At 35.5% G+C, this 56,161-nt stretch overlaps 1 protein-coding gene across 1 annotated transcript; it reads right to left on the bottom strand.

Annotated features, from left to right (window-relative positions):
* Nucleotides 1-23,527: 23,527 nt before the first annotated feature.
* On the bottom strand, nt 23,528-51,972 carry LOC104161328 (cadherin-8). Its single transcript, XM_009699713.1, has 4 exons — nt 51,967-51,972; nt 51,087-51,204; nt 26,639-26,890; nt 23,528-25,587 (listed from the first exon to the last, which is right to left on the bottom strand). Exons 1-4 carry the CDS (start codon nt 51,970-51,972, stop codon nt 25,094-25,096), a joined length of 870 nt encoding a protein of 289 aa, XP_009698015.1. The 3' UTR covers nt 23,528-25,093.
* Nucleotides 51,973-56,161: the final 4,189 nt, after the last annotated feature.

Genomic DNA, 56,161 nt, shown 5'->3' with positions numbered 1-56,161 from the left:
GAAGAACTCCTCTAAAGGTTTTGTAAATTGGCTTCAGGGCTGCTCCTCTTTACAGAAAAATAGAAAAATAAAGGGAAAAAAAAGCTTCTAAAAGGATGATCTGGCTCAAGATCTCTATAGTAATAAACTATTGGACAGAATGTCTTACACAATCTTCCAAAAGCAATTCAAAATGACTTGGAAACAAGCCAGCTGGACTGGAAGCTGGCTGAAGAACTGCAAACAAATGGTGATGTTACACAGTAATGTATCAAGTTGTCCGCTCAGACACCAGAAAGAGCAGTGTTCTGTCAGGTCTTATTTAAGGCATTGCTTTGCTTTGGAAAGTGACAAGATCAAATGGCACCTTCTTTCTCAACAAATCTGATCCATATATGTATCCAGTCTTATCTAATTAGCAGCAAAAGTTGATTCCTATTACTTCTACAGAGCCAAAATAGTTTAGAGTTGACTGAAGGGTACTGCTGCCAGTACATCATTGAAATAATTTGGTAGGTTCCAGTCAGTTATAGCTGTACAATAGGGGTTGCAGAGGTGCCACTAGGGGTTTAATTCAGCAAACGGACTCCTTATTACCAATAGTAATGCTCAAAATGGGAAAAAACCCAAACCAACACCTGTCCGACTGTCTGAACATAGGCAGAGTTTTGCAGACTGGCAGCCAGATCCCTCTTCTTGAGGGGTAAGTACATTCAGCAAAGACACATCAAAGTGGAACAGCCATGGATTCTCCATAACACTACTTTTATCAAGAAACTTTTCACAGTGAACTGAAATAGCGAGCTTGTTTGTGATTTAAAAGTGGCAAGCTATAGGAGTTCATCCCTGGGGCTAATGAACAAATGCGAAATGATGACCTAAGAGGAAGGTTAAAAGACCTTGAGAAGTTTAATATATAGTAGATAAAATTGACCTTTAAGCATAATTCCAGAATTTCAGTAATTCTATTCTTGAGTCCTCTTAAAATGGTTTTAACATTCAATTTCTTAAAGTGTACGTAAATTACTTTAGCTGGAATTATCTTAAGTGATAAAAAAGAATACACACAGTGATTGGGTGCTTATTTTCTTAGCCACAATGCTAGTGAATGTCTTGGAAACAGTACCCAATTCAGCAGGTGGTATTGATCTATCTTAAAATAAACTAAGCTAAATAATAAAATAGTCTAAGCTGAACACATACAATATCCTACAACATTAAAAGCTGTAGCATATTGCATATAATGGATTTCTTGTGGTTCATGAGTAAGCGTCAAGTATTGACTGCTGATAATAGAATCTAGCACAAATTAGGGATGGACAGGAGTCTTAGCAGACTCTAAATGCTAAAATACGGTGAATTTTCAAAAAGTAAACAGGAAACTTCCTTACAAAAGAATGAAATAAAAATGAATGAGAAACAAAGAGAAGAAATTAGACAGTACTTTCTGGTAGATTTTGATACAATGACTAATACATCCTCATTAATAAGCAGAAGACTGAACCACCCAATTCTGGAAGGTATCTTCCCACTTTGTATAAGAATACTGTTTCTAGCAAATAACCAGGAAACAAGAATGCATCCTAGATTATTTTTTCTCTTATGGTGCCACACTTATTACTGCAGAAACTCACATGTAATCCTTTGCAAAATGTACCACCTGATATAAGGACTTGCTTAACCTTTGCATTCTGAGATGCACATTTACCAGGAGAAGGCCTTACAGATGGCTTCTGTCCTATAGCCAAAAGTAAGAGCGCTTGCCATCTATCCTTAATTTTCCTTTATGCTCCCCAAATGTGAAACAAACTGTACAGCAACCAAAGACTAGAGCGCAAAACCAAAATAACACTCAAAACCAAAACCAAACATCCTCTACTTACTCATATGAAATCTTAGCAATACAACTGAGATGTTCCCCATGACACAGGATGTTTTCTTTAAAAAAGTACTATCACAGTTCATCACACAAAAGAAACTCTGAATACAAACTTCATTGTTTCTTGCAGAAACGAAGTAGTGTTAACTTTCAGCATTTCTCGTACATTTCAACATGGCCATACTACTCCAAACTTTGGAATTCATTCCGTTTTTGCATTGTGACCTGCAAAATGAGACTGAGACCTAAAGGCTATTACTCTGCTGGATTATAAAAAGAGGCTCAATAGCACTATCAGCAGTTTAATTAAAGATATTATTTCTACCACAGACTTTGATTCTCTCACATTCTTACACCGAGTCTCAGTACGACTACTGCACACTTTAAAAAAGTTATGTTTCCGCTTAGAACAGCCATATGGCTGAATTTTGCACTTTAAGTAAAGTGACATGCTTAGTTCTGTTACTTCAAAATTAATCCTAAAATCAAGATCTTCTTTCAGGAATCCAAAAGACACTATCAACTTACTCTAAAGAACACCAATTTTTTTTATTATAACTGATGCCTGGTAAACTTCAACTTACTCTCTCATTTTGTTGTTTGTCAGTGCCCATGATAAGAACTGCATGGTATAAAACCAAGTTGTTGTCACTAAAAATCAGTATATATGACTAAACAAACAGATTCAACAGGTAAAGAAACCACAATTTTTATAACTACTTGTCGAGTGACATGACACTTGGAACATAATGATGTTTTAAATATCTCTGCAAAAAGGTACTTCTATTGCCTAATTTTTCTCATTGTTAAGGATTTTTTTCCCCTAATGTCTGATTTAAATGTTTTCTTTTATGCAGTAATTTCACGCTATTGCTCCTTATTATGCCATTTTCAGCCACTGTCAATAACACAACAGGGATTCTTGCTGCTCAATTATTTGTAGACATTTATGTCCCTATCATAGTCCCCCTTTGACTCCTTTTCTCCTGGTTGTGCATATCAAAGTGTGGTTCTGTCTGCAAAGTGTAAAGTTTACATAATGGGATATAGTATTTATCATCCATCATTTGCCTTTGTACCAAAATGATACAAAATTTGCATGTCAAAAGCGTTTCTCCCACTTCTCTGACTGCTAGAGCAGCAAACTCAGTCTGGGATCTGAAAGTCAAGCTGTGTTCCTTCTGCTCCATACATCATCTTTCTAATAAAAGTTCTACAGTGAGACCCAGCTGCAATTCTGCTGATGACGCATGCAACAAAATATATACCAGCTCATAGTACCAATGGCTCGACAGTCATAACAAGTAAGAACTAGATGCCACTCAAGTGATTGTGAGTGACTTGAATTAATCATCTGGCACAGAGCGATGTCAGTAGCTTATGCCCAATATCTAGCAGAAGTCTTTTATTTAGATGTAATTTCTGGAGCTTAGCATTGTGTACAAAATATTATCATTCTAGAATGTGGAGTACATAATCTGAAAACATTTTCACAGGTTTAAAGTAGTGATTCATATTTTGCTATTTTCTACTGAGTTGTTTTCAAAAAGTCCTAAACTGTACTTAAATGTGGTTCATTCTTTAATGTGAACTCTCACTGTGGGATTTAGACAATGTTCTCCTGACATGTGAGCGAAAAAAAGAAAATGAAAAGCTAATCGTGAGTTTTAACTGAGTAACAGCTTGTTTAATTTAATCAATTTGAGAGCTAACCAGAATTAAGTCCCACAGTATAGGACATAGGTCCTTGCATATTTTTTCTACCAGAGTGGAAGTTGCCAACAGTCATCCATAGCTAGTGTTCAACCCATGGCAAAATGGTATTCCTCTTCTGTAGGTCTTCAGGGCCCTATGTTATCTCCCAAATTTTCCCTTGCACATGAGTTTATTAAAGAACTAGACCTCCTGTCCATTCCGTGAGAATCTGTCCTAGACACTTTTGGGAACATGGTAATTTGTGTGATTGTCTAGTCCATGCTAAGTGTATAAGCAGGTAGGTACAGACCATACCCTTCGTGTAATGAAAACTGCATGTCCTCCTTGACTTCTTGCCAGTCTAAACTTAGATTCACCTTTTCATGGAAGCCCAGAAAAAGAGTCGTAACTTTTGTAGAGCCACTACCCTGATAAAATCTCTCTCTGCAAATAAGTGGGCTTACATTCATGCTGTGTGATGAATTAGAAAGGGTTTATGTAAAGTTGTATGTCTTGCAGGGCATTTTTTGTATCTTTAACATGAATGTAAGCATAAGGTCAGCGTGTAGGGCTGATGTTGGTAGTGTTATTAGTTACAGAATCATTAGACTTCTCAAAAATCATTGGCTTTGATTAGATTTGTGAAGTGAGTCTAGCATTGATTAAGGTCATAGAGGAAGTAAGTTATCAAATGTTTGCTGACTTGATTGAACTATGGCACTGATAGTTTAATGCAGATTTCACAAATTACATTTAGTTCTTATTAAAAGTGAGCATCATTTCACTTGATCTTACAGTATCAGGATTGGCTCTCCCCTACCCTACCCACCAATGTCTAGCAATATAGACTAAATATTAAAGTGTGGAAAAATTTATGGGGTTTTGTTTTGTTTTTAAGCAAGCACCGGACGCTGGATTCTGTTTCTTTCTGTTTCTTTTCCAGAAACAGTTGACTATAAGGAGTTCAGGAGTCCTGAAAGCAGCTTTCTATTTCTCTGCCCATCCATATGCAGTATAAAGAGAGGCCAGAACAAGCACAAAGCACAGTGAGTAACAGAAGAAGCTTTTGCTTGGAGTTATCTTGATACAATGTTTCTCAGGTAAAAATGAGGTATTGAAACAATGGGAAATGATAAATTAGGACTGGACTATGTTTCTTTTGCAAGGACAGAATTAAAAAAGAATGCGCAAAAGTGACGTAAGCTGAAACATACAATGGAACAATGACTTAGACTTCTGAAAGCAATAAGCAATTTGATTCAAAACAGAGCAATTAATAGACTTTGTATGAGAAGACTAACACTTAAGACTGAAATACCTGAAAAGATTAAGGCAGAAGCAGCAAAACATGTAAAATGAAGAGTCCCTGTGACAGAAACTAAAGTGATTGTACACTTAAGTGTGTCAGTGCAAAACAGCATCATTAGGCATGCTAGAAATCTCGTCTAGGTAGTCTTTAAGAACATTGGACATATGATGTCACAATACAGTTCTTTATTACACCACATCATGCTCAGGCTGACAGGTTATTTGAAACAATACTACTATTTTCAAAATGCGGAGATGGAAACTTTCCCTAAAGCTATCTTCTCAGATTATTGCTTTTTAAATATATTTTATAAAAACCATTAGTTAATGGAGACTGTAAATGCACTACTGAGCGACTCTCTATTTGTGGTATTTTAAATTTGATTGAAAACAATTAGCAGACGAGAGAGATGCCTGTGAGCATTCATTAAAATGAGGCTTGTGGATTGTGACTGCTGAATTTCACTGTGCATCTGGAGCTGTTTACACTGATGGCACAGTTTTCCGTCATAATAAAAAAGGGACTGTTCCCTATAAAGGTTGTGCTGGCAAAAAATAAAGTGTATTAAATTTTTCCAAAACTTCCCATTGAAAAAGCAGCAGCTTGTTACCCACGGGGAATTTCTATATCGGATGACGATGGCTCATGGACAATTTAATTTGTTGTTTAGTTTAACAGCTTGTAAATCCCTCTCCTATAAATAATATGCAGTTGTAAAAGCTGACTGCTAATGAGATGATTGACCCTAAAGGTCATACTGGCAGAATCTCCCATTGTTTGCTTAAGGATATAATTTTCATTTCATCTAACAGAAAAATGACATTCAAGCATAATGCAATGAGAAATTAAACAAAAATATTGCATTACTGGAAGAACTATGCTATTGTTTTATCTTTGAGAAAAAAAAAATGTTAGCTTGGACTAAAATGCTACCAAGGCAGTCAGTTGATGAATATGTGGCTTTCAAATGGACTGTAGGAAGAAATGAATACACTGAAAAATGTCTAGTGAACAAATACAGTATCAAAAGTGAGCATGTTCTGAACTTGAACATTCAATTTTATTTTTCATTAAAACCAAGTTCAAATCCAAAACTCCTCTGCAAGTGAGGTGAGTGGGGTAAGGAGGTTTTATTAAGGTTTTGCTTGTTTTATATTACAAATTTTTGTTGCTGCCTGTATTTTTAATATTGAATGGATAGAAGAATCTTAGGCAAGATTTAAACTTAATGCACTAGAGGATAAATAATATGGACAACAGTCCTAACTTGAAAATAATTAACACAGTAAAAATCTTTAAACTTGCTTAACCGATTCTATGTACCCAGTAGTCTGAAAAAAGTACAGAATTAACTATGAGGCTGCTGTGTTACCTTATACTTTCTCCGTATCTACATAGTTGATGTACTTACATTTCATTGTTACTTCTGCACTCTCAGTGAAACTCATGCAAAACAACTCCAAATTAGTCTAACATTGTTTAGCTTCTACCAGCTGTACATCGTCTCCAGCATCGCCTGTGTGATTTCAACTAAACTCAACAACTGGGGTTTTGAAGAGTCAAATAAGATGGCTAACAAAGTTAGCTCTTGAGGCAAGATCAAGATCCCTTTTCAACTTAAATCAGCAACTGGAGCTGTCAAAAATTCTAGACATACAATAATGTGTCATTACAAAATAACTACTTGGAGAAGTCTGGAATTTAACTTATTTGCTCAGACCCAATATGAGTTCTCATACAATTTAGTTACAATTTATTTATAGGGAATATTTTGGGCTTTTGTGTCAATGTGCATCTTGAATCATGAATTACTTGGTTGATGTCTAACAATACACCCAAAAGTGAAATATTTAACAAATACAGGACAGAATATGCATCACTCATCTGAGTTAATCCAGCAAGACTAAATAACGTAAATGAACTGTGCATTACATTATAATTTTCAAGATGTTAATTTGGGATAATCATGGCGATTACATAACCAGCTATCTGATCAAGACACACATGAACAGTTCTGTAATAATACCTCAGATACATCAAATATATAGACAGACATCTCAGTACCTTTGTAAACCTCTGATATCTACTAAGGAAAGGATCTCCACAAGGAATACTATTAGTATTCATATATTATTTTTATCAAAACATTAGTTATATAAAAAGCTCAAAATAATAGATCAATTGGCAAAAGTATACTGATTTTACACAAGATAACTTTGTGCATTACTCCAGCTTCTGTGTACACATTTGAAAATTCAAGGTACTTTAAAAGGGAAATCTCTGCCATTTAGTTTGTAGCAAATGTAACGTATACTAACAAAAAGACTAAAATTAGCACTAATACTCACAAATCAATCTGAAGAAAATTATAGGCTGTATGTAGGTAGATGATACCTCATTTTTATATTTATGCGTATTCAAAACTTAAGAGCTATGTGCTCTGCATGTCCCATTTACATCTCTAAAGGTTCAACAACAGGGTATTCAGGAATTCCAAGGTCTCCATGGCAATGATGTGGGTTGAGCATCTGTTCCCTCTGAATAAAAAGTGATGACCATATTTTTATTCTACTTGGCACTGGTTATCTATGAGTATAGTCACAGCTCAGCTGTTTATGAGATCTTCACATTCCATCATACTTTCCCCTATTCTTAGAGGAGAAGTTGAGAGGTCATATTAATTGATAGGAAGAAAAAACAAAGGTTGCTTGCTGGACAGAAGAAAGAGTGAGGAGAGGATTACAACAGTTTTCAGAAATGATCTGGTTATACCCTTGAGTTTCTAATTAAAAAAATAATGAAATATTCAAATATCTTAAAGTTCCTTTTTACTTCAGAATCCTACACTGATGGACAAGCAGTATCAGCAAGAATGAGTCATCATCTGCTTTATGTCCGATTCTTAAGCCATTTTATGTCCTTTTTTTTTTTTTTTAAAAAAAAGAGCCAGTTATGCTATTCTGCAGACATCAACCTGATAATAAAGAATTTAATTTTCAGTGTGTATTAGGGCATTCACTATAGTGTCACCTGGTTGTACTCTCCCCTAAGATCCATGTTCTTAGCCTACAGCACAGACTTGTACTGTCTCAATCAACACAGAGTCAAACAACACAATTTTCAAGTGTAAGGAAGCTGTCAAGGAATAATGAGGTAAGCATCATTTATCCAGTATAGACCTGACTATTTGTCAGTTTAATGAAATGGGGACTTTTTCAAAGAAATCAAAGAAAAGGTAAGTTTTATGATTTAAAAAAATCCCCAAATAAGAAGTTAGATGTTAAGCATCAAACACTCAGCACCACAAAAAGTGATAAAGCATTACAATGGTAATTCCAGTTACAGATGCTTCAGGATTTGCCAGATTCTTGTATACAAATTTAGTGTTTAGAGATTACCCAACTAGAATCACGCCATTTTTTTGTCTATTGATCAGCAGCAGGGCTGCTGATTTCCACTAATATGTTCTCCACATTGGCATTTTGTTCAGAAAGTCTGTAGAGATGCCTTGAATAGTCATAAGACTATTATATTAAATGTAATTCCCAGACCCTGTTATCAATTTGCTTCTTAGTTTCCTGGTGTCATGCACAGCCAAGATCACTTGTCCTTCTGTTTAGGGCATTACAGTTCCCTCTCTGAAGACACGCACTTATGATTAGCTAGGTAGCACTGGAGCATCCATTGGTGTTTTCTACTAAAAAGGCTAAATTTCTACTCCCCTTCTCAATCACCAAAAAAAAGCCAGAATCCAAAACATACATCTTGGTCTTTGTGTGAACAAAGGCCTCACTGTGATGTTTTCAACCACCAACATTGGTACAAGAAAGATGTCATGCTGTCCACACAACAAAGCTGAAGCTAAATGACAGGCCCCACCATCCAAGCAATATTTCACATTACCATTTGACACATCCAGCCTTTATATACAATTACTTTACTGATACAAGAAGTAAAATAGTGTTCCTCCATCCTCTTTTTCTTTCTCCTTAATGAAATAAAAACTCTTATTTCATCATTAAAAAAAAAGAGAATATGACAAGAAGTTGAGGAATTAAGTGGCATGAAACTTGTTTTTCACAGTATAAAACTGCTGAAAAAGGAATTAAATATTTTTAATTTGCTTTGAATTTGTCACAGTTGACACTTTCACTGCTGCAGAAACATGGCAAAAAGGTTTTGTGGACTTTTGTTTTGAGGAGAAGTAAAAAGCAGTAGGTGAAAGCATTGCAGGCAAACATACAGGTTTTCACAAAAGGATAAAACCTGTCATTTCTTCCTCACTGCCATTTGACTTCCAAAAAGTTTTGTGTTTTCTATCAAAAGGCTAAAAATCTTCAACTTTGAACAAGTTTCTCACTTGTGAATTTTAACGGAACACTAATAGTAGTTTCCATTCCTCTGCTCTTGTGAATGTACCATGTACATGCCTTTTTTCATTCACTAGCCACTTAAGTATCTGCATATGTGTTTGGAGTGATGAACATGGATGATTGCATTTATGCTAGTATAGGAAACAATATATAGTATGTTTGTTTACACTATCTAGGAAACTACAAACTTCTATGCATTATATTTATGGCAGAGACTTATGATTCCACAAAGTGCCTGCAAACAATACTTAAATATCTTCAATAAAGAGCAATTTAAATCTTTACATGACAAGAAATTATTGTTTAATGTTACTGGAGAGCCCAGAAGATCTAGCATCTTACTGTGTAGAACTAACTGATTAATAGATGTGAGAGATGGCAAGGTGCAATGAGAAAGAATTGAACTCTGGATTAGTATGACGTACCAACTTCATGATTTTTTGCAGTACCAAAACTTTACATGAAATTCGAAGTCACCAGATTTTCCCTTTATCCTCCAAAATCAAAGCTAACCCACCTTTAAGATCTCTGTCCAATGTGTATCTGAAGATGCTCCCATGTCTTAATCATGGCAGCCCCTTCCTAGCAAGCATTGCACCTCATCAGTTTCATATTGCAGTACTTGTAGACAGGAATATAGAAACAGAAGTACAATAGAAATTTCACTTGTATCACAACTGTACGAATATGATTTCCTTGTGTAAGTGCAAGTCAGATCAAGGTGGGGTTCATATACCAGCTTTGTAGGCACATTGACAGTAGGTAGAAGAGCCCGTCTAATAGGTTGAACTTATTTTAGTCACTCCATTCCTACCAGTTGGAAGCACTGCTTTGGCTTATAAGAACTCTATACAAGGGGCAGTTTTAGATGCTGATGTGCAACATAGCTGTGCAATTACTGTGAACTGTTTGAAGAGCTGTTCTTTGCTTTCTTCAGAAGGAAAAGTGTCTACAAGTTAAATCGTACTGGCTGTGGTCATTTGGGAGCAAAATCTGTCCGGCTGTTGGCACTTTTTCGAGTACAACCTGTTAACTGCTTGTTCCCTGCTGGGGAACGCATGATCATTCTCAGGTCAGAGCTTGGATTTCTAGATCTGAATTGAATACTGAGGAACCTAAAAGAACACAATAAAGACATTTAAGGCTCGAGTATTTTGCATTAGTGAGAAAATAGTCATCTGTGGCTAGAATGTTACTTTATTCATAGGCTGGCAACGCAGGGTAATACTCTGTCTGAAAGAACTGTGCAAAGGATTTTATTGGACTAATTGGAGCCTTTGGTGAACAGACCTAATTACTAAACTGCCATGGAAACATCAGTACAGTTCCAGGTGATTGATAAGTTTTGTTATTTCCAAAACACAGAGAAGCAGGAGAAGGAAATATTTAGATAACAAATAATGCATAAATGTGAGGGGAAATGTCATATCTTTAAAGTATGTTGCTCTTTTATGGAACTACTGTTATCTCATCCTTTTATCCATAATCATCATAAAAAGCAAACCAGAAGTCATTCGCAGACATTCTCTTCAGGCCTATGGTTTTTCCTTAAAACACTGAAAGAAAAAATGCCTAGGATCTCTTATCATACAGGATGAATAAAATAGCAACCAAGATGAAAGCAAAATTGCTAACAGGGATTGTTACGCAAATATTACCAGGGATCAATGTCCATATGTGGACATGATTATTCTAGTAGAAATTGAGAAGCAAGATACTAGCAAACAGTGATGTCAGTTCTTTTCACTGGCTTCAGCTGGCTCTGGATTACAACTTCACTTCACTGAAATTACTGCAGATTCACATTAGTGTAAGAAATGGTTAGGAATCTGGATGGATAATTTATGCAATGTCATTACCTAAAGCCTTCTGGATCATAACTGTTACCAAAAAAACTCGTCTGTCTAGAAAGCCACCCTGTTTGTTTAGTTGACAGCCTGACAGATTATCTTGTAATAAAAAGGAAGAGTAACAGGGTTGTCAAGCGTATTGCATTTCAAGGATTTGAATGAGAAATCTGCAAACTTTCTTCCAGTTTTACAGAGAATGTGTTATTTCTTTTGACAAGATGCACCCTTCCATTTTTTCCTAAGATAAGGCCCCCTTTACTTCCTCCTTGCAACCCAGCTGAGAACAGACGATAATGGCCATTTGTCCAAGATCTCCACATGTCAAAGCCACTCATTCAGAAAGGTAGCACCTTGCTGTCTATGCCAACCAACTTCATTCAGAGCATACACTCAGCTGGGCCAAACTACCCAAGCATACACCACACTCACAGTGCACACAGTGCGAGTCTAAGTTAAACATCACTAACATTTAGAATCCTCTCCTCTAGTCCCAACTCCCTCAGAAACATGAACAACTAACCCATAATAAGTACATTTATTCCCTAGCTTGTGGACAGCAAATTCCAGATTCAGGGCATGCTCAAATCACTACTTATCTCTGTCTGCTTAGATCTAGAAATACAAACATATCATTGAAATGTAAAATTTCTGAGCATGGGAACAGCAGCCTGTGCCACATGATCTCCACTGAGATTGCTGTAGAGTGAATAAAAGCCAAATTCAAACTAATGTCAGAAAGAAATAATTTTAAACAGAGCAACCTTCCTCTTCATTTCATCTCACTGATGTGATGCAGAAAAGGTCTTTTATGGGGGAGGGATGATTCTAACATTTTTGAAGGTTCATTTCAAAAGCTTTTTAAATGATTATCCAAAGCATCCCTTTGGTATAAAAAGCAGGCTGGAGTAATTTTTTTCATCTCTCGAGACTACCGTCCCCATTTGGACTACTCAGAAATACCTTTCCCACATAGTACTTCTGTTCCACTCATTGATACCTCACAGGAGTGCAGAGACATGCAAATTATTAATTTACAGACAAAAAAAGATCAGAATTTTGAACCACCTAGGAAATTCTAGATTGGTTAATTTAAAAATATCACTAAGGAATGAGGCAGCTCACTCATCTGAATGTTGAGAAATCATTAATTAATCAACTGGTCACTGACATTAGACTCAATGGAAGTTTCTTGTTCACCTCAGTAGAAGCTGAACAACATCACAACTATGTTAAAAGAAGATACTGCAATCAAACAACAGAAACATGAAATCTGGTATTTTCTACTACACTTTCTTCAGTTGTACTGTATTCTGTTAACTTGGTGCGTCTACTATATAGTCTGTTTTAATACAAATAGGAAAGAAGGCTATCCTGATCTTACAGGACATGCATAGGTTTTAGGTTAAGGTTCCTGTTTTATTATATTTTCTATGTGGCCCTACACAAGTCCTTTAGCATCTCAGTTTCATTTCTTTAATTTGTGCAAGGTGGTTAATAGCATGTTGTTACAACATAAAAGTATTGTACAGGCAACTGTTAAAAAACCTGAAGCATTCAGCTACTACAGTAATGGAAACTAATAATGTATATTAAAGAGAGAGAAGTATATACCTCCCCTTCAATTCTTTTAGACTCTTGATGGAATCAATCTCTCAAGAAAAAATTATTATAGTGTCTTGAAATCCTAGAGTCTCTAAAGTTTGGCTATTAATTAAACTATTAATGTGTTATTTCTCTGCTCCACTATGGAGGCAAATAACCAGGCTAATGCTTTAGGAACCTCCTGTGAATAACAGCAATTTTTTTTTTATCCTCCATTATTATTTTGTCTCTCACCAATCCAGTATCATTAGCTCTTTTTTTTCTTCTTTTCCACCTTTCCACTAACCTCAGGCAATGTAAGGGCAAATTGTTCATATTTTCTTTATTGATGAGATAGACTTCAGAAATTATGTAGCTTGAATGTCACTTTTTTTTTTTTCAGAGACTCTATCATTTAAAACAAGTTCATCTTCCATTTTTTTCACACAGATATCTGTAAACACAGTACCAGTTACTGAAAAGGACACTTTTTGGGCACGTATTGTGCCCATTTAAATGAATGAAGTTATGATTAAAAACCATTTATTACCCAGAACTCAAACATAACTCAAAACATGTGGTGAACATACAATTCATCTACACTATACCAAAGGGGGTTATAATTAAAAAAATAACTGACTAAATAGTATTCACCTTAGTAAAACACATCTGCCTTCTCGACAGAAAACAGAGTAGAGGTGGGAGAGGAGAGGAGAATTGACAGGAGGATTTATTTTTTTGTTTCTAGCCATCCCACAGTAAATAAAATTTTGGCATGCAACACATTCCACAGGATCATCAGCAAAGCACACAGACGTAAGTCAGGAATATTTTTTGAGATGATAGCACATACATAAAATAAGACAGGCACAGAATAAAGGGTAATGAGAAATTGACCATTGTTCTGAAGTATCTGCTTGGGAACTATATAAATCCTCTTTATTGATCCATGTATTACAATGACAATTCCTACTCAAAAATTCAAGTTATTTATAGTATCATGTAACTACTTAAGCTTATTGCGTATTTTTACAAAACAAGATCTGAAAGTCCTTTTTTCTTAACTCTCAAGAGGAATTAATCTTGTAGGGGACTAGATATTTTATTTCTAATCTTTGCCTTTTGTGGCTTTGATTCTAATGCCTTTCTTTACTCGCATTTAGTAATATGTTCAGTATTACAGTAAGAGAGAAGAAAAGTTATACTATGGTCCCCTGATGAGACAGAATAACACTTCCTGATAAACCTGAACTAATTTAGGCTACATCTAAATAGACAGTCCCAGGAATGTATCCAAGACTCAGTATTCTACCTGCATATGTAGTCCTTCCTCATGCATTAGTTTTCATGGAAAGACAATGCAGACTCACAAAGGGAAGGAAGCCGCTACAAATTTTGGACTTATTTAGAATGTGTACCAGCAGGGGAGCAGGTCTCAGGAGGTCTCCTCCAAACTAATTTTTTCTGTGATTCTATGGAAAATATGAGAATGCTCTCTGGCATCAAGTTTCTGAGATATTCACTGCCTGCTAGACAGCTGTGCAGTGTGGATGCTCATTCCCAGCTCAGTCAGTAGTGTCCACAGTGTATGTATGTATCACATTGAGGGATCCATTGGCAATCAAATTCAGGCTTGAACCTGTAGCTTCAAAAAAACCTTTGAGTTATGTAGCTCTTTTTTAGTATCAATACTAACATCATCAGGCTCATTGTAGTTCTCTCCCTAAAACATGTACAAATTAGTGGTGATGGGGAAATCCATCTGTTCCAGAAAATGATCTCTAAAGAAAAAATATATTACTATGTTCCTTTGCTGCTGTGAAATTCTACCAAACTGGAAGAAAATAATTTCTTTACTCAATGCTATTTCTCTGAAATTGACCAGTGAGGATGGTTCCTTTTTTTAAAAAGAAGACGACTCACATATCTTTCCTTCAGTTTGCAATAAGCAAAGGAGCTGTATAAATATCATCAAATCAAAAAGATGAAATGCTGCAACATCAGAAAGAAATACTGTAAGATGTTTGATTGTCTTTCACCTTCGGGTGAAAGGCAATCTGAAATATGAAACTCTATTTAAGGCATAGTGAGATGATCAGACATATATTATTGCTCAGATCATGTGACTCTGATGATGATTCCTTTTATAACGAGAAAAAATAAAGTTGCTTCTGTTGCAGATAAGAACAGTGAAGAAAATAACTGTTCAAAAACTTATACATCTACTCAGGTTATCTCACCAGAATAGAAATACTTGAGAATGTATAAGCTGCACCATTAATCCTGTTTATAAAGACTGAATGTCAGGATGTTAAATGTCCATGTTTGCAGAATCTTTTTCAAAATTTTGATAATTTCTTTGTTGTTCTCTCCCATACTCCACACAAATACTCTGTCTCATATTTATAATGTATTTGGGAGAAAGAATTTCTGAGTTTTTTTATTTTCATTTATACTGTTTTCTGCTCTGCTACTCATCCCAGAAATCACCACATTCCCAATCTGATTTGGGGTTTACTGCATATACACTAAAACCAATTATACTCAGACTCAGATTACAACACAATGATTTGATTGTAAGTGACACCTTATGTTTTAGCTGCTCATTCACTTTCAAGTCTTGTACATTATTTGAATTCTCACCAGCTGACTGGTACAAGTTTGAACATTTTCAGCTTACACTGCACTACAGAATTGTAAAGCCATTGGGTACAGGCATGAAAGTTACAATGATGTATGAGACTGCCAACATAATGGCAATAGCCTGCAAGTTTGAAGCTTATTCTCGATGCTTGTGTCCTCAGAGAAAACCACCGCAGTGCTGAGGGCCATATTTTGTGGGTTTAAGTGTTAATTAAGCGGTGTATAGGTCTCACTCTGGTTCCCTGCACAGAGGAAGCTTTTACCCTATGAGCTAGGTGAACTATTCACAGCAGAAATTTTTTTTCCTTTTTTTCAGCTGTACCCCTTTTTCATCATTAGCCCGTCACAACTTCCAGAAACTTGTTTGAATGTTTTAAGTAAAGCAGCAAGCACTATGAATGCAAACGACATTATATAAGCACTTCCAAGTATTCATAATTTGAATTTCAGCTTTCAAAGAAAAACATATAAGTTCCTAGGACAAATATAAAAATGATTGCTACACACTTACTTGATCAGGTATTAGGTTAGATCAGGATGTGTAGTATTACATCTGACTTAGTGCCTCAGTTTGTTTCTTGTTGATTTCTTTGTGCTTCACCTCCCACCTAAAAGCAATCAGAAACAAATGCCAAAACAGAAATAGGCAAATTAGCCCTTCTCAGTCTACAGCACTCACACCTGGTGCAGCTGGCATTTGCTGGGACTAAGCAGTTCATTACCCCTTTACTCAGTAGTGCATTCCTTACTCACAGAAATCTCTACAGTTACGTATCACACTGTATGGAGTCCTACACACTTCCTTCTCTACCTTCGGCTACTATATAACAAAAGTATATTGCTTACTTCCCACTCAGAGATTGTGTGGCTAGGTCCACTCTCTGAAATGCTTATTCAGCCTACTGTTTTCTAGTTTCATATGAAAACAAAAAGTTAGGATGAGGAAGCATTTAACAACATAACACTAAAACCTAGAGCACGATCTGTGTCTTCCCAACAACTTTTCTTACACCCTGTAAACCTCCTGTTCACTCTGAAGTTCTCACATTTTTTACCTGTCATGACTTCCAACAATAGAATGTATCCAAGCTCTTCATGAGGACTATAGCTCCCATAATTCCGTATTGAAAACTAAATTGATATCAGGCCATCAACTTTCATGATCCACGTGAAAGGACCACTTGCAGCAATAATGTGTGTTCTCTTAATAGAAATAATTTTCCTATGGCTGTCAGCATTTGTATTTGTTTCCACAAAATATTCCACAAAGCACACTGAAAATATTACTGAAATAAAATGCTATAGCCACTGCTTGATTTTTCATAAGGCGAAACAATAGATTTCAGTCTGCAAAACCGTTGTATGTTTATCAGTACCTATAATCAGGTTTGAATGATATAGGAGGAACGCAAGAATGTTCAGCAGTGGAGACACAGTTTTCAATGTAAAATGTAACTTTCTATCAAAAAAATGTACCTGAATTCTCAGTTCATCTCCTGAGTGGAGAATAAGGATTTTATCCATGTATTCTGTTCTACAATGTAAATATTTGGTGTAGCATTTCTAGGGGCTAAATCCAGCCCCCTTTGTCATGCAAAGCTAGCTAGCAGACACTGATTTCAGTGCAAGTACCTTTTGGGATTATTAGAGTCCATATGTGGGAAATGAAAATGAATCATTCTGAAAATTTAGGAAAAGATATCTGAGGGGGTTTTTAATTTAAGTGCCTTTCTTTTTTCTTTCTATTCTCAATTAGAAGTTGGTTCATGATAACAAAACTCTTCATATCATTATGTGCTCATTTGACCATCATGATAACATAAGAGGAAGTAAATTCTCAAAATTAATAGATTCTGTTTGTATCACATTAGGGCTGCAAAAAATCCCACTCACCTAATTCTTTCATGCATCTTTAAGTGATTAAATATATTCAGAAATAGAATCTGTGGAAAAACTTGAAAAGCAGTTATTAAGGCAATCACAGGTTTGTAAGATAATACTTTTCTTCCCTATTTGATATTAGCACACTGCCTGAAAGGAAAGGGTTTTTACTAGAGTCTGAGTTAAAAAGCTCTCAAGCAAACTGCCATGTGGACCAGACCAGACACAATGTTAAATTTAATTAATTAATTCATTAAACAAGCCCAAAGTATTCATGAGGATGGGACAGAAACGAGAGAGTAATGTAGTCATCTGCTCTGGTCAGATATTAGGCTGGGTCTATACAATAATGGGCTGAAAAAATCCTGTTTGTTTTTTAACTTATAAAAAAGAACCAGCAAACATTATGACAGTCTAAATAAAGCCCCTTTATCATCAACTGTTACTTTTATTTAAGGAAGAAATATTATATACAATAAAAAAATGGCTGCGATTTCATGTGAAATAAGAGGGTTGGAAAATATCCATTAAAAATCTACAGCATTTGATGATTCATACTTGACCTTTTTCTGCAGGGATTAATTGTATCTCCTGCTCTGTGTTGCAATGACATTTTACCTAACAATACCTGCCTTTGTTTGGTATAACAGGTTATGCTGCGTTGCTAAATCTTGAAACAGTTAAGACCTGAAACTGCAGAAATTGAAAGAAAGCCAGTGCTGACTGGAAGACTGTAAAAGCTGTCTTACTACAAAGACTATAAAGCTACATCTACCCCTCTGTAGATGACAGGCTCTTGGCCACCTTCACCACTTCACCTTCACCTCACCACCTTCACCTGCCATGGAACTTACCTGGCAGGAGGCTGGGATAACCCCTTGCCTCGAGTAACCTACAAAATAACCATGTGCTTGGTAGTTGCAGCAAGACCTCTTGGTTGTGCGAAGCAAGGAGGTCATAGGTATTGCCGAAATAATCTGTTACTTGCCTCTAATCAGCCGTCCACTTGCCTGTATCTCACAGCTGAGACCTTGGACCAGGACTTTGAATTCAGCTCTGGATTCTACTCGTGCATGTGTTTTTGAGTATAAAAACCTATTCTTTCCTGGTCCATAGATTTAAGTCATTACATACTTTTTTGATAAAATACAGCAAACACTCCTTTAACAATGTCTAAAGAGACTGAGGTATTCCCTTCTATGTAAGACTCATACCAACTACACATGAATACAGGTATAACAGTGTATTTGGAAATGAGTCCAAAAGTGATCACATCTGTGGCTGGAAATGTGGGACTATTGGAGTCTATTTTAAAGGTGATTCAACTAGTTTGGCATTGCTTCCAATTATACAAATCATATTTCAGTTAACAAAAATTGCACATCTTTTATTTTCATATTAATTGTTAAAACTGCCAGCTTGTGAAATTTGGCAGAGTGAACTGTGTCAGTGTTACCATCAATGAAAGTTCCATTAACAAAGAAAGAAATAACAAAAAGACACCCCACTCACTCCTCCAAACATAAGACCTGTTTTATAATTAAAAATCCAAGCTGTTATGAAGAGCAGGGAATTGACTTTTTTGCTATTAAAAAAATATTCTGTAGGTAAAAAATCAAGGCTAGACTTAGACAACACAAAGACCCAATTAAGATGTGAAATAAGGACCCATTCCAGAATCATCCATCCTTTTACCATCAGTTATCAATGCTACCTGCCTTCTGTCTTACTGGCTGTTTATTTCAAACTCCACAGATCAGAACCTTTCCACATCAGTAAAGAAACAAATCTACGTGTTCATAAGCACCATGGAGCAAGTCTATATATAGGTATCTACCACAGAAAACCCAGCCCATGTTCATTTGATGAATATGCATTTGAGATGCTAGTATTGGACTTTAAGTAGTTCGTTGGGAGTACACAGAAAAACAGCAGTTCTATTTTGTATACATCAAGGAGGGTCTTTCCCTGGATATATGTGGTGTGATGAGAATTCCCTAGAGGAACATCTGCAAGATTTTTATTTTGACAAGACTTTGAGGAGAGGGTACGACTGCCCTCAAACCATAAATACTTTCTCCATTCAAGTAACAAAACAGGTACCCTCTACTCATCCCTTCTATCTGCCTGTCATTACCACACAAACGTCATTCGATCAAGCATCTGAAATAGAGGAATGAGAAGAAAAGGAATTTTGTAAATTATTAAATGTCCCCTCTGAAGGGAAGGGGATTTTTTTCATTTTGTACATTTCACTGGTTTGATTTTTGCAATGTGGAGGGGTAGCAGGAGTAAAAAGAAGGAATAGTTGTGTGGCAATACTAATGAGCACATTTACAAGGCTCTGCCAGAAACTCTGTGCTTCAGTTTGCTTTTATTAGCCATTTTGGAAGATGTCTTAGTTGCAGTTGCACAAAAAGCATTGTCAGGGCTTTTATATTTTCTCATTTAGAATACTATGACATTATTTGGAGAGAGACTAGTTCTGCAGCACATAAGCTGGTATCAGTATTGTATAATACAGCAGCTAGACTCATTTTGCAGTGTGATTACAAAACCCATCACAGTGAATTATACAGCAAGTTAAATTGGTTTCCACCTTCAGCAAAGCCCGAATATTATCTTGCACAAATAGTGTACAAATGTAGAAATAATACAAGTCCAACTTATCTGAACGATAGGCTACAGAAAGGTTCCACTGCTCCATCAATACTCTCTGTCTGCTGCTAATGACACCTGCTACATTCTGAAAGCAAACTCTAATAATGGTGAATACTCCCACTTTTTTTTTTTCCTTTTACTAAGCTTTAATTTACTAGGACATCTTGCCACTGCTAAAAACTTTCAAAATCTGAAAAATAATTTTTTGAGTAACCTCTTTTCACTTCTCTTGATCAGAAATACTTGTGAATGTGTGTTGCTACTGAACATTCTATTAACTAAAAAGCACCATTATTAGCTTTAGATTTTTCAGCATAATTTAAAATACAGGTACAGTCCCTTGGTATAAGTAACCCAGACTGCTTCACTGTAAGTCTTCCTATGATAGGTTTTTGTATTGCTTCCAGTTATACTTTTTATTTCTTTTATGCAGCATGTGAACTCGCTCAAGTAACTATACATCTCTGACTCCATCTGAAAAGTAAGCCACTTGCATACAGACTCCCACTGGGGTTTTGGGTTTTGTTTTGTTTTGTTTTAAAAAAAACCACAAATAGGATAATAAGAGAGAAGGGAGATTGGCAAACATAACTATCCTGGCCTGCCTACTTGTTTCCAGATGCTGAACACACCAGTTGAAACCAGCTGAAAAAGAGCTATGTGGTCTTAATGAACTTACTTCCTAACATTATGTTCACAGTGTTATAGCTCAGGATAGGTGAACTGGTGGAGAGCGGATCAGGGAAAAGGAGACAAAACAGCCAAATAGCTCAATTTTGCTGTTTCAATAGCTCTGAAATTATCTCAAGAAAATCAGATACAGAAACAGACCACCTGCCAAGTTTTCCTGAAGCTGGACAGACCTCAGAGAAGATTTCTAAGCCCATTCATCCATTTCTAGAATTCAATTACCATATAGGCTGTTAAAAAAAATTGCCACACACATATGTGGGCCTGGAGAAAAAGCCTTATGAGGAGCGGCTGAGGGAGCTGGGGTTGTTTAGTCTGGAGAAGAGGAGGCTGAGGGGAGACCTGATCGCCCTCTACAACTACCTGAAAGGAGGGTGTAGTGAGGTGGGGATTGGGCTCTTCTCCCCGGTAATTAGCGATAGGACGAGAGGAAATGGTCTCAAGTTGCGCCAGGGGAGGTTCAGGCTGGACATTAGAAAGAACTTCTTCACTGTTAGAGTCGTTAGGCATTGGAACAGGCTCCCTAGGGAGGTGGTGGAGTCATCGTCCCTGGAGATGTTCAAAAAACGTTTAGATGTGGCACTTCAAGACATGGTTTAGTGGACATGGTGGCATCAGGTGTACGGTTGGACTTGATGATCTTTGAGGTCTCTTCCAACCATAATGATTCTATGATTCTATGATTCTATGTAGGTACATGCAACTGTATGGATATAGAATAGTTGATTTATTTTTCTCTGTATATTAAAATGAGCAGAGCCATCTCTAGCAGAGCTGTACAAATAAAGTTATTTTGAACATACTGTTTTGCAGACATTCTGTCTGTTCTCCAGATTGAGAATTGTTACTGCTGCACTGCGATATAGTTGATGGTATTTGGAATTGCCATAGTGTTAAATGTTTCTCCGGTGATCAGCAACTGCTGATTTAAATGAAAATTTTCAGCCATTTTCTTTCCTGTATATTTCACAGTCATTTCAAATTCATCATAGACAAAAAGGTATAAAAGGTACCAGGTAAAAAAAAATGTATTGCATCTAAATAAGCTTTCCATGATTTGATTTCAAGCACACAAATAGCATATGCTTTCAGTTACTGTAAAGGACACAACATATTGACCTTTAGTCTTCTGAGTTATAATCAGTAAACATGTACACCTATTCGCTTCACAGTACTTGCATATTTAAATGTCTGAGCTGAATTTTGTGTCTGGAAAATGTCCAGGCCAAAAACTTAGAATTCCAGCTTTTATGTGTGGGATGATTTACTTTAGCAGTTCTGACAAATGAGTATGAGACACAGCTAGGTGAAGGCAAGCCAGAATCAATGGGACTCTAAGGCGCTTGGCACTTGTAAAAGATTTTAAGAATTTAATTTGTCAGTATTAATAATTCTAATTTAATGCATTTTCCTTGTCACTTACAATGAGTCAATTGCTAATTAAATGTTGTTGAAAAAGATGAATTACCATTTTACATGCTTAAAAAGAATGTCGCTAATATGTCTAAATCTAGATTTGAAATGTAGAATGATATGATTCTAATCCCCCTAAATACCATTGTTATCCACAACAATTCTATACTGGATTAATTTCATTGTAAAAAAAAGGGCAAGTGCTGGAAAACTGAATGATCAACATTTAACCCTCTAACATGTATTGGTATGAATTTTATATTCAAGTTACACGGAATTAGTTTGCAGAATGAATCATTTCCCTTTGGTGGGGTAGCAATGACTTCAAGAAACAGCACGTTGCTATTGACAGTTCACAAATTCATTAATTTTTTTCTCCTCTTTACATCGTAAATATTCATGTTTAAAACCTGTATAAATGCACAATTTACAGCTATGCCCAGCATTAGTAGCTACCATCTCTTTTTGACTGACAATGATGAGATTTCTGTCATGCTTCGACTCTCCTACAGTGCCAGTGATGGGATTTTTTTTCCTGGAAATCTTATTACTGAATGTGCTGTCGTGGTCTCAGATGGAACTTTCAATCAAAAAGGCAATCAGAAGGTTATCCATTTGTGAGTTTTCCTACAAAACAGCTTTGCAAAGCCCTACAGTATATACTATAACTCATAGCCAGAGGTACTTGCCCTAAACGCTTAGGTGACTATAGACAATAATGTGATCCATATCTCACAGCACCTTCCTTTGCTCCTAGGATTGGGATGTAGACTGGAAATCAGCTCAGTCTAAGTTTCGACTCAGACTTTTCCATTTCACTACTATTAGATTTGGCATGGCAATTCAGAACACCCTGGCATTTGTTGCAAGTGATCAGTGAGAATGTGTCTGGCTTTTATTACAGCCTGTTACATAAATATGTTTGATTTCATTGAAATCTTGATGACTGCTTCTTTTCTGTCTTTAGATGACTTCACTGTTTAGTTTATAGTATTGCCAAAATTGCTAGATAAAGTTATTCAGAGGCAATTTTTTTTAATGAAGTGTAACTTAAATGAATTGGATACTTCATTAATTTCAATTTTTTTTAATAATACATATAGAAGTGGTAATAGCTATTAGTTGTCCAAAAACTACAGGCATTAAAACCAGCCATGCCGCAGCTAAAGCAAGGTTAGTATTTCCATTTTGAAATACAAGCAAAATTGAGGGTGATGCATTAAGATATTTTGGTTCGCAGAACAAACGTTACTGAGGAGCTTAAAGAAGGGGGATTGTTTTTACTAGCAATACTTTAGCAAAAAAAGTGTGAGGTTATTTTTCAGCATGGTGCAGTGAATTAGACACACATAACTCCTGTGGTCACAGGCTGCTGCATATCTAATTCTGCAAACACTGTCAAAAATTGCTTCAAATATCCTCTTTTTTTTATTATTATTATTTTGACTCTATTCAACTAATAAATAAATGATTTTGAAAGAACTCCATTCCTTAAAAAAACTATGAAGTTACTCAGGCAGGTTCCTTTCTGCAGTGTACAGGAAAACTGAAAGAAAAGCAATAACCAGAAAAGTATTTATAAAAATATATTTCACAAAGTAGGAAACAATACAGGAGTTTCTCTGAATACAATACATGGAGTAAATAAACAAACAATAATATAGCTTCAAAACAAAGTAGAAAATTAAGATGATTTGCATGTAATACGTAGTTTTATTATACAATTGCTACTTCTAAATGGCAAGTTTGCATTACAAATTGAGTATGCTTGCAGCTTCTAGTGTTCTTTCTCTGTGTGCAAGAGCCCTGGTGCATCACTATGAATATTATAGAAAAGAAATGCTAATAACATAAGCAGTAAAATTATGTACACACTGGTTCCTGCTCTAATACAGTGGAGAACTATAAGCATGTTTTTTACTGTACTGTGTTATGTGTGGATTTCTAAAAGTCTATAGTTTAAATATTCACATGAACCAGTTTACTTCCAGCTGTTTGTGCTTGTATTAAAAACACCAGGTACTAGATTTATGAAGAAGATATAAAACTGTCAAAAGTTTTCTCTGGGAAAGTTTTATTCCTGCCAGCATTCTCTTAAAATTCAGCTACTGCAAATGGATAGGTCACTGCTTTAACCTGCAACAATTTGTCATTTTTCATTTCAAAATGTACATGTATTAAACATTCATTATATATAGAAAAAAATCTAATGGATATAATTTAGTTTTCTTCATAATCTTATTCTATAGATTATCAGTCTTAATAAATAAAAGCAGTAATGGACATCAATAAAATATTTATTTCAAAGATTAAACAAATAAATTCGATCTTTAGCAATAAAATCAGCAATTCTTTCATATATGTAAGTCCATCCCGTTTCACAGTTTTTTCTTTCCTTTCAGAAGACGAAGCACAGGATTGATCCTTCTTCTAGAAAAAGATCCTTTTGTAAAGCAAGGTTTTGTAGCCCTACCTCTGAATCTCTGCACATTAGTAGAATTTATTCCCATCACTGGAATGGATTAAGAACATGTGAATATTTTAAGGCTTGACACAATATTTAAAGATGATATTCAGTCTGTGGTTACGTGGCCAACAATGACTGTATGTACAATGTATGGTCACTGCACAGTAGAAGCCAGTAGGAATTTACAATGCTATTTCTATTCAGCATTGCTAAGAAGACCAAGATATTGCTTTTAACATTTCTGTGGCGGCATCTTTGTTGGCAATGCATAAACAAACCATTAGCTTTACACTTACTGGCAGGAGCTACTGTTCAACAGCAAAATCCCTGCAAGTCCATTTTCTAACAAAGCACCAATTTCTTTTTGTTCTTTTCAATTCACTGAAGATAATCAAAGATCCAAATCTCGATCTTCAGAGTGGTCAAGTGAATATCAAATATCCAAAGACTTCTAGACACTCCACATACTTTACTTCACACTCCACAAGACTTAACCTCCTAACATATACTTTTTTTTTTTTTGGTTCAACATTACAATGTAGTTGATTTTATAGATGACTGGCGCTAAACTTGCCTCTAAAACAAAAAGCCACATTAGTTTTAACTAACAGCAGTGGCCCTAGAATATTACATGATCATTAAGTCAACAGTGAAAAAGTTTGTAATCCACTGTCAAGTTTCTTTGTCACTTTCTCCCACTGAGTAAAGTTCTCCAAGTCTTTTAAAGCGAGGACCCCATTCACTGAGGTAGTCAAAATTCTGATCTGAGTCTGATGTAGAGGACTCCAATGAGCTAAGGGAACCAGCCGCTGACCCTCTTCCTTCATAGCCATAAATCTGGATAGAGTCATATGGTGGAGCTGTGGGATCATTATCAGCTTCATGAAGCCTTACATTAATAAATTCATCAACATCAACACCATTAGGAACAGGTGCAAGACCCTGCCTGGGCATAAATTGAAGATCAGGCTTAATATCCTTACGAGGCAAAAATCCATTAATTCCATCCGGATTTTGCAAAGTTGCAATGTCAAAAGCTTCTGTATCTTCTTCTCCACCTCCTTCATCATCATAGCGAATAATATTTTCCCTCACATCTTCATCATCTTTGATGATTAGGGGTTCGTTCTTATGTCGTCTTAGTGTTACAAACAGCACCACAATGACTGCAAAGAAAGCATCACAGGCTGATTAGGCAAAAAATTTCCAGTCAAAGCACTACATGTTAAGCACAGTTGTGGAAGGTGATAGGTTGCTTTTTGTGAAAATAAGAGTAGTAAAGGCAATGAAAAGCTGAAAGACCTATAACTTCAACCCCATTCAGGTTATGAAGATTTATCAGAAGCTCTGGTTAGTCCTCTAATTTTCTATTATCAGCTCATATTTGCATCAGAAGCTCAGTTTTATATAAAAAATAAGATTTCACATACTTCCATCTTTGACCCTCAAATTTAGACAACAACTTTTCCCTTTGGAAAATTTACAAACTTAGGTGAAGTCAAGCTATCATCATTCACTGAACATTGTCTATAATGGGCTACATTATGGATGGAGTTTTCCAAAATCAGAGGGTGTTTTTCTGAAAGCATAGCCCTAATGACAGAAGGAAATTGGTGTCTTTTTTTTTATGTGTTGCAATAGGCTCACATTATATAAACGAAAGAGAATGAGATAGCAAGAGAGAAAGAAAGAGCTTAGATACATCAGTTTCAGAATCATGATACATTAAAAGCTCTAAATCGGTTACACTGTTGTTTTTGCAGCTTAATGCTGAAATCTGTTACTGATATAAATCTCAGTTAGAAAGTGAAGCTGCAAAGTGCAGAAATAGGCCTCTTCCTTCACTGTTCTCTCCCTGGCTTGATGTCATATACAGCAGCATAGAAGATACAACAAATCCATTTTCCATCATGTGCAGTATATGTTCTGTTCACCTTGCTATTTAACATACCTGATTCAATTTTCAGTTTCATATTCCATACCTGTAATAAACAGGTATATAATTTGTGTGTAAAACTACTTCAGATTGGGACTTTGCTTTACATGCTTTTGTTCAGTTCTTAGTACAGCAGAGATGCAGTCCTGACAAGTCTTTCAGTACTGCTGCACATGAGGTTGTATTAGATTTTATGTCCTTCTATGTGACTGACTTGCTTACTTACAGCCACCCAGGAATCAGAAAAATTTTGAACACTGGGGTGTCAAATGAATACATACCTAGCAGCAAAATGATGCATGCTAATATTGCAATTAGGGCTCCCATACTAAGTCCAATGGGAAGTACGTATGCTTCAACGTTACAGGACTGGACAATACCATCACTGCTGCAACCACAGACTCGAATAGTGAGAGTGCTAGTGCTGCTCATGGGAGGATTGCCACTATCGCTTATTATGATTGGCAGTAGATATACTTCTTGCTTCTGCCGGCTGAATCCACTATGCTTTGCCAATATGCTGAGAGTATTATCTGGAAAAGGGAAAATTTGCATTGCTTCACCACATAGAGTAACTGCTAAAACCACAGCTTTTGCTTAATACATTCAGAAAACCTCTATACAAACACATATGCAATTTATTATACTCATCATACCAGCAGCATGTGACACAGAAATCCTTCCCCTTTCCGTCCGGCTGCCCATGCCCCACGTGAAAGACTGCAACATAAGCATTTTCTTGTGTCATGTGGTATGATCATAATGGCAACCCCTCACTTTCTTCTCTGTATACATCCCTACAGATGTATTCCCATCATGATTCATCACTGTTTTTCAAGTCACACAGTCATAAATATTCCACCAGTACAACAAAGAGAGAAATGACATGTTAAAGTAACCCAAACTTCACAAAGCACATTCATCAATTAAAACAAATGTTCCATGCATTATAAACACAAATTGCACAATATTTTGCCTTGCTATAAAAGATTCTTCTTTTTTATTAATGAGCAATATAAAGACAAATAAAGGAAAAGCTGAATGTATTAAAAGTTGTAGACCTAATTTCCAGCGATCTCAGCATTTATTGGGCCTCAACGATGAAAACAGAACAAACCAAACCAGAATGTGTCTCCTATGAAGGCAGGCAGAGGAAATGAGTCTAGGACTTCCTTACCTCTGCATACACATGCAGATACTTAATTTCAGAAACATACAGAGCCATCTGTCTACATGGCATCCTACACAGACATAAAGTTACACAGTTAAATCTTTCATAGTCACCATCAAAATGATTACAAGTTGATTTTACTTAGGGTAATCATATAGATTCTATTGTGAATAGTTGTAAGAATTACAGATTTGAGCCATTAAACAACATTCTACTATCAAGTATTAATGGTCTTGTATGTGCCAGAATGCTTGGGTATAAACCACGATTAGTGAGTGCATCAAATATGCAAACAACTTTATTTACATACTTGAATATTCACTTTTGCTTTTAACTGCTTTATGCTGTAGAATAAAAAAAAAATTCAGTATTATAAGTTATATACTAACAGAGTGCATGTTGACTCGTACTAGTTTGGGGTTTTGTGCTTTTTCATCAAAAATAACACCACAAATTAATGAAAAGATTCTGACACACACAGAATACGAATCTATGTGTGTGTTACTAAGGAATCCAACAACAATTTAAAAATAAAGCTGCACATCATATTTGGGAGAAGGAGATTGTAGCTCCTTTCATTAACCTCTCTTCCCCTGTGCTACCAAATTTAATTTTCCTAAAGTATCATGAACAAAAGTAAGTCTCCTGATATTTTATGGTATAAAATGGGCATATGCAATCACTAAATGCCATTCCATGGAAGGAAAGAAATTACTGAGAGTTATGGAGCAGTCATAAGGAAGAGAAGACTTGGAAGACAGGCAGCGTTCATATGACAGATACAACAAAGACCCGATTCTTGAGTTTAAACCCAAAAAAAGGTACCTGAAGTGCATGACAACATGTGTATACATATACATATAGTGACTGTAAGAAAGTTTTGGATCTACTTTGATCTTGGTACTGGTCAGGTACTCACCTGAAAACATGAAATAGTTTAGAAATGTTTAATTTGTACTAACTGTGATCACCAGGAACATTTCTGACAGCCCATGGTATTTGTGCAGCATGTATCACTGCCCCAACATAAAAGACATGTATGCTTGAAATAGCTGGCAATACATGAAATACAAAAGCCAGAGAAAGATGTAGAGAAGGAAGAAGGGGAAAACAGTCACGAAGCAAATACTGCAAAGACATTTTTCACATCCAAAAAAAAAATTAAAATACAGTATTTTATTCTTGAAGTCCTTCTTAGTAAGTAGGCATATTAGTAAGGAATAAAGGTAGTTACAGAATATAATGATTACAGAATGAAACATTACTAAACTCTATCATGTCCTGAATCTATATCAAGGTATCAATCAGTAGAGAACTCCTACAGTTAATTCATTACTGCCATAAAACAAAAGATGAAGAAAGATTATTTGATATTTAAGCACATGGGTAATTGTCTCATAAAACAGGGCAAAGGCGGCTTGTTTTCCCATTCAGTGACAAAGAAACTGAACTTCAAGTAGGCTCCTTCTGAAGTTCAGGGTCTTTGATTTTGCAGTCGCACTGTATCCCGTCCATGGTGGAATCACCTACTAATCACACTTATGCAGCCTAGAGAGGTTCTTACTATAATTTATATTGCAGATTATGTAATAATTTCAGCATTTTCATAGCATTTAGAGTATGTAAAACATGAAGATCAACTAAAAAATTAACTACTTTATAAAGCAGTACAAATATGGCTACTTCATAATACCTTTGAAGAACAAAAAGGATTCCTAATGAGTTTTCTTTCCAGGAATCCTGAGTTTTTATCTATTCAAGTTGGAAACAGTCAAATCAAAACTGATGGCACCCTGGAGCTAAATAAATAGTCTAGTCCTTCCTCACGGCCTTTTTTAAAATTAAAGGATGCCTATGTGTTTACTGAAGATAAATTTCAGGTATAAGCTCTTAAGGATTCTGACAACTCAAATAGGACTGAACTCCTTGATGATACCCAGTGTGATATGTGCCACTATGATGCAGTGGAAAAGTCAAGTATGTTTTAAGTCAACAATTAGCACACATTTAGAATTAAGCAAAAACTGCACTCCTCCTCCTTGGTTGAATGTGTCAGAGATTTAAACACAGGTGTGCAAGTTAAACCACTTCCAGTGTCATACTTGCTCTCTAGCTGAACTGTAAGGAACAAAGGGAAATGTTATGTTAATAAAATAATATTGTAACTAAGTTTTCCTGAATATTGGTGTGTATAGCTTTACCAAAGTAACAGTGACTACCACACCTACTGCAATGTGTAAAAAGTACATTTTTTTATCTGATAGTGTTCTTTTCCTCCTCTGCATTCTCCCCATTTTCAAATACTGAAAAATAAATTTATCTGTCCACTTCACTTTCTCCTGCGAAATTAAAAATACCTCAGCATAAGTTGCATCCTTAATCCTTTTGCTTTAACCTTTCAAAGGAAAAAAAACTATGCAGGGCTCAATTTCCAGCTCTTTCTGTCCTTGAGATAAATCCCACTCAAAAGTATCACATCTGCAGTCATTTATTCAGAACTCCAGAGATTTTTACAGTTATATTCCACAGTGACTTCCTGTGCACTAGAAATCTGTACTGATACAGCCTGTTCCTTCCTATAAGCCTGGTACAGTCCTTCTCTGTCCAAGCTGGAGAAAGGGACTGATATGCTGAGCCCTAGCATCCCTGCCCTTTACAGATATGCAAAAGAGCTAAGGCACCTGCTTTAAGAAGAAATGAAAAAAAGAAGCTGCTCCTGTTGGTGACAGCTTCAGATCCCTTCCTTCTTTCTGACACACTCACTGCTACTCTGCCTGGTTCAGAAAATTCTAATAAGCCTGAATCAGAGACTAAAACAAAGTAAAAAAAAGGAAGAGTACTACAAAGAGGCGAATAGAAGAGGGCAGAAAAAACGAGAGGAAGGAGGAGGGATGGAGAAAATACAGTGCCCATTTCAGCCAATCAGTGAAGCTATGCTGAGTAATGGTTATCAATTCAAGTTCAAAAGAAATGAGATAAAGTAAAAGATATGCAAGATATCTGGGACATTTAGCTGAACTATTTAAGTGTAAAAGAAGTTGTAATGGCTGAATAGTTAGTACTATGTAAGAAAAGATGCAAGAAAAGGAGAAAAAAGAATAACCTTTCTTTTTTTACAGAGGGTGTTTTTTTTTAAAAAAAAACAAACCCAAACTGCTGTGTTAGACTAAAGTTGAATTTGTTGTGCCTGGAAAGAAACGGGCAGAAGTAGTCAAGAGGAAAAGCAAAATGAAATGACTAAATTGTTTTGTCACTGGATGGCAAGTACTCAGTTTTACCTTGGGAATTTTGTTAGCAACAAACTCCTTCCCCTTCTTTGCTACGAATAAATATACCTTGGTGTTGCTGGAGATGTGACTCTTGAGTGAAGAACAATGACCCTCTAAGAGACATTTTAGTTGGTTCCTAGAACTTGAAAATAAACCCTAGCAGCTGATTAGCAGTAATCTCATCTGATTTGCTTTCTCCTCTGTGGACATTCCCCTTAGCCATAGCTGACAACACAGCAGGAATCTCCTCCAGAACAACCTCCAGCACTGCTGCATGAATTAACTTGGCAGCAGGTGCTCAGCTGGAGAGGGGATGATCACTTTCCACTCATCTTTCCAATTAACCCACTGATCCTTCATTATAGCGCTGTTCAGGTTATTTATTTATTCATGTTACTTGTAGCAAAACAAGGAAAAATACATGCAGAAAATAGAACCCCTCTCTGTTAATAAAGCTCTGAGGTAATCTGCCACAGGCAAAGAAAGACACTAGGTCTTTACCTCCAGTCAGTGAGGTATATTCAGGAGGTCCTTTGACATTCTCAATCAAAATAAACCTCCCTGAATTCTGTACCCTTCTATGTGGGGAAGGGATTGAAGAAGTCCATTGAAATGACAGAGTTCTATTAAATGCCATTTCACTGATGATGTACCAACTACATGGGACGGACTAGGAGCTATATTCTCTCCTGCAGGCTTAAGGAACACTGCAAGATAAGTGATCTTAATAATTGTCTTAACTCATCACAAATTTTTGCATCAGTGTAAGATCAGAGTAACACAGCTCCAGGAATATATAACTACAATTTAGATCTGAAGCTAATGTTTACCTTTTTTAAACATAAAACCAAACCAATCATTTAGATCACCAGATGAAGTTCCTGAAGTTTACAAGCAGATTTGCAAAACAACCATGAGAGAGGCTGTTATGGGAATATCTCCCTCACAGCTGGAACAAAGAATGGCAATGCAGAAGGTCTTTACAAGATGTCCAGTGTGATTTCTAGACAAAAGTAGTTTGAATAACCACAACCAAGGACATGCTTACCACAGGGCCAAGTGCTTCCTCCAGATTCGCACTTTTTTCAAGACCCCCTGATCTCTTTTGAGGTTCTTGGATGAAAGACTTTGAGAAAAAGTAAATATAATAATTTTAATACAAAGCTACTTTTGGATTTGCTGGACATGAGTGACTTTAATGGCATCGACATCAATCTGGATGTGAAATTAGCAGGCAGGAATTAACTTCATCTTCCACTTTGTACAAGAACGCATGTTGCAATTTTAAGTCAGACAATAAAATGACAGAACAAAAGTAAAAATCAGAAGCAGCCAGTTTACACCCAAGTGTCATTTTCTCTGCACACATTATTGCAATTGTTTAATTCTCTCACGGTCTCTAATATTTTGAGATCAGTGGACTTCCCTGCTGTGTAACCTTACACCTACATAGCTCTTTTCGTGTCTTTCTTTTTCTATCCCTTTCATAATGCTCTCAGAAAGATTAAATCATTAATGGTATTAAGGACTTTGTGGTAGAAATTGTTATCTATGCTGGTTATATTACTTATGTGAAGAAAGAATTTCAATTGGAAACTTTACAGCTGGAAACATTAGAACAGCAGAAATACATGTTTCTTCATGTTTATAGAGCTATCTTTTTGTGTACGTTTTTTAGTCTAAAACAGATTCTCTGTGATACAAAGTCCTTTGGCACAATTAGAACAGCAGCAAGAATATCCTTACTCTGATACTCCCTGCTTTTTTTGATAATGAAAAGACAAGGACAGCTCATCCATTTCCTTTCTCAGTTCATAAATGGCATCTATTCTTACATTAAAAAATTGAAATAACTTATTAATTATCATTGAGGTTTCAATGGAAACTATCAAACTGCAGGCAGAAAAAAACAAAACATATGACATTATAAGAAATGTTAGCTATAAAATATTTAGCAGTCATCTGCAAATGCACTGGAAAAGAACATTGAAGAGAAGGCTAAGATAGCATTTCTGCTCTTTGCATAGCTATTAACTCATGTACGTACCTCCTGTAATACTTACTATTCAGTACCGGAGACCTTACAACATTAAACACAGATTTTCAAAAGATCTGTAGTAATACTGATATTTTTGTTTTTCTTCAAAGTTCAAACCTAACGACAGAGAAATATAGCAGAATATAGGGAAGATTCCAATCCCATTTTAGAGACTGGGAACTAATAAAGTTGTCCAAAGACACAAAGGACTCTCAAAAAGACTCTATATACACTGCATGATCTAGAAGCCATACCTTAATCATTATTCTGTTGCATATTTTCTCAATAATACACACCTTTCTACAAAATGATTTACAAATAACGCATATTTAGATTGGCAGAATCACACTGCAGAAACAATGAATGCAGCCCCAACAATTCACTATTCATACTCCCACATGTGAGATCTCTCTGTCAACTCAACTGATCTGAAATCTTTTTTTATTCTCATAATTGCAAAACCAGTGGGAAAGAATATTTGTGGCCTGCTTTCTGACCTAAAACCTTTCTGACAAAAACCAGAGGCAGCAACTCAAAGCATACCCTCATCACTGTTCACCTTGTAAAAGAACACTATCCATAGATGGGCCCCGAGCTGAAAAACTGATTTGTATCTTTCAGACTACGCTTAAGTACAAGTTAGACGCATCAGTTTCTTACTTCCAAAAGAATGCCATTAAAATGCTTTGAGAGATATACTTGTGCTTATGTAAGACAGTTTTTTGTTTCTGCCTTAGGCTGTAACACTTTTTAAAGCAATACCTGATCAAAAGGGAACAACTTTGATTTGCATGTTATAAATTTACGAGTCATTAGTAGATGAAAAAAACATCTATTTGTTCATTAGTATTAGTATAAAAATTTGGTTTCATGATTAAACTTAGTATTTTCAAGATGGATGTATTTATGCACATTAAATACATTTTTATGAGAACTCATGTACGTATATATGCTAATACATATACATAGCTGTGTCATGTGTAATATTTTATGCATGTACTAGATCTTCCTTGATGACCTAACGTCTCAAACAAAATCCTGTTGAGCAGCAGTTTACAAGAAAGATGACTCTTTGCCTAATCTGTATGGTAAGGGCATAAATGTTCTCTTCAAGTAGAAGGCTTATAAAGTAATCTGAAAATAAAAGGAGGCCATTTTTGTAATATATTTTGTCTGATTTATGATAGCTAAACCATATGGGCACTGAAGCATTCACTGGTATTTCAAACTGACCTGCTTTTCATGAATGTCAAAAATTTGTGATGTCTTCAAAAAGCAGATTGATGACCGCTATCAAATTTGATAGCAGACATCAGGTTCAAAACAAAAAAGTTTTTGCGCTATAAAAATTCAGCTGACTGATCAAACTGTCTCTCCTGCACCACAGTAAGTCACGTGCCATACTGACACACAATGGCAATTCACAGAACATTCCTACGAGACATGAGCAAACACGAATGAATTTTTATTTTCCTAGAGACCTGGACTTTCTGGAATCCCTTAAAACATCAATAAGAAGACAGGTAAAAAAGTATTTCATGGGAGAAAATGTACTGATGAGGAAAAGAATTGGAAAGTGTCACATATTTTGTATCTTTGATTATTTTTTTTCTTTACCAATTGGCCTAAATAATAATAGCTTATGCCAGAATTGAACTGCTGAATCAACTAATGAATAAAAAAACCACATTTCCAGGTCATGTATTCCTCTGCAGAAATAAAAAGTGCTGCTGGGAATTCTGAATCATGAGCAAAGTAATATTTAATCATGTATAAGAATACATCATTCTCATATGTTAAAATTTCTTGGAAAAAGGAATAATCATGTTAATACTACTGTGATGCAGAACTTGTAGTAAATAAATTCTTGACAGAATAAAAAAACCCAGATAAATTAACAGCAAAGTGATGGAATAAGCATTTCCTCCTACCTTTTTTCTTTGAAAAATGTGAACTTTAGATAATAGTCTGTATAATTTCTAGTTCTATTTCTTTGGAAAAGTATGAACTTTAAATAATTGTCTCTTAAGTATTCTAAAACTTTCTTTTGACCTTTAGTCCAGCAGAGCTATAATCTAACATGTCTATATGGTCACTTGCAGTCTAGCAACAACTCTTCCATTTTGTATCTTGTTTTTTTAACCATTGAAGGAAGGACAGAAAATCCCTGCTGAAGAAATAATGATGTAGAAGCACACATTGAGTCTGAAACAATATTAGTTTTATTGTTAACGAGGTAGAGACATACTTAGGACATAGTACCTCTCTCTCTTTTTAATTTACAGATACTTACGACAAGTCAAATCAGGAAATTTTGGGCTCTGGGTCTAAGCTACAGAGTTACCACAGTTGTCTGAACTGTACCCAACACACCTGATTTTAATCTCACCCGCTCTGATGTTATGCCCATTTATCTCTTCTGAGTCCCCTGGCGCCAGTTACAATTGACACTCCCATAATCTGAAGCAAATTCAGGCTAGTGAAGATGTAAGATATGCTAAAACAGAACTGGCTTTTGCCTCTCACTTTCCTCTTCTGTATTCAACAAGCCAGCCACAAACTTGTTTACTAATAATCACATTGCTTTGACATGCTTTACTTTATTCGGATCACATCACTACATGGCATGTGCATTGAATGTTACATCTGTAAAGTGTAAGAATTAATGCAGGTTGCCAAGCTCTGGTTTAGAAAGAGAGATGAAATGGCTGTCAAATGTGCTCAGCATTAAAAATACATTATTAACACAGCAATTTGCATAGACTGATGGATCATTTTTGAAATCTACATATTCTAGTTAATTCTATTATGTTGCTATTTTAACCAAAAAGTTTCATAAAGTAATACTGTGTTTCTTAATGCTTTGATAAAATAATGGCTATATTTTGCATTTGAACCAAGAATTTTCCATTACTGTGTTACCAGATTCCAAAAAGTGCAAGATAAATAAGAAAGCCAAAATATCCCAAGGCTTTGCCATCTGTATTTCTCTTTAGGGATAATGGATTCTTATTCTTTCTATGAATGCGTACTTACAAGCGTAGCCTAGGAGATGAAACTAATTAAAGATAGATATCCAAGTCCCTTAGGTCACTGTGAGATTTACAGTTTTACACATTACATTGGTTTGGAGTTCTCCTATGTGTAAAGCTAAATCTCAAGCAGATTCAATGAAATTTATATTACTTTTGGTAGGTGATGAAAGAGTTCCAAGAATTCCATCCTATGTTCTTCACCTTTCTCACTTCACACGCATCCTTCAATTCTCACTTCAGTGACTTATTTCTAGGGTCTGGAAAAGTTCAGAGTCTTCACGACTATGAAGACAACCACAGATGTTTGAAGTGAATCTTTCTTTGTAGAATGTAAACTATGATTAACATAGTGAGAAAAATAAAGCATAAGCAGGAACATTTTGGTTTTTAAATGTGATGTGTTCTTGGCATTTAAGTGAGTTTCACACTAAGCAACTTAACATCCACTTCTCCATGCCTTGATAATTGTCTTTTCTGTTCCAATACTGTATGGAACATACACATGCACACAGTAAGAATTTTAAACAATTTACCAGTGGATCATGTAACAGTCCTTTAATACTGAATCTGGAATTGGACATATCAACAATATTGAAGTTTTGTTATAACAGTTAGAGCCAAATTCAAGCTATACCAGTGTATTTCTATTATGCTATTACTTTTTTATCATGCTTGCTTTGAAATACAGTGGCAGAAAGCAACCACTAGACTATAAAAACCCAGCATTTATTGGAATGCTGCGTATTTGTACTGGTGTAATAAAGGTCTTGTCAGCACTTCCATTACAAAATGCCAATTTTCAGGGGTTTATAACTCTGACATAACTTACTATGAGAAGAAATTTAGAATGTGTACTCTCTGCCAAAGAGCATTGAAAGTTAAATACGACTTACATTGGCTGAGGCATTTTAAGTTGGAAAATAAATTAAGAAAATTTTGACTTAACATTTTCTTGAGCTGATGCCACTCAAGAAAAAAAATGTGGCTTTCATTTTAAAAAGTGCCAGATCCTGCAGTTCTTATATACACAGAACTCCCTTTAACTTGACTGAGAATAATTTCTGTGAGAGAACTGAAAGGAATGCCATTATACATTTTTGTAAATGTCATCAAGAGTTATATTAGCTTTTTGTAATTTGAAAGACTGAAATGCTACGGTATAAGATTGCCCCTGGGCATACAGGCAGCATGATAATGACTTTTTGAAAACTTTCTCATATGCAGATTACATATAACAGTAACAATTTGTTATCATCAGGCCATTAATGGCAATCATTTATACCTCTGTCTTACACCTGAAGTATACATATAAAGTCTTATTATATGCACACCTCTCAATGAGGACATGTCTCCTACTGTGAACACTGATGGTCACTTGAAATGCAGGGAACAGCAAAATGCCTTCTTAGAAGCAATTTCAGTAAGTGAAAAAAACAATTACCTATCTGTAGAGTGGAGTAGATTGTATAAAGTTTTCAAAGGAAACGTTCCAGATACTCTTGGGAACATTTCTACACACCATGTAAACACTACATAGAGAATCTTGGGAACATTTCTACACACCATGTAAACACTACATAGAGAAAACAGCATAGCCAGAAGTTCCAAACTACCATACACAGTCAGATTACTGAGAACCAAAACAGGTCTACAGGAACACATGTGCATATGCATCTAAATTTTAAGACTGGGATATACTGTTAAGACGCTAACTTTGCTATATACATTGTGCAACACAACACATAACTTGGAAAGAAGGAGGAGACAGGGAAAGTTGTCAACATTTGAATTCTGCCTCACCACTGTAGCGATATTACAAAGTCAATGCTGATGTTGGTAAATATCTGCAAACTATAGCATCAGTTCATAAGATGTTCTAGAGTTTTCATAGAATCACAGAACACTTGAGGTCTGAAGGGACCTCTGGAGGTCACCTGGTCTACACTCCCTCCTCAAGCACAGCTACCTAGAGCCCAGGACCATGTCCAGGCAGCTTTTTAATATCTCCAAGGATGGAGATTCTGCAAATAGTAAAACATTTGTTAGTCATAGCTGAATTATATGTGCAACAAAACAGAAGACACCTTATTCATTCATTCTCTTCGTATCAGAGAAGGTGCAAATATATAATGCATCTCTATGCTAAGATGTTTATCCCCATGAAATTGTTCCCTGTTGTCTTCTAATTCATGATGGAGAGTCGGACAAAGTAGAAATGAAGTGTACTGGCAGAAGCTGCAATACAAGTATGAAGCAGGATCAAGTAAAAGTATTACAAGAGACTAGGTAATTCTACTGGCAAAGGAGAATACATCTTAATATGCCAAAAACCCCTCCACGATCCTGAAAGGAAACCCAAATAGTCAAAAAGGAGAACAGAAAAAAACAACAGATACTTTGAGAGAGATACATGTTTCCTTACTGGGAAAAGGGAAAGAAAAAAGATTAAGAAAAACAATTTTAGTCTAGAAAAAGCTACATTCTTTACACAAAGTTTAGAAGGAAGTGGTTCTGCTAGACAGACTGCATTAGAACTCTATAAAGTTTTAGGCAAATACATCTTTTGGTCTTGCATGTTAGCAGAAGACAAACACAAAATAAGAGAAAGTTGATTTGTTACAAAAATTATTTTTCTCATTTAAAAATAAAAAAAAGTAGTACAAAGACAGAAGTTGTAATGTTGTGGGATAAATACAGATAATATAGAAGGAGACATATTATGTAGAATCGAGTCTAAACTACCTTGCTCTATATTTAGTATTCCAGCTTGTATCAAAGATACAACAATGCTTTAGCTACAGCTGTCATTAGACTGGGCTCCATCATTTCCTTCCCTGAGCTCAGAATAACTTCTACATGTTTTCTAACTGGGAGTTTCAGAAGAATCCAAAGAGACACTGTAAACCACTCTTGAAAATCTCAGTCTTTACCAATCCATAGGGAGCTGCCAATAGGTGCCATTAATGTCATATGTGAATATCAGATGAATGTTTTAAAAGAACGTCTGCAGTGTATGCACGGCACAATGACAGGCACAGTGATTAAACGACTTGTCCATAATCATACAGGAAACCTGTAACCAAGCTATACAAAGCTATTCTGAACTCCAGAACAGTTCCTTAACCAAAAAACCATCACTCCTATAGAGAGCTCTTAGATCACAAGGTCTTAATCTTTATTGGGGTGAACACTGTATAATTTACAGAAGGGTCATATATAATGGATGAAAATGTTTTAGAAAGTGACATGACAGAGTTAAGCAAGATGAGGGAGTGACAAGTTCAAAAAGGCTACATGAAACATTTTAATCTTATTTCTTATTATTTCCTATAATGTAGATTTTAGCTTTAATTTTAGGTTAGACTGAATGAAAGTTTCCTAAGAAAACACAAACAAAACCAAAAAGTTCTATGTGTTTTTATGAAAGCAATGTGAAACTGTTATGTCATTTATTACATTCTAAAAATTAAAGACAAAAAAAGGTCAGTGTTCATGTTCAAGACAGTCCAACATTCTAGAAAATACAGCAGAGTACTTTCATCAACATTCAGTGATTATTATTGATGCTCATTTTAAGGTTTATGACTGCAATGCCTAACTCCATTCAAAACTCCACAGATAAGACTTTATTCCTGACTTATCTCTTATTATAGAATCAGATGTATGAAAAAAATTGCTAGAGTGTTACAGTCACTGCTCAAGAATGTACACAGCCCTTAGCCTACAGCAAAAGTGAAGTTTACCTATTTGAGCCCACAATTAGTTTAGGCCAAGCTGGGGTGATCCGACTTTTACTACCTTAATATGGGCAGACAGCTACCACTGCTTTGCTGATTCACTGTAATCTGACTATGCATCCATCCGTGTTACCTTCAAAGGACACCACTAGCTCTCCCTCTTCAACACCATCAAGCAGACATCTGGTCCTTTTCTTGAAGTTCTTCTATTTATCTCTCCCTAACAAGCTGGCTTATTATCTCACTTCAAAGAGGGGCCCATTTTCACTCCCTGTATAATCAGCACTGATTACCAAGTATGCACATCCTATCATTTTAGGATATGTAAACTCTCTCCCTAGACTAGACAGGTCAACTTACGCATTTCATTTATTTTCTGCATTTGGCTCAGTATGTAAAATCTTGGCATTCAGTAAAATCATGTACACTACCTCTTTTCTGGCCTCTGAATGGATTGCCTTCTAGACATATTTATTATATAAATATTAAATACTAATAATTACATAAATATATCACTAATTACTGGATGCTTGCCAAATAGAATACATCCTAATTAGATAGAATTAAATGAAGACCAGCGAAGTGACAACAAGGCCACCCATACAAATTACAAAATCATAAGTTGATGGGAAAATATCATAAGTGGTACAAAAAAATCCCAACCAACTGAATAAAAGCTTTGTCTCTCTTATTCTTTAAAGCTTGACGTGAGAAGTTCTGGTCAAAATGATTAAAAATTTCATATTTCCTTCAGCGTGTCAGTGCTATATTTGCTCTTACCAGAGAAATACAGCCCATTCTTGAACAGTCACCTCCTTGAAAGGAGTAAAGGGGAAATGACACAGTATGGAATAAACTCGACCACACCAGACAGGTTCAGGAGAATGTATAGACATAGAGTTCACATAATAATCAATGTAATGGTCACCTCGTAGGAAGAATGACTGTGATTCCAGTAATAATTACTTCCTTCCTGTACACCACTTGTGTAATTGGCTCAAAACAAGATGCAAATTGGAACATGGTCTTTGTCTTTTAAATTCACATTATAATGTTAGCTGTGCAATAGTTTATCAGACAAGCCTTGAGGCTAAGTGTGAAAAATTAAGACCTTCTATTTTAATAGAGGAACCATGTGCAAATAGACTGTATACTTTATTTCTGTTATAATGACAAAAGGGGATTTTTACTGATCAAAAGAAAATTTAACACCTAATATGTGATGATTCCTGCTTGTATTTTTTTTCATTTTTAGCCTGTTTAGATTCTTCCTTTAGTAACAGAGTGTTGGGGTTCTTTTAATCTTTGCTATCACTGAAACTTTACAATGAGACTCCTATCTAGTTTCTCATTAATTGACAAAAGAAAAGTACAATTAAAGCAACTAATAAATTAACTGTTATTCCCCCCTCAACAGCATGTATTTAGAACATGATAAAAAAACCAACCACATTCCACAATGACAGCAACTAATAAATTTACAAGGTGCAAAAAAAGGAAGAAAAATGGTCTTGAGGGTGGTGAGGCACTGGAACAAGTTGCCCAGAGAAGGTGTTGATGCCCCATCCCTGGAAGTGTTCAAGGCCAGGCTGGATGGGGCTTTGAGCAACCTGGTCTAGTGGAAGGTGTCCCTGCCCATGGCAGGGGGGCTGGAACGAGATGGTCTTTAAGGTCCCTTCCATCACAAACCATTCTATGATTCTATGATAATTACCGATTAGGCTTAGAGAGAAAATCCAAATATTCAAAACAAAACAATACCTAACAGTGAGGTGAAAACAGAGGAGGACTTCTTAAGGTGCAATATGTCTCTATCAGGTAATATATTGAGGTGGTGAAGGGGGAGAGGTCCTACCAGAACTTGCAGCTCCAGGACAACATTCCTCCTACTCAGTGAATTAAACCCATTTACAAGAAATCAAACATAGTCAAAGCATTGTCCATGAACCCTTCCACTACAGCAAGTGTTTCTTGCAGAAAACCTGGAGGAATTAGATCTATCTATGAAACCAGGCATGGTACTTTGGCAGAAATCTCTTAACACATTAAAAATCTGGAAACTTATCTCCAAATATTCCATATTCACTTAGTTATAAATACTACTATGAAATACTTTTGACGTCCTAGGATAGAATTATCATGGGTGCTGTTAGCTTTCAAGGAGTTATGTTTTAAAGCACTTATGGAACCTTTGAAAATTAAAGGGCTATGGGAGCAATGTTTCACTGGACAACAAATTCCAGAGAGATGGTACTGCCGATCTTACTGTTGTCCTGATAGCACTTAGTTGAGAAGTTTTGTACTTATTAAGAACAAAGCCTTTCTGTCTGCCAAGCAGTTCAGTTTTGACACCCTGATTTAATATTTATCTTCCCCATTATGTGTCTGAAATTAAGTCACACTGAAGATTCAATTTGTTCTTATCTCTGTTATTTCTTTCATCCATGTTCCATACTATTGGTAAAATAGATCTATTTTCATGCTAATTTGCTGACCAAAGTATTTTCCTCTTCTGTTTTGTTTTCATAACCTTTTATCTCTTACTTAGTCTATTAAAGTCATGGCAGCGTTGCTCACTTTTCTTTAGTTTCATTATGAAATTAAAGAAATAAACTGGAAAAAGAGAGGTAAGTGTGTTACACTCCTATGAAACTCCTACAGCAGGAAAATTCACAGCTGCCCAATCCATCTCCTCATCATAAGCAAGCACTGTCGTACATATGGTGCACAACACTGACCTCAGATCTTTTTCACTCAGATTGCATCTGGTTCTTAATTAGTTTGATTTATAAAATGAAACATAATTGACGCCTTGGCAACATTATGCTGCTAGCAGCACAAATAATAAATTAAGAATGAGTGAAGTAAAAGTCTCTTTGGTGATGTATGCATAATGGCATGCTGCATATATACAGTTTTATTTCATCACTCACATTTTATGTTGTTTTGGGCTGGGTCATGTTTACATAAATGTCCTGAAATAGCTATGTAATTGTGATTGATTCATGTGGTAAAAAAAAAAAAAAGGCGCTTTCCGCAAGGATGTGATGCTGTGAAAATTAGTCTTATTTTCCCATGTGCATATACAACTCTTCTGTAGTTGTCTGAAAGTTTGTCTTTGTAAGGCTTGGAAAGAATTTGTCACCACAGGGCTAAACTAAAACAGGACCGAAAGGTTAAACAGCATTTGGAACAGCAGTGCTCCCACAGAAACACTTCGCCAGCTACAAAACTATAAAAAGTACAGATGTGCTGGGGAACACAGCAGAGCTGAAGAAGAGCCTAAAGATGCCTAAAAGAGGACAATCAGCTTACCAGATGGCCCCCTCCTTGCTGGTTGATTCATCAGGTTGGCCTGTCCAGTCGAATGAAGACTTGATGGATCACATCTGGCTTAGGGCGGAGGAGAGAGGGAATCTGTCTGGAGCCCTGCATCCTGAATACAGGAGAGGAGTGAATAAGGTTTCAGATGGACAGAACAGACAGAATGGTCAAAGTGTGGAAGAGCTTGGTAGCCGAGTTAGCCTTCGAAAAGCTGACTCTATTTTTCTGACATACAGTTTCAGCTAGAGCAGCTACGTGCACCAAGAAGGATTCATCTCTTTAGCCTATCGAAGTGGTGAAAAGCACATAACCATCGTAAGAAGGTGTAAATCATCCAGATAGGGCTAAAAAGTATGTTTGCAGAGGAACGGCACTTAGCCGTCACCTGTTCTGTCGTTCTGATTAGAAGTGGGTCCAGAAAGAGCAGTGATCTGCATGCAAGAAGAAAGATGGGAAAGACAGCAGAAGCAAGTGTCAGTGAAGGAAGTGGCACGCAAAGGACTGGAGTGGAAAAATGCTGGTTTCCCATCTATTTTAACGTAATCTTCACTTCAGAAAATAACATCACATCTTTCTATGCCAGGGAAGTTGTTTCAAATGGCACTGGATACTCAACATCAAGGAAAACCAGAACATCAGGGAATAACAGAACATAGTCAATAGTGATGATAGTAAAGAAAGAAGGGGGAAAGGAAGCAGAAAGCTATCAGGTAGGAAAGATATATACTGAGAATATTTTCACTGACATTCTCAGACTAGATGGGACTAACACTACTACACCATGGAAAAGTGTAACTTTGCTAGGACCACAAAATGGTTTAGTAGAAAGGAGTTGAATATATTACTTCAACTGCAATGTGAAATCATACAGTGGAAATGGAAATGCATTCAGTGCCTAGCAAGACGGAACTTCTGAGCATTAATAGAATGTATTGGGGTCCCTCGGTAATATTATCATTAACTTGAAATTCTACTAGTCTTCTAGAATTTGAGAATGGTCTAAAGATCTGTAGTACCGATTTCCACCTCACATCACTTATCACTTTATCACTAGCAGAAAGGGCCCATCTTTCTGAGTCTTTAGACAGTCTATTATGTCACATCTTAGAATTGTCAGATATGTAAATAAGAAAATCGATTACTTTTCTTACAAAGAATGATCTAAAACAGTTTCTGATCCAAAGTAGTTTCAATCAGGTTAATTGCCTAAGGACTAACGAGGAAGGAACCTGAGTATGACAAATAAGGAACTGTTACAAAAAAAAAATAAAATTATTTCAGGCACTTGGCACTTACCACCTAATGCACAACCACTTGCTCCAGGAAAAGTATTTGCACTGGCTGAATACCACTTTTTGCATAGTAATTGACTGGAAGCTTGAATCTCTCCTTTCCTTTTTCAGGCCATGATATCCCTGCCTGCCTTGCTCCAGTAGTGAGGGAGGTAAGGTAGCATAGTGTTCTCTTATCACCACACAGCCAGATCATAATTCGTACATGCTTTCCAGCACACAGATCAAGACACACTTGAGACATTATTTTTAGAAAGGGACTCAGACCCAGCAGTGTAGTATAACTTGTAGATCATAAGTAGAATGTGGTAGTTCAGGCTTGTAAATCACATTTTGGTTTTAACTGAGAAAGGTAAGTATGCATCCAAAATACAGTTAAGAGTTTTCTGAAATACGATTTAATGTCAGAATAGTCTAAAACCACAGAACTAAAATGTTTCATGGAGCTTAGCTACCGTAACTATCACATGATTTGTTTTGATAAAACTTAGACCTTTCTACTAAGCAAAATATAAACATCTTCTTTACGCTTTGTTTTAACTTCTATAACTTACAATTTATAACGTAAGCAAAAAAGAACTTATTGAACAAAACTTTTCAACCACACTAAAAATGAAATCTTTCAATAATTTTATATTAACAATTTCATTATTAACTATATCATCCACAAAAAAATTCAATAATCTGAGGTTGTTCTGGTAACCTCAGTTTATAAAAACATTGAACTTTGCTATTTAAACAGCTTCAGTTTTAATGCCATGCTGAGAAAAAGATTGATAGTATGCTATTTATAATACATTTTTTCACACTATGAACACTTCTGGAGAAACACAAAGTGTGCCTGTGGATGGCAGATTCTGGCACAGAAGTTGCAGATTAGAGGTTAGTTTGTTGGGTTTTAATACATTGGAATAAATAATTTTGAACTCCACTACTTTCATATTGAATGAATGTTGCTATGCAAGTATTCCTTGTGATTTCTGGTGACAAAACTATGCCTATTAAGAGAGATGCCAATCAATGCTGTTTCCTAGATTATGCAGCATATTCTTTTACAATTTGAGATGCCATCTTCTAGATGTTACTCTGTACCACTAGTCTTGACAAACATGGTAGGAAAGTATTTACTTATAGGATGCAAGACACATCTCTGATCACATCACTTAATTTAACTTTACTAAAACACTAACAAGGATGTGATTTGGTATGTTTTAGAGTTGTCTAATTAGAAAGTCTAATTATTGATATATAAAAGAAATTAAGATGATAATTAAACACATTAGAAATATATAAGCATGTGCTTTCCCTCAAGAATTCCCATTGTGAACCACCCTCTGGAGTAGATGGCAGCTGGGCCACAAAGTTTCCCAAGGCTCTTTAAAAATTGCATGAAACTGCAAAAATGTATGAGGATTTACTGCTGACATCCAAGGGACCATATGGGTGCTGTTATTCTAGATGTTCATTGTACATCCATCAAGAAATGATGGGTTTAATGATGTCCTTGCTAAGGCAATTTGTTCCTGAGGTCAGTGGGTTAACTTTGAAATTGGGCAAAGTGGAAGGAGGGCAATGAAATAGCAGTGCCACCTCTTAGGTCTCTGAGGTATATATTTGGAAAGAAAAGTCAATCAAAAACACAGAAGGAGCTTTAGCTGGCAGCTGAGACAATGGCAGAGTGCTCATCGAGAAATGCCAAAAGAAACTGATTCAGGGAAAGAAACTCATTTTAACACAAGAGTTACTCTTGTGGGAACAAAAGACTCACCCTCCAGGTATACATTTGACAGATGCTGCTAAAAATATTTTCAGGAAAAAGATGTGGAAAAAATATAGGTTTTATTACATTAAAAACACAGTGACACAGAAGTACTCTCAAAAATGAAGTAGTGTTGATCATTTGTTTTTATTATTTGGGATATCTAAAAGACAGGTTGCATGTAATTGTCTTCGGCTATTTCATAATAGTTTAGAAATACTTATTAATGGTAAAGAGGTGATGAGAAATAGAGAATATTTTAAAGATGTGCAATATTATACAAAGGCATGCAAGCCAGGTAGTGACTGAAGTGATTATACCAGGCTATTTCCTTTTAAAAACATGACACATTGCCTATACTTTCAAGGCAGTACAATGAGGACATAAATGACACATTAAACTTGCTGGATGGAAAGAACAAAAGAAATGGACATTTAAACATGAACATTCTGGGAGCTATTATAGGTATCATAGGTATAATAGACTAAGCATGGCTGAGAATAAACACTAAAGTTCATTATAGAGAACAAACAGGATAGTTTATCACTGAAGTATACATAATGCTTCAATTTAAAAAGAAAACAAACCTCTTTACTATGCACTCTCTAAAACCAGTTTGGCCCAAATTCATAGCTCAAATCACCAGATGGACACTGAATATTCTGGGGAGAGGGGAGGCTGATTACTTATAAGGCTATTTGACTTCTGCATGAATACGAACACATGTCATAAGGTTCTCTTAACCCAAAGATAAGGCCGGACCATGTTCTAAACAATCCTGTGATTGCTTGTACTACATAAGCCCTAGTAAGAGGTATGTAATATCACATTTATACAGTAGAGATGTGCCATTTCTTCTGTCAGAAGAGTTACTGTATCCAAAGGCACTGTAAAACATTTGATTTGGGTTTTTTTCCTTTAGGAAACAGAATTTGGCAGAAGAAAAATGGAATAGCAATGGAAACATCTTTGGGGAAAAACTTTAAGTCTCTTTATGGCAAAGATGTATTTGCTAGTTTTTGAAAGTAAAAATTGCATTGGCAGCATATCAAAATGTTTATATGTCAAAACTCTTTTATCACAAAATTCTGTTCTCACTTGAACAACCTAAGGAAACCATAAGAATGTTAGGAATTCAATGCTGAAAACAGGTATTGCTGTGAATGTATTGTTTGGGATGCAGGAGATGATCCATGTACTGGCATTAGATTTTAGGTAATGCTTTGTGAAGACCACTCACCTGAAAAAAGACTGTCAACAAATGCTAATTCCATTTCCAGAGGTCTCATTTCAACTTACTGATGCCATGATAGTACAAAGTCCTTATCAGTTGTCTAAATGCCTGTCAGGTTTTTGTCAATTATTGTGATCCCACAGCTTTTTGGAAGGGTTAATTCCATTCAGCTAAGGAATTTACAACACATTGCTAGAGAGTATCCACACCTGTCTAAACATCAGATATTTTCATCTGAAGTTTTAGGTTTTTTCTGGTTTGAAGTTTGTCAGACACACTACACAAAACATTTATTTTCATTCTTCCTATTTCTACTCCTATGCAGAAACCCAGCGCAAAGACATGTGAAAAGTAAGTGACCAGACAGTCTATATGAGTTTATGCAGTCAAGAATTTGTTATGTCACGGAGTCACAGGTTTAGTCACCGGGACTAACACAGAAAACATAGCATGTTTTTCATGTTGCATTAACTTCTTATATTTTTATTATATAATTTTATTATCTCTTGTGAAGGGATAAAAGTTTATGCATCTGGCAATCTAAATGATCAGTGTTCCTTGCATTACAGTTTGAGAGAGTAGGATTGCTTTACTTCAGATTATCACTAGCTGCCCATTTAGCAAGGCACAAAGCCTAAGAAAAAATACTCAGTAACAGAAAACTGGGCTCAGAAAACAGAAAGAACAGAGCAGGAGGTATGAAAAATAAAGACTGCGAAGAGGTGATCTACAGACATTCACAGTGAGATGTATGATGACATTTAAACTTACGTTTTTACACTACTTACATCAGAAAGGCATTACAGCCTCTACAGTTTTGGGCATCTTGTCTACAGAAGGGACTGTATATATGCAAATTTAACAGACCAAGCAAATACAGGATAGCAGTATATCATGTCAAGGAACAGATTCTGCTATGATCACAGGATAATTTCTATAATACATAATATAATCTTAGGATAAGTGGGGTTTTTGTGGTTTCTGATGAAAATACACTGTTGTGTCACTCAGTTAAACATATTTGGCAATAACAACATAGCCAATCATAGTATTTGTAGTGTATCTGGGCAGCACAGTTAATTACTGAAGTATCATGTGAATTTGCCTTTGGGCAATCTGGAAAGTTTAAACAATAGAATTAGCCTGTAGGCAACAAACTAAATTAATTAATGGTTATGATTATGTTCCATATAGCAAGAGAAAATTCCAAAATACATGCATCATATATTCTTTAGTATGAGGGACAGAAACAGAACATCACGGCTTTCTTCCTCTGGCAGATGCCAAACTGCACTGTTTGCGTACTAGTGCCACCAGATCAGATAAACATCATTACTTCGTGAAGTAGGGAAGTAATTGCCAAATGCCACAATGTTACCTAAAGCACAAAAGAAGAATCCAAAAGTTTAATATCATTTCACAAACGTTCTTGAGGAGGGATACTTTTGTTTATCTCTGCACTTGAGAGAATTTTGGAGAAAGGTAAGATAAGAAAAATCATTTAAATAAAGAAAAAAAAAAACCTAATTCTAGCAAATAAAAGATTGGGTTTCTATATTAGGTTTCCTGAGAAAATGCAATCCATTTATAATATCTGTAAGAGGACAGCATTTTTTCAGTAGCCATCAAGTCAGTCTCTGCTGCCTCAGAGAATTTGGCAGGGCCAAGAATATGGGAGGAAGTTGAGGCTGAGGTCATATTCAGGAAGAGGTCAAAGATTTTGCCCGCCAGCATGAAGAAACATTTTTCTGTTCCAAGCCCAAGCGGGTGGTACACTGACCCGATCCTTAGAAACATAATTCTCCAGAAATGAGAGCAGGGTTTGTTACAGGCATTTTCTTACATTGCTTCTAAGAAACTATACCAAACTGGCTTTTGGACAGCCCAGACCCTCATTAGTACAACTAAGGAGAAATTTGACTTGTGAGTTCAGTTTTTTTAGGCATACTGGAGTTTTTTCAACAAGGATAAACTCTCATGCTTATCTAGCGGATATATGCAAGACAAAGTCACGGTCAAGTTAATTGTTTAAGTGGCATAACTGAATAAAGACTTACTAAAGATTTATGATTTTTAAATGACACAAAACCTCACCTCAACCAAATTATACCCTGATTTTGGCTCTGACAGGAATATTTGTTTCCTGTGGGAGATTATGTTCTAGCATCAGCCATGGACTGCATCCCTGACTGAGCAATCTTGATAGAAAAAGATGGTATGCATAGTTGGGATTTTATTCTTAGATTCTGAAAGATTAAATCAGAAAAGTCTCTTCAAGTGGATTTTTAATTTCAAGATATTTCAGTTGGTTGTTCTATGAGGATTTACACATTTAACTGATTCAAATGCATTAAAGACTCTGTAAAACTGAGTGGCAATGTTGTAACAAAACCAGACTTAATTTTCTAGACCATGTTATATAGAAAGCTTCCTTGCTCCCACTCAGACCAGGAGTCATTTTGCCATTGGCTGTAACTAGAAGTAAGAGTGGGTCTTCAATGGGTAACAGATTGGAAGGACAAGGCTAATTAGTGATGTGAGCTAAGTATTTACACATGAAGAGAAATGCTAAGGCTTTTTTACTTTGTCATGCTGTGCAAAGCAAACCACCTCACATGTAGGATGCTTAAGTCAATTTGTGTTACACTATTGATGATTATGAACTGCGTTTTGAAGAGGTTTGTTTTATCTTCTCCTGTAAGTGGAGAAAACATACAGAGATGTATTTCCTACACGAAAGTACAACTATAAAGAGACACACTTTGCTAAAAGAGGAAAACATATCTAATGAAAACAAAAATTCAGGATATATTTAAGCAGATTTAAGAATTTAGGTTTTTATAGTATCATTTAACAAAATGAGGCCATCATTCCTCTTGGTTGGAACAGCTAGAATAAAAATTGAAAACAACATTTTCTCTTTATTTGACATACCATGTATTACTTTTACACTCATGCACATACACCTCACACACACATCTTCCTATTAGTAATGGACTAAATAGGGATTTCCTTCATTATCATTTCAAATAAGAGAAATAAGAGACTGAATTTTGACTAGAATTCCTGACACGGTAGTGTTTTATTTAAAAAAAAAAAAGCAGAGATGGAAAAACTTTTCTGAATATTCAAGTAAGTACAAATAGATAAAGCACTGTTTACAGCATCCTTGTGATCATTCCTAGCTCTTTCTTATATGACCTTCAAATATATATATGTGCCAAAGAAAAAGATCAGTGTAAATTTATTGCTCAACAATATTAAGTGGGTCTTTTTTTCCGTCACGCATGAAATTTCACTTCTATAGTACTACAAAATGACATTATGCCCTTCCAGAAGTGCTTGAAAGTGTAGTGATACAAATTGCCCTCCTGGGCTTTGCTGACCTAGCAGATTTCTCTTTCTAGTAAAAATGCCTAACTGAAATACTTTGGAACCTTTATATACACAAAAAACAGGCTGAAAATGTGTTTCCTTTGGGGGATTTAGTAGATACTTAATTTTATGTTCCCATCTATATCCAGTCAATGTAGGATCAACATTTATTTATCAACATAGTTTCAGATTTTCATCTTACAGAGTATCTCTGGAATTTCAAATTAACAGAAATAAAACAGGGAGTAAATCCATCCTTTCATTTTCTTTAAGCCAGTGAGCTGTCTTCTGGATCTAAATTCAGTATTCATTTTACTTTGTTCTTATCTACTGTAAAGATATTGGAAATAGCTTAAAAGATATTAAGAAGGTATCATTAAACAGATTATCTACATTGTAATTGCCCAAGGGAAAAACTGGTAAAGTAACTGGAAGTCAACAAAGCAATTCAAAACTAAGCTGTTCAGACACCCATTATATATGTTTTATATTTACCTTCATTTTTCTTGATGGTGAAATTTGGATTGTTTACCATTTCAGGAAGAAGACTGTACAGGAAATAATGCCCATTTTTAGGATCATCTTTGTCAACAGCACTGACAATCTGAATTACCTACAACAAAAAATGGTCTCATTAAGTATTCACACTCCTGATAAACATACAGTATTGAAAAAAACACTCCATTCTATTGCACACATTCTCATTTGTCTACATGTCAGATTAAAAATGCTAATTTATAATCTTGCAAGGCTTCCCTGTTCCCTGGGGAACAGGAACTGTATCGGGCCCATTTAAACTGTTTCCAGAACAAGGAGGCAGAGAATAAGGAGAGACAGGTACACAAGAGAGGCCAGTAAAAACTGCTGCTGTTTTAGGCAAGTAATAAATTATTATTCAGGAATGAAGAAGAAGGAAAACTGTGTTTCAGAAACACTCTTGATGCCTACGGTAGTCTTTCATTCATACAGCCATGCTTCTCCCTGGACCAAAATGTATAATCTATCTTTAATCCTTTCTCCTTTCCCCCACCACCATTTTTTACTTCATTGAATAATATTATTTTTTTTTGCAAATTAACTTTCAAAGTGTAGTTTTATATGATAAAAGACCTAACCTAAAAAAAAAAAAAAAAAGAGAAAATACCTATTTTTGGTTTTTTGCTCCTTAATAAAACCTCGGTTATTCCTGTACTAAGAACATATGTTTGTTTTAAAATATCATTATTAACAAATGATTCCTAGAATAATGCAGGATACTAAGGTTAGAAAAGGAGTGTGTTTGGACAGTCTGACTAACTTTGAATAATTGAATAACTTTGTATGAAGTACCTTATATGATTTAAACGATCAACTACAGTATCTGCAGTGCATTTACCTCCATTTACGTCTTTTACCTCCAGCATTACTCAGAAAGATACTGCAGTTAATCATCTTCAAATCATACAAAGCTGCATAGGAATATGACAGGTAGAAACATTACTTTAAAATAATCAGGAGGTTTGATTTTTTTTTTCTTTTTAATATTTGGTGCAATTACTTTTGATTTGAAGTATTTTCCAGAGAAGTAGAAACAAAGACAACTATGGATCTAGATCCTGCAACTCAGAGCTGAATTTCAGTGGTAGTTAGCTCATGCTAGATGAGGTTTCTAAGAAATTTAATGAGAATTATTGACCTTTCCTATGTCTATTGAATTCAATAACATTTTTGTCTTATATAGCTATTTTTGTAATGCCTAAAGCAACTGACCAATAATTTCTTGGACAATTAAATTCAAATTAGGAATCACTACAAATTTCATTTTTAAAGTTTACAGTAAAAAATGGAAATGGGGTCTGATGCTGTCAAAATTCATAGACTTATACTTTAAATTTTCAATGCTTCACCAACAAAATGCTAAGAACTAATACTTTATCTTGGTTTTACTGCAAGAGAAAGGACTATCAATCTGTACTGATACATCACGTAAATGATATATGTTACATATACAATACATATAACATACATGTTACATATACAATAACAGTCAATATCCCTTTCTTTCTTCTATGTTCTTCAAGAGTCAAAGAAAGAATAAAATCTTAGCAGATAACCACAAGGAGCAACATCAAAACATAAATATTTGAAATTATGCATGTAAAAATATGTTTGAGCAGGTATTGATATAGGCATACATAATTTGTAAGACAGCCTAGGAAGGAATTTGAGATAATTAATTCCTTGCCTAACTATATTCTGGATAGGTCAGATTTATTATCAAAAATCTACTGGAAAAAGTTTTAGATTGTTTAAATATCACATAAATAATTTTTTTTTTCTTGATAACTGCACCTGCCAAGGTGGAAACCTTGATTGATATAATTTCAAACACATGTAGAAGAGATGGACAAAAAAAGGCCTAACATAGCTTTTGCTTAAAGAGGTAGATCTCTAAATTAATAGCTGCATAATGGATCCTAGAGAGCTACGCAATGTGAAAAAATATAAACAGCTGAAAAATATGTAAGCAGATGTTGTCTGTCCCACTGCAGAGATGGACCCATTTACAGATGTGGAACATTTTCAGCTTTCTCTTTGCAGAGGTGTAAGGTACTAAACTATCCATGTGCATCAGGCCCAGGGCTGGACTAGGTACTAGCGATTCTGTATCCCAGGTAAGGGTAATTTAGAACAAAATCCAAACAAGTATCTTAGATATATTTTATGATTGTTCCATTTTTCAAACACTGCTAGAATGGGAAAGCAGTAGGGGAAAAGGATAATGACACAGTGAAGTCTGGAAGGTCAAGTGCACATAATAGGTGCAGTTTATCAGATAGTTATGCAATTTTATCTCTATTGGCTACATAACTGTTAATTCTTTCTAGCATTATGTAAGAGAGTTGACTCTAAAAATTCACTTCACTGTCCTCAGGTTTTCAATTAATATACCTGAAAACCAGTAGCCAAGAGCATTAGTAATATACGTTTTCAGCTCACAGAAATTTTATGAAATAAGCTTAGAATATCATCTAGTTTGGAAATTTTCAAGAAACAGAAACTAGGCATATTCTTTTCATTTTTTTTTTCCACGAACTATAGATACCTCTTAATGTCCTATAGAATTCTTTCTTATATTTCAGTTCTTTCCATCCATTCCCCTCATTGTTTACCAAATCATTCTTTCTCTGAAAATGCACTGAAAATTATATGCAAAAGACAGGCTTAGTGGAATACTACATTTGTTGCGTTACATGCACACATCAAAGAATTAAGAGTTAGTGTTCCCATAGCAACCTTATTTCTTTCTGCATTTGCATTAAAATAAGCTCCTAAAAAAAAAAAGCATAACATATATACAGTGATACAAAGCTTTTTGATACAAATCTTTTACTGCATAGAAGTGACAAAAGTCCAGTAATGCTCATTACTACATTTTTATCAGTATGCTGATGAGCATACTTTATTGCTCAGTGCAATCATGTAATGGAACACTATTGAAGTGATTGTCCAACTCTTAATTTGTGGTTCATAACATGGCAGAAAATCTTCCAGGGCTCACCTGCCTTACCTATCACTACAGATGTTTTTTCTTTCCTAGTAATAACATGCATAACAAAGGTGTTCCACATAACAAAATTGGTCAATACCAATAATAAAGAAAAAGTGATTTTTTTCACTATACATCCATAAGCACTAGAGTGAAAGTTAATAACCCTTTGGCTGTTCAACCTTGAAATTTCTGAAATTCTTCCATGTAAAATTTCACTTTGATGTTGTATTAAAAAGTCATGCATATATTTGGTTCTGTACATACATTTAGTAGAAACATAATCAATCAGCATATTTTGCTTAACAGGCAGTTCTGGATTGAAATGAATAGTTAAATGACCTCCTAGGACAACTCAGCATTAAAGTCTGCAGGTTGGTATTGCATTCCTACAAAGCCGCATATGCCTGAAGTAATATTTATAAAGATTACCAGTATAACCATAATGAATGATCTAGAAGGATAAATAGAAAAACAAAGTTCTCATCAATGTATCATAACTATCTATGTGTGATTTTAATACATGACACTGTTTAAAAGCGTTTCCCTGCAATGCAACTTGTTAATCTGACTTAGAGTGGTTCCTTATCATTAGTAAACTGTTCCCTTCTTTTATTAAAACTGTTCTTCCAACTCTGAAAAAACTTTTGCAGTTACATTGGTGTTCATGGTTATTTCTGAATTACTTTGCAGACTCCTAATAGCGTAAGCAGTAGACTCATCACAGTACAATTTTAACTTTGCCTCTTCCGCTCGAGACAGCACTGCTAGAACCTGCATTTTGCCATTTGAATGAGCTTTGACTCTTCAGAGAGACAGAGATCTAGCTGAAAATTTCTTCCATTAGAAAAAGCTAATTCTGTTAGGACAACTGAATAAAACAGAGATAAATTGCGAGAGACTGGAGGAATATTGCTCTAGTTTAGACACTGGCTTAAGCACTGATACATCATTGTCTGCACTACTTAAGTGTTTGAAAATTTTGTAGCTTTGTTTCAAGCAAGCAGCACTTCACTGGAAAAGTCTGGGTATGGACAGGGGAACAGTGAGTGAGGTACTTCTCTTACTCAACAATACAGATGTTCTGATCTAGGAGTACAGGAAAATAATTTAGCTGGGCTGGAGAACATCAACTGTACAGCTATAGCCAGCAAAACCAGGAATGTTCTGGCTTCAGTAAATGGAATTATGCAAAAAAAAGGCATGAGCAACACTTAGAAAGTGAACTGGAATAGATGGTTCAATATATTTAGGGCTACAAATAAGGTTTCATAAAAGGTTCAAATGTCATCTCCCTTATGGTAATTCAAATTTGATTTAAACTTAGATTTAAGTTGAACTGCAAATGTAAACAGATTGGAACACCATAACATAACTGTGCCTTTCCTGCACATGTAACTTTCAAGTTTAAACTTTGGAGAACTATCCAAATTAGGCTTTTGCTACTATATAAGAGAGTAGCATCTTTCTCATATTAGCTCTTTCATAGCTGAGACGTATTTAATTTTTTGAATTCTACATCTTGACTGACTAATATGATTTCTTCCAAAATTTGAATATAGAATAATAAGCATAAGAAAACCCAATCAAGTAGTCTAGATACTAAAATCTTTACAGGAGCAGATAATTTTTGAATGACAGCTTAAAATTTAGAACCTAACCTTGGTGATTATTCTGCACTGGTTACTGTTCCAATAACGTTATTTCTTTAAAACACAGAATAAATTGCAGAATCAGTGCCACCTCATCCATGCTGGCAGCCAAATATTTAATAACCATCTACAAAGTTCGCACAAGGATTCATGCTCAAGAGTGACATCTGCCATCCGATCAAGAGTGTAAGAGGTGATGGTAAGATGGAGAATAGCATGGTTTAATGAAAGTTTTCTGTAAGCTTTTTCTCATGGGTAGAGATAAGGGCAAGGAGAGATCATTCCACCAATTACTGTCACAGGCAAAACAGACTTGACTCAGGGAAATCAGTTTAATTCGTTACCAATCAAACCAGACTCGGATAATGAGAAATAAAACTGAATCTTAA

Source organism: Cariama cristata, unplaced genomic scaffold (assembly GCF_000690535.1).
Source record: "Cariama cristata isolate BGI_N322 unplaced genomic scaffold, ASM69053v1 scaffold24874, whole genome shotgun sequence".
In the NCBI taxonomy this organism is placed as follows: domain Eukaryota; kingdom Metazoa; phylum Chordata; class Aves; order Cariamiformes; family Cariamidae; genus Cariama; species Cariama cristata.
This window is presented reverse-complemented; position numbering and strand designations above follow the sequence as displayed.

Bases quoted from the DNA above. Each gene is read 5' to 3' on its own strand.
- LOC104161328 (XM_009699713.1), bottom strand. The intron at 26,891-51,086 runs GTAAATATAAAA...TCCCTTTTCCAG, and splicing joins CACCATCAAGAAAAATGAAG to ATAATACTCTCAGCATATTG. The intron at 25,588-26,638 runs GTATGTATTCAT...CTTTCTTTGCAG, and splicing joins ATGCATCATTTTGCTGCTAG to TCATTGTGGTGCTGTTTGTA.